Below are 72,089 nucleotides of genomic sequence, written 5' to 3'. Positions count from 1 at the left end.
TGAATGAACCTGAGAAATGATATGCATGAGGAGATTAGTTTTTTTTTCTTTTCCCTTTTTTTTGTCATATTTTTTATTGCATTATTTTTTTGAAAATAAACATGCTATGATGCAGATGATGCAATTATGATTGGTTGGCTGTGTATCACGGAGCACAGGATCAAAGCTTCGGCATCGGAACCACAAAGTCATCTGGAACCCCAAAGTCATCTGAGACCCCAAAGTCATCTAGAACCCAAACAATAAGAATTGAGTCACCAACAAGTCACCAACAAGTCACCAACAAGTCACCAACGGTACCTGTAATGATTCAATTCCCTCCCCACTCATGGGTGTCATCTAGGCCAAGGTAAGGTCGAGAGAAACGCAGGATAAATAACCCTTTCAAGAATATCATCATATACACACCAGATGTATGTAACGATAACACTCCATCAGAGTCTGGACTGCTCGTGATATCATGTTCTGCTAAGTGGCGCAATACCACCCGCTTCCCATGAATCACTCTATTCCTAGGTGTCCTAAAGTTCACTCATAGCCTGAGTATTGGGCCTTTTACCTCTTGTAACTCCCACCCCACGGAGAGACAGACACACAGCCAACACAATGAAAATATGATGCGTGCAAACATAAATGCAAACATAAATGCAAACATAAATGTAAACATAAACAATCACATCATAACCATAAATGCAATAAATAAAGCAGTAAAAGCAACCAAACCCTATTCTAAAGAGCGCTAGGACTGACTCGCTTAGGGAAGATGGACCAGCAATAGGTCAACTTCTTGGGATAATCCCCAGCAGAGTCGCCAGTTGTCGCATCACACGAAAAACCGGCGGAGAAAACGAAACAACAGAGCTGCCACCGTGCGTTATTTATCCCAAAGGAGGGAAAGGAAACGCTCGAAGTAAACCTGGAAAGGACATGGTCTCGCGACCAGAGATCGATGGGATCGGGAGTCGGTTATGCGAAGGGAAGGTATTAGCACCCTTACGCATCCGTCATACTCGACGGGATCCACGCATAAAAGAATAGAAGAAAGGTTGCTAGAAACTTCTCAAAACACTACACACACACTGGCAGGAAACACAGATGAAAGACGGAAGAAGGTAACTCGGCAGGACATCGCATCCTGGGCCTACATAGTCTGTCAGACACAGACATCAGAGTCGATGTAGTTCGGGACGGGGAAAACGTGCTTGCTAGGATGTCGCATCCTATGCATACGTATCTTCTCGGACCAGAGAAGAATCAGAGCACTCGTAGCTCGGCTAACACACACGCCAAACAAAACACAAACAAGAAACCGACCGCCAATCGTTGGACTTATGTCAGACTCCAACCAAGAAACAAACACAGGAAACCGACTGCCAATCGCTGGACTTATGTCAGACTCCAACAAGCAAACAAGACACAGGAAACCAACTGCCAATCGCTGGACTTATGTCGGACTCCCAACACACACAAGAAGGTTAAAAAAGAAAAAGGGCGCCCGGAGAGATCAGCTCATCTCCTGCCTACGTACCTCATCTGGTATGAGGATCAGGGCGACGTAGTTCCCCTAAATAGGGAAAGAACTTCTAGCCTAACCAGAGACAAAGGGGATAACAAACTACTAGAGAGACTACGACTCGAGCCTAGAAGTTGTCATGCATACGATCCCTATGTTGAGGTGTCAATCCTAACTTGCACAGGAAGCAAGCTAGCCTAAACATCAACAAATCAAGCAAACACACGCACTATATGCACACAAATTGGCTCACACAAGGCTAGGCTGTAGGAACAATGCCAACTGGAATGGGGTGTTGTTAGCTCTTAACCCTAACATTGAGAGTTAGGATGAAGCAGATGAAATAGGAAGTGAGGGGTGTGCCTCACAGCTCTTATCCCTGGCCTGGGAGAGCTTGATTTCAAATAGAAAGTGTGGGAGTTCAGAATGTAGGAACTCTTCTCCATAAATGACTGACACAACAAGATCTTGGGTTCTTATTCACAATGCATCAACACATGGTGTGTGAGCAAAGTAAATGACACAACTGAATAGCAGGGGATGGATTACACATCCCTTTTATCTGCCAATTGCCTCTTAAGAGGTCTTTACCTGTTTGGCACAAAATAAACATCCACAACCATTGCCTCTTAAGGAGGGCTTCAGACAGGTGCCTACCAATAACAGTAGGTCTTCCAGACTACATGAAGATCAAAGAATTATACCTCAGTGGTATGCAAACCACAAGCAAGCCAAGCAAAGTTCAAATGAACTTAAAGCAACTTAGGTACCTGTGGAAACAACTAAACCAATCAGTATACAATTCAGACCAACAGTCAACAGTTAACATCAAACAGACAGACAAAACCAATGTGCACAATGAGCAACCACAAGTGAGTTATTCTCAAAGCCTACAAAACAAGCAAATGTTAGCCAACAACAACAAATTATCAAGCTCAAATGAAAGAGCAACATCAACCATGGAGATGCACACTTGATACTGAAATCACAACTCAAATGGTAAGCAACACACCACTAGGTCAAAGCCTAGGGTCAAAAGAGGATCAAAAATCCAAAACAGAAGCTCAAACTTAACATGAATCATGTTTAATCACTTAAGAACAAGTCCTAAAAAGTGCTACATCAAAATCAAAAATCAAGCTCAAATGGTAGGCAAGAGAAGTTAATGACCAATTCAAGGCATACAAATGGACAATGAGATTCAAAATTCCAAATCAAATCATAAATGATTCAAATAATTCTGGAAAAAATCATGATCATTCAACACATCCAAAACATCCATCACACAAAAAATCAGAAGCATTAGAAGTCATTTGGCATGGAAATCACATGGTACAAGTCAGACAACCAAATGTGTGACACAAATTGTCACACCATGTTAACATGTGTGAGAAAATTCTTTACTTTGAATAGCTTTTGAATGATAGCAAATTGTGTGATCATCATCCAAATGATAGATGTGCATTACCATACATGACACATGAGTGTTTTGAGTGTGTTTTATCCCATTCTATTGGTGCATGTCTGTACATAAAGATCTACATTGATACATCTCTTCAAATAACTCATAAAATCCATTTTGTGTCAGTATGCATCAACACATAAGCCTATGCATCGATCCATACAGCATGTTGCAAATTACAAAAAAAAATTGTTCAGTATGCATCGATGCACACGAGTCATGTATCGACACATGAGCAGGCAAAATGCTCTATGGATCGATCCATACGAGCCTTGCATCGATCCATGATCAGTTGAAACACCCTATGTATCAATGCATGCGTATTATGCATCGATCCATGTTAGTGAAAATGTCATATGCATCAATACATACGAATTATGCATCGATACATGCTTAATTCATTTCACCAAAAACTCATATATCTTACAGTATGCATCGATGCATACCATCATGTATCAATGCATAAGTTTGTTTTATGTTCTAACAGTTTCTGTTTCAGCATATATAAGAGATGTTGTGACAGCAGTGAAATACAACGAATTCTGAGAGGGAAAAACAATTGAACACAAGATCAAAGCAGTGTGTAGAGGCAATTGTTTTAGAGCAAATAGAAACCTGAAAGAGACTTCATCTTCTCCATCTTCTCAATCACTTTTCTTCAAGAACATCAACACATAATCATTGTTGTTCTTAGGACAAAAGGATCAACGAGATAACGTTCGGTGGTACGATCAAGGATCTAGCTGAGGTTTTCAGTGGAACGATCGAGGATCTAGCTGAGTTGAAGATTGAAGGGGGTTTCGAGGAAAAACCTACTGGTTTGTCCTTCAAGAACTGCAGTGTTCTTGAGGGTTTGTGAGTCACGTTTGCAGAACAGATTCAGCCGCAGCGTTGCGTTTGGAGATCGGGGGATTTCGCACGCAGGTCGTGGAATCGGTCAATTGTTTGCAAATTTCGTGCAGGAAATTCTTGATTGTGCTCATACAAGAAGAAGTTCTTGGAATTTAGAATTCTGTCTTTGTATCATAACCTTGTATCAACGAATTCGGCAATAATTGATAATCAAAGTTCTCAATTTCATTTGAAATTGAGAGGGAGACGTACCCACACGCGAGGACGACGTGGGGAACTTCCTTACCAAATCTCTGCGTATTGTATTCTTACCTTACTCCTCTTTACGTTTCAAACAGTTTTCGCAATTTCAGTTAGTGTGGTGTGATTGTACCTTTTGCAAGACAGCAGTGGCAAGAAAACTTCTTTAACTAAACTCCACTGTTGATTCACCATTGATTACATACACACCAACTGTTTGACAAAATTGTTAGCTAGGTTTTACTCATTGGAAATAGACTTTAATGATAAGTGCATTCAATTAACTAAAATTCTGGTGTTGATAGTTTCTGTCATTCTTATTCAAATCCAGCATTAAACTCGTGTGTCCGGTTTTCTAGTAGCGGTTCAGAATAGACGGAAGTCGATTCGGGACTGATATTTTCCGCCAACTTCAAAAACTCTGATAAAACTTTAAATCCGTTAATTTTTATAAAGGTGATCTATTCACCCCCCCCCCCCTCTCGATCACTAGTCACACCGTCTAACAAGTGGTATCAGAGCGCCGGTTCGCTGGTGCTCTGTGGCTGCCTGTAACAGTATGGATTCTAAACCAAAGGGGGCGTATAATAGAGCGCCTATTTTCAACGGTGAAAATTACGGCTACTGGAAAGACTGCATGCAAGTTCATATAAATTCTGTGGATAGGCTAGTATGGGCTGCCATTGAAAATGGTCCGTTTCAAATTACTATGACAAATGCGGCTGGCGCCATAGTACCTAAACCAGAAGATGATTGGAATGAGAAAGATGAGAAAAAGTGGTCGTGTGATTGGAGAGCTCGAAACATGCTAATTTCAGCACTTGGTGTTGATGAGTATTATCGAGTATCCCATTGCACGACAGCTAAAGAAATGTGGGATGCTTTAGAAGTTGCCCATGAGGGTACTACTGAAGTAAAACAGTCCCGCATTAACACACTCAATCAAGAGTTTGAGCTCTTTCGCATGAAACAAGGAGAATCTATCTCCGACATGCAAAAGAGATTCACTCATCTCACTAACCGGTTGAATGCGCTTGGAAAACCTATTTCCAATGAAATTACTACTAATAAAATTCTGAGATGTCTTAGCAGGGAGTGGCAACCTAAAGTAACAGCAATTAAGGAAGCCAACGATCTAACGAGACTTACGATTACAACTCTGTTTGGAAAGCTGGAAGAACATCAGCAAGCATTGGAAAGTCTTGAAAAATATGAGAACAAAAGTAAGAAGGAAAAGGAGAAGAAAAGAGACAAAGAGGGAGAGAAGAAGCCAATAGCTCTTGTGGCCTCTAGCTCTAAGTCCTCACGAAAAGAGCAAAGCGAAAATGATTCAAGTAGTGACAAAGATTCGGATGATGAGGAAATGGGACTGTTTGTAAGGAGATATAATAGATTCATTCGAAAGAATGGAGTCAAGTATTCCGACAAAAACCTCATAAAGTTTCGAAGACAATCTACAGACGCGAAACAGGAAGAGAATAAGAAGAGTAGAGGAAGAGGATCTTGTTTTAATTGTGGTAAATCTGGACATTACAAAACAGACTGTCCTATGAAAAATAAGGATCAAAGGAAAGCCTCACCAAAAGGGTACAACAAACAAAGAAGAGCTTACATTGCATGGGAAAGTGATAGTGATTCATCAAGCACACAAAGCTCAAGTGATAGTGATGAAACCGCAAATTTGTGCCTTATGGCTCACACCAAAAATCTGTCCTACCACAAGAAGAAAATCAATGACAAAAAGGTAAAACAAGCCTATTATAACAATTTCTCTTCTATGTCTTTTTCCGAATTGAAAATAGCTTTTGAAAAACTGCATAATGAAGTTGTAGATGCTTTTAAAAGATTATCTTCCGATAAACAAATTTTTTCATTTTTGGAAGGTAAAGTATACAAAGCTGAAATAGATTTAGAAAGGTTAAAAGCTAGTATTGCAGAAAATTCAAAAGTTATTGACATTGACGGATGTAGTAAAGTTAGGTACTGTGATGCTTGTTACATTTGGCAAAAAGAGGTAAACACTCTCAAGGTCAAATTGGAAAAAGCTTTACAACCTAAAGTTACTTATGTCGTTGACTCTAGGTTGTTTAAGAAGTCATTAAATCCACCATATGCAAAATACTCTTTTATTCTAAAGGATTTAATGAACAAGAAACAACAAACACATCATCATGGTTTATGTCATTATTGTTGTCATGCTGGCCATACCATTGAGAAATGCAAGTTTAGGAGATTTCTTGTCCCTAAAGGTATTTATCAATGGAAGCCAAAAGGCAACCATGTTAGCACTTACCCACTTGGACCCAATGAAAATTGGGTACCAACTTCTCTCTTTTGATATTGTAGGATGAGTGCCTTGCTTCCGCAGATAGAAGGTGGTTTCTTAACAGCGGCTGCTCGAGGCACATGACCGGTGACATATCGCTTTTTATAGACTTCAAGGCAAAGAAGAAGGGATATGTTACTTATGGAGACAATAACAAAGGAGCTATACTCGGCAAAGGTAGTGTAGGTAATCCCTCCACCACTACTATTTCAAATGTACATCTAGTATAGGGACTTAAACACAATTTGTTAAGCATAAGTCAACTATGTGACATGGGCTATAAAGTTTCGTTCACAAAAACTTGCTGCATAATTGAACATGCTGAACAGAACATTGTGTTTAAGGGTGTAAGAGTAAACAATATCTATATGCTTGACCTTTTTGATGTATCTTTAACAAGTACTAAATGTCTAGTCACCTTGAATGATGATTCTTGGCTTTGGCATAGACGTTTAGCGCATGTTAATTTCGATTTGCTTAATAAGGTTGTATCTAAGGATCTAGTAGTCGGTCTACCAAAAATAAAATTTTCAAAAGACCACCTATGTGACGCGTGCCAAATGGGAAAGCAAACGAGGGTCTCTTTTAAATCTAAAAATGTAATTTCAACTTTACGACCCCTTGAGCTTCTCCATATGGATCTCTTTGGACCTTCTAGGACAAAGAGTCTAGGTGGAAATTACTATGGTTTTGTAATCGTTGACGACTATTCTAGATTCACTTGGACTATATTCCTTCATAGCAAAGATGAAACTTTTTCTGCTTTTAAGAATTTTGCAAATCTGTCCCAAAACAAAATGAATTCCAAAATAGTTACAATTCGTAGCGATCATGGTGGTGAATTTCAAAACTATCACTTTGAGAAGTACTGTGAGAAGTATGGTATTGAGCATAACTTTTCAGCTCCTCGAACTCCACAACAAAATGGCGTTGTGGAGCGTAAAAATCGTGTTTTAGAGGAGTTGGCAAGAACAATGTTAAATGAGGGCGGATTACCAAAATACTTTTGGGCTGATGTTGTTAGCACAGCTTGTTATGTTTTAAACAGAATCTTAATTCGCCCTACTTTAAATAAAACTCCTTATGAACTTTTAAAAGGAAGAAAACCAAACTTGTCACATCTTCACGTATTCGGTTGTAAGTGTTTTGTTTTGAATAACAGTAAGGAAAATATTGGAAAGTTTGATGCAAAAGCGGATGAAGGTATCTTTCTTGGTTACTCACTGTCAAGTAAAGCATATAGAGTGTATAATAAGCGTTTACTTACTGTCGAAGAATCTGTTCATGTTTCCTTTGATGAGTCTTATCCGAAAAATATCGGAAAAGGTATTTCTTTTGATGACGCAGGTGTATCTACAGAAGACATACTCAAGGAAGCTGTTGAGGAAACTGATCAGTCCAAAACAGCTGCCCATGAGAAGGAGGAAGATACTAGTCATGAAGAAAATGGGGAAGAAAAGACAGCTGAAGTGAATGATCTACCAACAGCTTGGAAATCCTCAAAAGACCATCCCATTGACAACATCTTGGGAGACATTTCAAAGGGAGTAATGACCCGTTCTAAGATAAGTAATTTTTGTTCTCACTTCGCTTTTGTTTCACAAGTAGAACCTAAAAATGCCAAAGAGGCCTTGATTGATGAATTTTGGCTAATGGCCATGCAAGAAGAGCTTAATCAATTTAAAAGAAATGACGTTTGGGAACTTGTCCCTCGTCCGCGAGATCATCATATCATAGGCACTAAGTGGGTTTTTAGAAATAAGCTTGATGAAAACGGAGTGATTACTAGGAACAAGGCACGTTTAGTAGCACAAGGGTATAACCAAGAGGAGGGCATAGACTATGAGGAAACTTATGCTCCAGTTGCTCGCCTTGAAGCTATACGTCTCTTGCTTGCCTATGCGTGTTCTAATGATTTTAAGCTTTACCAAATGGACGTGAAGAGTGCTTTTCTTAATGGTGTCATAAATGAAGAGGTATATGTTTCACAACCTCCTGGTTTTGAAAACGCTGAAAATCCAGATCATGTTTACAAATTAAAACGAGCCTTGTATGGTCTTAAACAAGCCCCTCGGGTTTGGTATGAAAGGCTTAGCAAATTTCTAATTGATCATGGATATTCAAGAGGTAAAGTGGATAATACTCTCTTTATTAAACACAAAGGGAAGCACATTCTTTTAGTTCAAGTTTATGTAGACGATATAATTTTTGGTTCAACTAACATACACTTGGTCGAAGAATTTTCTGAGGTTATGCAGGGTGAATTTGAGATGAGTCTAATGGGGGAGCTGAATTACTTCCTAGGACTGCAAATTAAGCAACTTGATGAGGGTACAGCAGTATGTCAAACAAAATACTGCAGAGAACTACTCAAGCGCTTTGGAATGAATGACTCAAAATCAATTGACACTCCAATGCCTACCAACGGAAATCTAGATAAGGATGAGCGTGGTAAGTGTGTAGATGTCAAAAAGTTCAGAGGTATGATCGGATCTTGTAAAGACAAAGTGTCATACAACATACAATATCAAGTTTCGATGATGACAAAAGACCATCATGCACGTCTACGAACAAATGCAACACATTACCCACCATATCCTTTTTCACGTTATCCTAAAGCTACTATAATCATTAAAAACATATAGACAAAGTGCGATCATGACCAAATACATGAAAATCACTAATGACAGCCCTTTTTGCAGATTTGAAGGCTTTGAGTCGACCATAGGGGTCAGCTCAAAGCTCACGGGTCGGCGCAAAGGCTCTGCCCAAACTGGAGGGAGTCAGCGCAAAAACCCCTTGCGTCGACGCATAGGGTCGACGCTTAACTCACGGGTCAGCGCAAAAATCCCTGCGTCGACGCATGAAGTCGACGCGTGCCCCACGGGTCAGCGCACGCCGACCCTATGGTCGACCGTTCGCGCGCAAACTCAGCTTTCTGAGTTATTTCAAAGTTTAAATTTCTGTTATGTTTGTTTGGTTTTGTCTGTTACTATATATAGAAGTAAAAACACTTCTATTGACCAACATTTGCTATTTTTGAGTACAAGTGTTCAAGGAAACAAGAAAGAGTGAAATAGTTGTCAAAGATTCATCATCTTCATCTTCAACAGTCCACAATACATCAACTGCACACAATAACTTTTGATGCGATTTGTGATAGTTTGAAGGTGATAAGGTTCGAGGTAGCGATTGAAGAATCGGGTTCGAGTTGAAGTCTTGACAGGTTCTTTCTTGAATAAAACCATTAGGGTTTTATCCTCCAATACCGGTTTGCGTTTGGGGGTTTTTGGACGGGTTGCTTCATTATCTCTCAGCTGAGCGAAGGTAACTGATAAGAGAAAGTCTTCATCAGTTTAGTAGCGGAGTCGGTGTTTGAGTAGTGAAGAATCCGGGTTTGATTGGTTCGTGTTCGTGATCAGCCGGGCCAAGGGGTTGAAGAACGGAAGGTTCATCAACGAGTGGCAGGAAACGGAGGTCAAACATCAACAATCAAAGGTCTTGATTCATCTTGAATCAAGGGGCAAGGAGAAGAAGTATCATTCAACATATTGCAAATTTCTGTTGTTTACATACTTTGCACTCCTTGTAAAAATGATTAAATCTCACAGGTGATATCTAATTAATCATCTCAATTCTATTTTTAGAATTGAGGGCAGACGTACCCCGAAGCGAGGACGGCGGGGGAACTGCCTCATCAAATCTCTGTCTCCTTTAATTTTCTGCATAATCTGTTTTCTGCTTAAAATTTAAGTGATTTTAGTTTAAGCAATTTTAGCCAAACATTGATATAGGTTGAGTAAGTGTTCAAAACTGCTGTTGGAATACCAAGTACAATAACATACTGTACTAGGACAAATTGACTCACTTACTCAACTCAAATATAACTTGGAGTGCTTGTGCACACCAAGCGTTTGTAAAATTGCCTAAGCCAAAGTTGTCTTAAGTTTGCACTGAGTTTTAATTTGGTATTCTGGTTCATTGGAACTAGGCTTGCTAATAAGTGAATTCTATCATTGATTGTGCATCGTGTGTAGTGAATTGTATCTCTTTTAATCTAATATCCATTAGCTTAACGCATATCCGGTTTTCCAATAACGGTTCGTTTTTAGACTAATTTTCCTCGGCCGCTTCCGCACCTAAAAACAATTTTTTAAAACCAATTTTTCTTTTAAATTGGTAGCGCCGACTAAAGTTTTTAATTGGGATCTATTCAACCCCCCCTTCTAGATCCGTGCCATAGTCTAACAAGTGGTATCAGGAGCTCCGGTTAACTCCGTGCTTCAAAAATACAACGTTGATAGAAAATGGCTAACGAACCTAAAGGGGCTTACAATAGAGCTCCCGTTTTCAATGGTGAAAATTATAGTTATTGGAAAGACTGTATGCGGGTGCACATAAATTCCATAGATAGAAAAATATGGAATGTTATTCTCAATGGTCCAATTGAAATAACCATGACCAATGAGAATAATGAAATAGTGCCTAAGCCTGAAGCACAATGGACCGATGATGATGAAAAGAAATACAACTATGATTGGAAAGCCAAAAACATCTTAATCTCCTCATTAGGGGTAGACGAATACTATCGTGTATCCCATTGTCCTACTGCTAAGGCCGTGTGGGATTCACTTCAAATTGCCCATGAGGGGACGAACGATGTTAAATTGGCTAGAATCAATACACTAACGCAAGAGTTTGATCTCTTTTTCATGGAGCAAGGGGAAACCATTGCCGACATGCAAAAGAGATTCACTCATCTAATCAATCGATTACATTCACTAGGTAAACCTATTTCCAATGATGTTGCTACTAATAAAATCTTAAGATGTCTTAACAGGGAATGGCAGCCAAAAGTGACCGCCATCAAAGAGGCAAACGATCTTACCATTTTGGACTTAACAACATTGTTCGGCAAACTACAAGAGCACGAACAAGTTCTATTAAGCTTGGAACAACATGAAAGGAAAGATAAGAAAGACAAAGCCAAGGTGAGCGAAAAGAAATCAATTGCTCTAAAGACTTCCTCCTCAAAGTCTCAAGCAAAAGAGCAAAGTGATTATTCTACGAGTGACGAAGAAGAAGAGGACAAGAGTGAAGATATGGGGATGTTCGTCAAACGCTACAACCGTTACGTGAGAAAGAACGGCATCCAACATTCCGAGAAGAACTTAGTTAACTTCCGGAAGCAATCTAGGTTCTCCAAAAATGATGACTCCAAAGGAAAAACAACTAGAGGGTCGTGCTACAAGTGTGGAAAGCCGGGTCACTACAAACCGGACTGTCCGATGAATAAAAAGACAAAAGAAAAAGATTCATACAAATCACATAAGAAACCATCAAAGCCAAGGAGGGCTTACATTGCTTGGGAAAGCGATAGCGACTCCTCCGATGATGAAAGCTCAAGTGATGAAGATGAAAATGCAAATCTATGTCTCTCTGCTCATCAAAAGAATAAGAAGAAACAGGTACGACATGCTAAATATGAAAATTCCTCTAGTATGTCTCATCATGAACTGCAAACTGTTTTTGAAACTTTACACTGTGAAGCAAAAGAAGCCTTTAAAAGGCTTGCCTCAAATAAGAAAATTTTCTCTCATTTAGAACAAAAAATTCAAGAATCCGAAAGGAAACTTGAGGCACTAAAGGCTTCTATAGTGGAAAGCACAAAAACTAGTTATGAGGACCTTAAAAGTAAAATGATGAACTTTGGGTGTGATACTTGTTACATTTGGCAAAGTGAAGTAAGGAACCTAAAAGCCAAACTTAACAAGGCTCTTGAGCCCAAGATTACTTTTGCTATTGATAAATCTGATTTTCGAACAAGTATGGTTAATCCATATCAAAAGTACAAATATGTTATAAAGGATGAAGATAGCAAAAGTAATCAAAATGAAAAGTTCTCTTGTCTTTATTGTTGCAAGAAAGGTCATTCCATTGCTAAGTGTAGATTTAGGAGATTTTTAGTTCCTAAAGGCATTTATCAATGGATGCCCAAATGCAACCAATTTGCTTCTCACCACTCAGGACCCAATAAGCCATTGGGTACCTCCTTTTGTTAATTATCTTATCACAGGTACAATGCCTCAAGACTACCGAGAGAAGATGGGTTCTCGATAGTGGATGCTCAAGGCATATGTCAGGAGACATATCTCTCTTCATTGACTTCGTGGCTAAGAAGAAGGGATATGTAACTTATGGTGACAATAACCGAGGAGCAATACTTGGTAAAGGTAGTGTAGGTAATCCCTCTTCCACTACTATTTCTGACGTATTGCTTGTCGAAGGTCTTAAACATAACCTACTTAGCATCAGCCAGTTATGCGACAAAGGATACAATGTATCGTTTTCAAAAGATTGTTGCAAAATTGTGCATACTGATGATAAGAAGAGCATGTTTAATGGTCTTCGTGTGAACAATGTCTATATGCTTGACTTAAATGAAGTATCGTTAACAAGTGACAAATGTCTTATAACAATGAATGAAGATCCATGGTTATGGCATAGACGTTTAGCACATGTTAATTTCGACTTACTTAACAAAATAGTCTCAAAAGATCTAGTCCTAGGTCTCCCCAAAATTAAGTTCACCAAGGATCACCTTTGTGATGCTTGTCAAAAGGGGAAGCAAACGAGGATCTCTTTTAAATCCAAAAACATCGTTTCAACAACGAGACCTCTCGAGCTTCTCCATATGGATTTATTTGGGCCATCTAGGATTAAGAGTCTAGGAGGAAACTATTACGGTTTCGTAATAGTGGACGACTTTTCTCGATTTTGTTGGACTATTTTCTTAGTAAGTAAGAGTGACACATTCGCCGCCTTTGAACGATTTGCTAAGCTTTCTCAAAATAAACTAAATACAAACATTGTTGCAATTAGAAGCGATCATGGAGGTGAATTTGAAAATCACCTATTTGAAGAATATTGCGGTAACCATGGCATTGATCATAACTTCTCCGCTCCACGTACGCCTCAACAAAATGGGGTTGTGGAGCGTAAAAATCGAATTTTGGAAGAATTGGGAAGAACAATGATCAATGAAAGTGGCTTACCAAAATATTTTTGGGCCGACGCCATTAGTACGGCTTGTTACGTTTTGAATAGGGTGCTCATTCGCCCCATTCTAAACAAAACACCGTATGAACTTTTAAAAGGGCGAAAGCCAAATGTCTCTCACCTTCATGTCTTTGGTTGCAAATGTTTTGTGTTAAACAATGGAAAAGAAAACTTAGGGAAATTCGACTCTAAGGCCGACGAAGGTATCTTCCTCGGATACTCTCAATCTAGCAAAGCATATAGAATTTACAACAAGCGATTACTTACAGTAGAAGAGTCTGTGCATGTTACCTTTGATGAATCCAATCCGAGAAACGTTGGAAAGGATAGTGTTTTTCATGGTGCAGGTACATCTACCAAAGACATACTCAATAATGGCGAGCCGGGGATTGATCAACCCGACACAATCAAAATTGAGGAGGACAAAGATGTACTCCATGATGAAACCAAGGCAGATCATCCGCCTTCAGACGATGATCTTCCACAAGCTTGGAAGTCTTCCAAAGACCATCCAATCGACAACATTATCGGAGATATCTCAAAGGGTGTAACAACTCGGTCTAAGATAAGTAATTTCTGTTATCACTTCGCTTTCGTTTCGCAGATGGAACCTAAAAACCCCAAAGAAGCCCTACTCGATGAACACTGGTTTTTATCAATGCAGGAGGAACTTAATCAGTTCACCAGAAATGAGGTTTGGGACCTTGTCCCTCCTCCGCGAGATCATCGAGTAATCGGCACCCGATGGGTGTTTAGGAACAAGCTGGACGAAAACGGGGTAATAACCCGTAATAAGGCGCGTTTAGTCGCGCAAGGGTATAACCAAGAGGAAGGCATCGACTATGAGGAAACTTATGCGCCGGTTGCCCGACTCGAGGCTATACGCCTTCTTCTTGCCTTCGCTTGTGCAAAGGATTTTAAGCTATTTCAAATGGATGTAAAGAGTGCCTTCCTTAACGGTCACATAAATGAAGAAGTGTATGTCGCACAACCTCCGGGTTTCGAATCCCATGAGCATCCTGATCATGTTTATAAACTAAAAAGGGCTTTGTATGGCCTCAAACAAGCTCCTAGAGCTTGGTATGAGAGACTAAGCAAGTTCCTACTAGATCAAGGTTACTCAAGAGGAAAGGTTGACACAACCCTCTTCATTAAACGTCAAGGAAAGCACTTGATACTAGTGCAAATTTATGTAGATGATATCATTTTTGGATCTACTAACATGAAGCTTGTGAGAGAGTTTTCTGACCTTATGCATGGTGAGTTCGAGATGAGTATGATGGGGGAGCTCACATACTTCCTCGGTCTACAAATCAAACAGCTCAAAGAAGGAACTTTCGTGAGCCAGACAAAGTATTGTTTGGACCTTATCAAGAGATTTGACATGGCAAAAGCTAAGGCCATAGACACCCCCATGCCTACGTGTACCAACTTGAACAAAGATGAAGACGGTAAGGAAGTAGATGTAAAACGGTATAGAGGTATGATTGGTTCACTCCTTTATCTTACTGCTTCCCGTCCCGATATCATGTTTAGCGTATGCATGTGTGCAAGATACCAATCATGTCCCAAGGAATCCCATTTAAAAGCCGTTAAACGGATACTTCGATATTTATCCGGTACTCCGAAATACGGACTATGGTATTCCAAAGGTAATGATTGTTCTTTGGTAGGTTTCTCCGATTCCGACTTTGCCGGTTGCAAATCGGATAGGAAAAGCACAAGTGGCACTTGTCATCTATTTTCAAACTCTTTGGTTAGTTGGCATAGCAAGAAACAAGTTTCTGTTGCTTTGTCAACCGCCGAAGCGGAATACGTTGCAGCCGGTAGTTGCTGTGCCCAAATCTTATGGATTAAGCAACAACTATTGGATTTTAACCTAAAACTGGAACGTATTCCCATATTTTGTGACAACACGAGTGCTATTAACCTAACCAAAAATCCTGTGCTACATTCTCGCACTAAACACATCGAAATTCGACACCACTTTCTTCGTGATCATGTAGAGAAAGGTGACATCGTGTTTGAACACGTAAACACTGAAAATCAACTAGCGGACATTTTCACAAAGCCGCTAGCCAATGAACCTTTCTTTCATATTCGCCGAGAACTTGGCATCCTCGATATTTCGGAAAGGGCACTCTAATCTGCTGTTTACATGCTTTCATCTTAAGTCTTAATACTGTACTTCTGACAAATTTATGTTGTTGCAAGCACATGTCTAATGTTCACTAAGTCACTTCAGCATTAAGGTGATATTGTTCCTTTTTCTATCTCTCTGCTAAATCTCATGACTTCAAAATATTATCTCAAAATGATGTGGTTTATATATATATACTCTTATTATATCCCTTTGGTTGTGTATTGCTGTATGTGGTGTTAATTATGCATCAAACTGGTCATTGCATGTGCTGAGTAGTTAAAATTGAAAATTTTAAACTGTATGAGTCGACCGCACCAGGGTTATGGTCGACGCATGATTAAATAACTTTTGCATCTTTTCTAAAATCAAACAGTATGCGTCGACGCATACAGGGGTATGGTCGACGCATCGCTCACAGATTTCGTTTTTCTGCAAAATTTTAAATCATCTCTCATGCATTCACATCATTAAATGTGCAATTACATTCCATTACCTTTCAAACTACCCACTACTTTGTAACTTGCATCTACCTAGTGGCTATTGCTCTTTGATCTTCCATCTTCCCAAAACCCTAAACCTTTCCACTATAAATTGGGAAAAACCCCTCTCTTGAAAAATCACTCTCAAAACCCTCATTAAACCTTCTCTATACATCCAAACACTCTGTCTCAAACCCACTCAAATGGCCTCCTCATCACGCAGACCCTCCGGCAAAAGACCCCGAGAATCATCCGGTGCATCTCTTCCCGTATCTGCTGTATCACTCGTTCCACCTACTCGTGTCGAAATCTTCAACAAAGACATCGGTAAACGAGGAGTTGTGCAACAACATGCGTTCTACAGACTTGAAGCTGAACGTATGCACTTACCGGAAGTTCTGTCTCTGCTGCAGCATCAAGGTCTCCTAAACTTCTTGGAGTGCAACACTAAATATAGTGAAGACCTTGTCCGAGTCTTCTACTCCGGTCTTCATGAGAACTTTCGGGGACACAAGCTATCCTCCAAAGTTGGCTCTACAAAGGTATCAGTTAAATCAAATTTCTGGAACAAATATTTTGATTTGTCTGTGGATGATGCTGGAAATCCCCTGCCTGAGGTGACTGATTCTCATCATATAGATGGCTATGAGTTTAAGCGTGCATTAAATGACATGTTGGTACGGCCATATTCTGATGATTTTGTGCAGAGTGACCTGTTCCCACGAACCGTCACTGCCGGCAAACTGAACGCCGGGGAAAGGATTCTTCAGTGGGTTGTCTCACGCATCCTGCGGCCCAAGAAGGGTGGTCTCTCCAGAGTCGAACAGCCCGAAGTTCACTTGATTTACATTCTGAAAAATAAGATAAAGATCAACTGGCCATACTACATTGCTAGTAGAATGTATAATCTTAGGGATTCCGGACGAGGAACTGCTCTCGCCTACGGATCCTTCATCCAAGAAGTCCTTACAACAGCCAATGTGAGCCATCCGTCCTTCCCGTTAACATCAATCTCACCTGACAAAGAGTTTAGCACAAAAACCATGTCTATGATGGGATATCTATGGTGCAAGGAGCGGAAGCAATATAAGTTTGTTAGAAGAGCAAATATTCCTGTAAGGGATGACAGTGATGAAAGCGAAGAACAAGAAGATGAAGAGGGAAATGAAGAAGAAGAGGAAGAAGCAAGGCACGATGTTGGGCACAATGGTGGTGATGACAGTCCTTCACCCATTGGTCACAATGGTGGAGATGACTACTCCGGCTCTGCTTGGGTACATCAGCCGGATACATATGAAGAAGATGCTCCAAAATGGGGTGGCTGGGGTGAATGGCAACATTCAGGTTGGACAACTCAACGTGAATTTTACCAGCCATATCACCAGGTTGAGGAAGAACTTCCTCCATCCCCTCCACATCAAGCTGATTCTTCAGAGCTATTGGAGATGATGCAAAGCATGCAACTTGCCCAACAAACCTTCATGCAATCCCAAGATGACCGACTTGCTCAAATTAACAGTCAACTTCAAACCCAAAATGAGCGGCTCGACAATCTCTCCACAAGCCTAAATGAACGGTATGCAGATTTGGATCGGCAAGTCACCGGGAGTCTTAGGCATCTGGAAGGTGTTACTGATTATCTAGAAACTCTGGCTGACCCCAGCAGAAACCCAGGCGTATGCTACCATCCAGGACACCGTCACTTAAGACAATAGCCATTCATATGCACTTTACATGTTGCTTGTTGTTTTTGCATGTATTTTGTTGTTGCTTTGCCTGTTTATGCACCACAACTTCATTATGTATTCTCTCCTTCTTAATTAATGACTACTGTTAAGAAATGATATTTGTGTGATATTATTTCGTTGGTATCTATATTTCTACTACTGCCTGTGAATTTGTCGTTGCAATCTTGAATAATTACTCTGTCTCTCTTTTTGATGTTGTCAAAGGGGGAGAAAAATGCTGACATGCTGACAAACTAAAAGTCTGACAAACTGCAAATGGCCTTAGATTACAAAAGAGAGGGGGAGTGTGCAAAATGTGTCAATACTGCATGATGTTCGTCATGCTGAGTTATACGGGTTGTCATCATCAAAAGGGGGAGTATGTAAAGACAAAGTGTCATACAACATACAATATCAAGTTTCGATGATGACAAAAGACCATCATGCACGTCTACGAACAAATGCAACACATTACCCACCATATCCTTTTTCACGTTATCCTAAAGCTACTATAATCATTAAAAACATATAGACAAAGTGCGATCATGACCAAATACATGAAAATCACTAATGACAGCCCTTTTTGCAGATTTGAAGGCTTTGAGTCGACCATAGGGGTCAGCTCAAAGCTCACGGGTCGGCGCAAAGGCTCTGCCCAAACTGGAGGGAGTCAGCGCAAAAACCCCTTGCGTCGACGCATAGGGTCGACGCTTAACTCACGGGTCAGCGCAAAAATCCCTGCGTCGACGCATGAAGTCGACGCGTGCCCCACGGGTCAGCGCACGCCGACCCTATGGTCGACCGTTCGCGCGCAAACTCAGCTTTCTGAGTTATTTCAAAGTTTAAATTTCTGTTATGTTTGTTTGGTTTTGTCTGTTACTATATATAGAAGTAAAAACACTTCTATTGACCAACATTTGCTATTTTGAGTACAAGTGTTCAAGGAAACAAGAAAGAGTGAAATAGTTGTCAAAGATTCATCATCTTCATCTTCAACAGTCCACAATACATCAACTGCACACAATAACTTTTGATGCGATTTGTGATAGTTTGAAGGTGATAAGGTTCGAGGTAGCGATTGAAGAATCGGGTTCGAGTTGAAGTCTTGACAGGTTCTTTCTTGAATAAAACCATTAGGGTTTTATCCTCCAATACCGGTTTGCGTTTGGGGGTTTTTGGACGGGTTGCTTCATTATCTCTCAGCTGAGCGAAGGTAACTGATAAGAGAAAGTCTTCATCAGTTTAGTAGCGGAGTCGGTGTTTGAGTAGTGAAGAATCCGGGTTTGATTGGTTCGTGTTCGTGATCAGCCGGGCCAAGGGGTTGAAGAACGGAAGGTTCATCAACGAGTGGCAGGAAACGGAGGTCAAACATCAACAATCAAAGGTCTTGATTCATCTTGAATCAAGGGGCAAGGAGAAGAAGTATCATTCAACATATTGCAAATTTCTGTTGTTTACATACTTTGCACTCCTTGTAAAAACGATTAAATCTCACAGGTGATATCTAATTAATCATCTCAATTCTATTTTTAGAATTGAGGGCAGACGTACCCCGAAGCGAGGACGGCGGGGGAACTGCCTCATCAAATCTCTGTCTCCTTTAATTTTCTGCATAATCTGTTTTCTGCTTAAAATTTAAGTGATTTTAGTTTAAGCAATTTTAGCCAAACATTGATATAGGTTGAGTAAGTGTTCAAAACTGCTGTTGGAATACCAAGTACAATAACATACTGTACTAGGACAAATTGACTCACTTACTCAACTCAAATATAACTTGGAGTGCTTGTGCACACCAAGCGTTTGTAAAATTGCCTAAGCCAAAGTTGTCTTAAGTTTGCACTGAGTTTTAATTTGGTATTCTGGTTCATTGGAACTAGGCTTGCTAATAAGTGAATTCTATCATTGATTGTGCATCGTGTGTAGTGAATTGTATCTCTTTTAATCTAATATCCATTAGCTTAACGCATATCCGGTTTTCCAATAACGGTTCGTTTTTAGACTAATTTTCCTCGGCCGCTTCCGCACCTAAAAACAATTTTTTAAAACCAATTTTTCTTTTAAATTGGTAGCGCCGACTAAAGTTTTTAATTGGGATCTATTCAACCCCCCCTTCTAGATCCGTGCCATAGTCTAACAGATCTCTCTTGTATCTTTCTTCTTCTAGACCTGACATCATGTTTAGTGTTTGTATGTGTGCACGCTATCAATCAAATCCTAAGGAATCACACCTAAAAGCTGTTAAACGCATATTTAGATATCTTCACGGAACACCTAAATATGGGCTTTGGTATTCCAAAGGAAGTGATTGTAGTTTAGTAGGGTACTCCGATTCTGATTTTGCTGGCTGCAAATCAGATAGGAAAAGCACAAGTGGTACATGTCACCTGTTTTCAAATTCCTTGGTAAGTTGGCATAGCAAAAAGCAGGTTTTTGTGGCTTTGTCAACTGTAGAGGCAGAATACGTTGCAGCTGGTAGTTGTTGCGCTCAGATTTTATGGCTGAAGCAGCAACTACAAGACTTTAACATTCAACTCAAACGTATTCCTATAAAATGTGACAACACTAGTGCCATAAACCTTACTAAAAACCTTGTTTTACACTCACGCACTAAACACATAGAGATTAGACATCACTTTCTTCGCGACCATGTTGAAAAATAAGACGTTGTATTTGAGCATGTTGACTCCAAAAATCAGCTTGCTGATATATTCACTAAACCTTTGGCAACGGAACCTTTCTTCAACATTCGTCGTGAATTAGGAATTTTAGATCTTTCTCATTTGATGTCTTAAGCAAGTTGGTTCTTAATTATATTATGCCTCACCTTGGTTGCTAAGATTCGTTTTAGATGTCATTTACCCATCACAAGATTACGCCAATAGAGGTAATATCACTCCTTTCTACAATTCTCTTACTGCTAAGTGGTTGTGTATGTTAGAACAAATGTTCTTACTCTCGTTGATATAAATTTGGTTGCATATATTGTTTGCCTATATTGTTTGCACATTAAAATTCTGACTTATGAATCTTTCTTGGGCATAACCATCATGACATAGTGCATAATGCATATCCATACTGCATCAAAATTCATTAAAATCTGGTTTGGCATCAGTATGCATCGACACAAAACCTGTATGCATCGATCCATATATTCTGGATGTCAATTTCTTTTGACCAACTGGTTCAGGATGCATCGATGCATCCATCGCATGTATCGATACACAGATCTGTTATAAACAAAAATGAATGATAGGCATCGATCCATGGCCATTTGCATCGACACATACTGATGCTACTTGAATTAAATGCATTTTTTTCTCTCTCATGCATCGACACATCAGCCAACCTTATCACTTCCTATCTCAAGACTTCATATCATCTGTGCTAAAAAACCCCAAAACCAGTGGCTAACCCTAATCTTCCTCATCTTCACTCTCTCTAAAACCCTAAATCTCTCATCACCATGCCTCCACGTACTATTCCAGCCAGAGCAAAGGGTAAAGGAAAAGGAAAGGAAACAGCCGGTACTTCAAGTCCTGGTATGACCTGAATTGTGATACTGAATTTGACATGAAGGACTTTACTCCATCTATCTTAAAGATAGACAGACCGCTGAGTGAGGATGAACACGTCACGTCCGGTATGATAAAGCAAACTCCGCGTATTCTTCATTGGATCATCACATACATTCTGCGTCCAACAAACAGTGGCCATTCTCGGTTGGACAGGGCAAGCATACACCTTCTCTACATTCTGCAAAATAAGGTTCTCTTAAATTGGGCAAACTACTTTGTAAAACACCTATTTTTCGCGCGCAACAGCTCCAAGAATGTTGCTCTAGGTTATGCCTCTCAAATAATGAAAATTCTTAAGTTTTGGAATGTTGCAATACCTCTAGTTCCTCTCCTATCTCCATCTGTTGCTCAAGAGTTTGACTCTTCCACTCTATCGCATATGGGATATCGGTGGGACAAGGACCGTAAATGCTTCTACTTCTTTGAAAGAAAATCCAAAACAAGAATCTACAACTTTGATGAGCCTTCTGAACGAATCTATGTCGTTGAAGATCAGCCTGATGAAGAAATGCAGGATGCGCCTGAAGAAGATGTGCCTCAAGCTGAGGCCAATGCTGGTTGGGGTGATTGGGTGCCACGAAGGTGGTCTCCAACCAACTATGTACCTGAACCTACAGCCCCTCTGTTCTCCGGTGGTACTTCATCCTCAATACCTACTGCGGACATCACTCATATGCTTCAACAGATGGAAATTGCCAACAAAGAACGTCATGAAGAGGCACGATATTGGAATGTACAACAAAATGAGTGGCACAAGGAGCATCGTGACTGGCATGATGAGCATACACGGATGTATCAGAATCAATACGCTTGGCACCAAGACTTGGTTAAGTGGCACCAAGTTTTCTATAATGAAATGTCTGGCTTTATGGACGACTGCCGTGAAAATCCTGGTATTATGGACAGATTTAGAAGTATTGAAGTTCAGGACCGTTTTAGGCACTACTCCTTCATGGGCCAAAATCCAGACACAATGCCTCCTCCTCCGCCTCCGCCAAGCTACAGAGATCATGATAGAGATGATGAGGAGTCCTGTGGTGGCCACAATCCCAATTAACCCACCATCATTTCATCTCACTGCATTTCATCTCATATTGCTCAAGTTTTATTTTGTTGCACAATATATGGTTTAGCTTATGTAATTCTTAAACTCGTTCGAATCCTTAAATGCTTTTCACTTTCTGTTTATCTATATTGTTATTGCCTTTATTCGTCATTCTTTGTGAATGATTCTTTACTTTGAAGCTTCCTTCTTTGTGATTGATAGCCTTTTATCACTTTTTGCCATGTCCTGCTACAACATGCTACCTTGTTAAACCTGTTACTTCCTCTTTTTGATGTTGACAAAGGGGGAGAAAATGCATATATGCACAAACTCAGGGGGAGTATCACACATCTTGCCAAAAATTTGCCATCATCAAAAAGGGGGAGTTTGTGAGAAAATTCTTTACTTTGAATAGCTTTTGAATTATAGCAAATTGTGTGATCATCATCCAAATGATGGTTGTGCATTACCATACATGACACATGAGTGTTTTGAGTGTGTTTTATCCCATTCTATTGGTGCATGTCTGTACATAAAGATCTACATTGATACATCTCTTCAAATAACTCATAAAATCCATTTTGTGTCAGTATGCATCAACACATAAGCCTATGCATCGATCCATACAGCATGTTGCAAATTACAAAAAAAAATTGTTCAGTATGCATCGATGCACACGAGTCATGTATCGACACATGAGCAGGCAAAATGCTCTATGGATCGATCCATACGAGCCTTGCATTGATCCATGATCAGTTGAAACACCCTATGTATCAATGCATGCGTATTATGCATCGATCCATGTTAGTGAAAATGTCATATGCATCAATACATACGAATTATGCATCGATACATGCTTAATTCATTTCACCAAAAACTCATATATCTTACAGTATGCATCGATGCATACCATCATGTATCAATGCATAAGTTTGTTTTATGTTCTAACAGTTTCTGTTTCAGCATATATAAGAGATGTTGTGACAGCAGTGAAATACAACGAATTCTGAGAGGGAAAAACAATTGAACACAAGATCAAAGCAGTGTGTAGAGGCAATTGTTTTAGAGCAAATAGAAACCTGAAAGAGACTTCATCTTCTCCATCTTCTCAATCACTTTTCTTCAAGAACATCAACACATAATCATTGTTGTTCTTAGGACAAAAGGATCAACGAGATAACGTTCGGTGGTACGATCAAGGATCTAGCTGAGGTTTTCAGTGGAACGATCGAGGATCTAGCTGAGTTGAAGATTGAAGGGGGTTTCGAGGAAAAACCTACTGGTTTGTCCTTCAAGAACTGCAGTGTTCTTGAGGGTTTGTGAGTCACGTTTGCAGAACAGATTCAGCCGCAGCGTTGCGTTTGGAGATCGGGGGATTTCGCACGCAGGTCGTGGAATCGGTCAATTGTTTGCAAATTTCGTGCAGGAAATTCTTGATTGTGCTCATACAAGAAGAAGTTCTTGGAATTTAGAATTCTGTCTTTGTATCATAACCTTGTATCAACGAATTCGGCAATAATTGATAATCAAAGTTCTCAATTTCATTTGAAATTGAGAGGGAGACGTACCCACACGCGAGGACGACGTGGGGAACTTCCTTACCAAATCTCTGCGTATTGTATTCTTACCTTACTCCTCTTTACGTTTCAAACAGTTTTCGCAATTTCAGTTAGTGTGGTGTGATTGTACCTTTTGCAAGACAGCAGTGGCAAGAAAACTTCTTTAACTAAACTCCACTGTTGATTCACCATTGATTACATACACACCAACTGTTTGACAAAATTGTTAGCTAGGTTTTACTCATTGGAAATAGACTTTAATGATAAGTGCATTCAATTAACTAAAATTCTGGTGTTGATAGTTTCTGTCATTCTTATTCAAATCCAGCATTAAACTCGTGTGTCCGGTTTTCTAGTAGCGGTTCAGAATAGACGGAAGTCGATTCGGGACTGATATTTTCCGCCAACTTCAAAAACTCTGATAAAACTTTAAATCCGTTAATTTTTATAAAGGTGATCTATTCACCCCCCCCCCCCCTCTCGATCACTAGCCACACCGTCTAACAACATGTACATAAAACAGGAATGGAGCATGGGAAAAATGTCAAACCAAAGCCAAAATGTCCATAAATGTGTCTAGAATCAGCATGCAAAATTTCAGATCATTTGGATTAAAAACAAGCATTTCACAACAAGATAAGAAAGGCAAGGTCCTAATGTACATGTGATCAATCAACCTAGAACAAATTATTTTTCCATCCAGGCACAACTTGCAAATTTATGATCATAAAAAACTAAACAGAATAAGGAGCATTTTGCAAAAAATTGGGATGAAATTGGATCAATTTTCAATTTGTTATGATTTTATGAAGTTGAGGAAAAAATAAAAATGGAAATGGACATGGCATGTGGAAAATAGGAGGGAAAGCATAAAATGAAATAACATTTGAAATAATCCCCATCGTTGGGAATCGAATCCGGTAAGGATTCAAATGAAGCGCGCGCTATCCACAATGAAACGCGTCGTTTCACTAATGACTGGATTGTACAGTCATCAGTCAGCGCTCAGTTAAACAACATGAGCCAATGGATACGCCTACTGGATGCACGCGTGGACCAATCCTAGCCAAACCCTAAGTCAGCATGTGAAGACACAGGTAACCGTTGCTGAACATGAAAACCATGGCCAAATCTGCAACCATGGAAGCAACTTCATCTTCTTCAATGAAGAAGATGATGAATAGTGAAGAACACCATACGTTCCCAGAATTTTTTTCCAGAATCTCAACAAAATTATACCATTCGAATCCTTGCTTCATGCACATGCAAGATCAAGCAACGAATCATGCCAAAACATCATGTATCATCCAAATCGAAGAAAATGAAAAATGACATCAAACTTTCAAACATGCATAACTCCATGGATAATGCACCATTTCACTCAAATTTTATACCAGAATGATCACTAATCAAAGATCTACACGAATATCATAATGAATTTGAGATTAAGTGAGGTCGAAGATTAACCTCTTGGAGAGCAGAACCTTTGAACTGCACTATCCAAGGCTGGTAATGATCCAAAACTCCTCTATAATGCTTGTGGAGATAATTGATGGAAAAATTGAAGCTCAAACAAGCACGAATCCAGTTGATTTTGCAAACTCCATTGAACCTTCAAGCTTCATGTACTGTCAAGTATGGCACGAATTGCTCCAAGTCCACGTTCAAATCTCCTCAGAAATACTTCATGATCATGATTCCAGCAAGAGAAATGGCTTTGATGTGAGAAAAATGAAAGTTCTTGTTGAGAGAAAATTTTTGAAAAGTTTTTAGATCTAGATCTGAAAAATGTGTTAATGACCAAAATAGTTGTGGTTAATAATATATATGTCTTGCTAATGATACTGAAAATATGTTTAAGCCAAAGCCAAGTGAGATTAGCAAGTTGTAAGGTGTATGTACAAAATTGGATTTTCACCTTATGCCCTTCATGCATGCGCGAACAGTACCAAAATAAGGCCCAAAACCACTTAAAAATAAACCATGCACACTTTGGAATTGATATTTCATGCATATGATCAACCAAATTGATTTTAGAAATTTCTCTTCAAAAATAGTATGCATGAGCATGTGATCATATGTCCAAGTTTCATGCAATATGATGAGATATTTGGAAAGTGCATGTCATGATGAGAATAATGCAAGAAGAACCACCAAAATTGGAGCCTTGGTTCAAAAGTTATGCCCATTTGAATTTTTAAGCACACTTTGCCATGATTGGATCATAACTCCTCAACCACACATCATAAATCCATGATCTTGGACTTTTTGGAAATGGGAGAGAAAGATCTTCAACTTTCATGTTGGACAAAATTCCATTTGAAGCTTATTTGATGTTGGAAAGTTGAGTTGAAGTTGGTCCAAAACTTGCCATTTTTGGAAACTTCCAAATTACAGGTCATTTTCCATTTTTGGAAACTTTTGATCTGGCTTCAAATCCTTCAAGATGGATGTTAGACATGATGAATAAACCTCTCTTAGGAATGAATGAAGTGTCTCAAACCAATTCTCCACCTCCTAGCCCTCAGTTGACTTGCAGTTGACTTTTTAGGGCTTTAGATGACTTGTACATGAACTGATGCCTTTGAGCCTTCAACACTTGGCCAAATTGCATCAAAATTATCCTTGGTTCACATGAACTCACTAGGACAACCATATGGCCTTCATCTCATGGGAATGCTCTTGCTCTCTTGCACAGTTGAATCACCTGATGCCAGTCTTGACTGATGAGATGCATGGTACTATGCAATGTTAAATGCAATGTTAATGACCTAAAAATGAAATGAATGTACAAATGGGAGGTGCAAATTTGAGGTGCTACAGTGTTGAAAAGGATCCTTCCTCCTCAGAACGATCGTCGGGGCAAGTGGACATCCAATCATGAAGGTCCATTCGTGGTCGAGAAGGCTTTCTCTGACGGAGCCTTGTTGTTGACGACCATGGATGTTGAGGATTTTCCATCCCCTTATGAATGCGAACGCAGTTAAAAAATACTTCGTATAAGAGACCCGCTGGACGAAAAGAATAAAAGAGTCCAGGCAAAAAAGGGCATCCCGGCGAACCGAAAAAAAAATGGAAATGGTTCGGGCAAAAATTAGGGATAAAAAGAGAAAAAAATTGTACACCCGGCAAGTCGAAAACCCCACAAGGGCGGCTTGGGCAAAAAAGGGTATCCCGGTGGACTAAAAACCCGAAAGGGCGGTCCAGGCAAAAGAGGGAATGAAACGAACAACTGCGTCCAGCATGATCATTTGTACTTTGGTTAAGACCTCTAGATAATCCCCGGCAGAGATCGGTCGGAAGCGTCTTATTCAGAAGGCAGAAAGCGCGAAGAGTCTTGAGGACATATGGGGTGTAACCGAGTTGGAACTCGATGAGACCACGGGTTCACATTGCCATTAGGATAAATTTTCCTTTTGTGCGCAATTACCTCATTTCAGGGATTGCTTCCTGTGTATTGCTTAGTTACGAGCCACCTTTTTCAACCAATAAAATGCATATTCATTCAAATAATTTGGTTTTTATTTTCATTATCGCTTTGATTGCAAAAACATCCGTTTATTTTGATAAAGAATCTTTGCATTTTGAGACATAGGGGTCCCTTCCAATGCATGTTCATAAGATTGAAAACCGGAAATCTTATTCGGAAGGTTGAGTGACCTAGGTGTTGAAGTTTTGGCACGCCTGGGGCACGTTTTTATCTAACGGTCTTTTTTGCAGGTGCTGTTAGATATTTTCACTCACTTGCAGGTTGTGATGTGAAGCATTTTGACGAGAGATCCCCGCAAAGTCCAATCAGGGACGAGGGATAGAAGAACGGTGAAAAGACGACAAAGGGATGGCGGCGATCCTAGAGGGTAATCAAGAAGACTCTTCAAAGTCTGAGGACTAGAGAGTTGGCCCAGATCGGAAGAGATCGATTGTCTCGAAGAAGAGAGAAGTCGAGAATACAAGGTGATGAATCAAAAGAAGACTCTTCAAAGTCTGGGAGCTCTCAAAAGTGAAAAATTGACACTATGGTTGGATGGAGAATGCCAGGGTTCGACGAGTCGACAGGTGTTCCATGTCAATTTCGTACCTCCCCAGCAGGGTTGAGAGTGTTATCTCCCCCAGCGGATTCGAGATCAGTGTTTCCTCAGCAGCCAGGCCTGAAGTTTGCTGCAATCCCCTAGTAGGGTTGAGATTGTTATTTCCCCAGCAAGTCTGAAGGTTGTTGTTTTCCCCAGCGAAGTCCCCAAGCGGACCGAGCTCGGTGAAGGTCATCCCCAGCGAGGATCATCCTTTCCCCAGCAGCAGTGCCATTCCCCAGCAGGGTGGAGATTGGAGCGATATTGAGTTCCTCAGTAGAGTTCCTCAAGTTCCCCAGTAGAGTCACCAGAAGGGGATATTTTTTATGCATTTATCATTTAGGAAAGCATAGCATATTGCATCATTAATTGCGTAGCATTTCCATGGTTATAGAGCATTACGCTGAAAAATTCATGCATCAACATTGCAAGCATAAGCTGGTCTCAAGCCGTGGTTACTATTCGAGGATTGTGTTAGCTGGTTGGTGAAGATGTTATTCTGAGGAGTTTAGCATCGCAACGTTGGGTCATCTGGTTCTATTTCAGAATTTGCTTTCCCAGCATGGTCAAGATAGTTGGTGTTTTCCCAACAGGTGATTCCCCAGTTGAGTTGGTTTCTCTGTCGTTTCGAGAATGACTGATCAGCAAGCATCCCCAGCAGTGCTACTCCCCACAGAGTTGGGAGATCGAATCAGAAATTGTGTGCCCAGCAAAGTGATCAGTTGCTTTCCCAGCACCTCCCCTTGCATCTTGCAGGCTTGGACCATTTCCCCAGCAGAGGTGGATCATTTTTCAACATCCGTGCGACACATTTGCAGCGGTTGCTCTTGACAGCATTCAGAATTGACAAACCCTAGAGAGGTTTATTTCCTCACCCGTCCGTGAAAGGAAAGCTTAACTATCTCCCCAGTTAGTCCCCGACAAGCGTCTGCCTTCTTTCTTCCCATTCATCTGTTGATGTCTGGTCGTGGTTTCTTTCTTCCCATTCATCGAGAGATGTCTGGTCGTGGTTTCTTTCTTCCCATTCATCCGTTGATGTCTGGTCGTGGTTTCTTTCTTCCCATTCATCTGTTGATGTCTGGTCGTGGTTTCTTTCTTCCCATTCATCGAGAGATGTCTGGTCGTGGTTTCTTTCTTCCCATTCATCGAGAGATGTCTGGTCGTGGTTTCTTTCTTCCCATTCATCCGTTGATGTATGGTCGTCGTTTCTTTCTTCCTATTCATCCGTTGATGTCTGGTCGTGGTTTCATTCTTCCCATTCATCCGTTGATGTCTGGTCGTGGTTTCTTTCTTCCCATTCATCCGTTGATGTCTGGTCGTGGTTTCTTTCTTCCCATTCATCCGTTGATGTCTGGTCGTGGTTTCTTTCTTCCCATTCATCCGTTGATGTCTGGTCGTGGTTTCTTTCTTCCCATTCATCGAGAGATGTCTGGTCGTGAATCCTTTCTTTGATAAATATCAATTCCTCAATAGAGTCGTCAGTGAGCGTCTGGTCTTGTTCCAGTCGTAAACATCAAATCCTGCAGTGAAAGCCGCCATCTGGTAAATGTGCCTCGCTTTCCTTGATATCCGTGTATATCAAGCCTCCCTAGTGAAAGTCGCCATCTGGTAAATGTGACTCGCTTTCCTTGATATCCGTGTATATCAAGTCTCCCCAGTGAAAGCCGCCATCTGGTAAATGTGCCTCGCTTTCCTTGATATCCGTGTATATCAAGTCTCCCTAGTGAAAGCCGCCATCTGGTAAATGTGCCTCGCTTTCCTTGATATCCGTGTATATCAAGCATCCCCAGTGAAAGTCTCCATCAATAAGTGGCCTCGCTTTCTTCAATTCGTCGCCTGCAGAGTGCAAATTTTACGGTTTTTTTGGTATTCAATCCCTGTTTACCTTGAAAGTCTGATAGTCGTTGCTCTCATCCGTTCAGGTTCTCAGTTGATTGAATATGGGCAGTTGTAGCACCTCAAATTTGCACCCCCCATTCATGCATTTATTTCATTTTTTAGGTCATTAACATTACATATTGCATTGCATCTTGGCAGTCAGCACTGGCATCAAGAGAATTCCTCAGTGCAAAAGAGCAAGTTTTCCTTGAGGAGAAGGCCATATTATTATTCTAGAGAGCTTATATGAGCCAAGGTTCATTTTGAAGCAACTTTGCCAAGTGGTAGAGGTCCAAAGTCATCAGTGCATTTCCAGGTCATCTGAGGACCATACAAGTCAACTGTGCAGTCAACTGAGGGCTTTGAGGTGGAGAAATGGTTTGAGACACTTCATTCATGTCCAAAAGAGGCTTATTCATCATGTCAAACATATACCTTGAAGATTTTGAAGCCAAATCAAAAGTTTCCCAAAATGGAAAGTGACCTGTAATTCAAAGTTTCCAAAAATGGCAAGTTTTTGGACCACATTCAGCTTGACTTTCCAACATCAAAGAAGCTTCAAATGAATTTTTGGTCAACATGAAAGTTGAAGATATTTCTCTCCTCGTTTCAAAAAGTCCAAGATCATGAGCATCTGATAAAGGGTTGAGAAGTTATGAGCAAAGGATCACCAAGTGTGCATGGAACTTCAAAATGCCATAACTTTGGTTTCAAAACTCCAAATTGAGTCACTCTTTTTGCAAAATGCATGTCATGACCAATATTTTTCAAATCCATCATTGCATTGCACGAAAAGATCTCATATGATCATTGGCTTACACAAGTGCATTTTGGAGGGAAAATGCCTAATTCAAATTTTGTGCATTACATGAGCCAAATTCCAATTCCATCTTGCTTATGAGCTGATTTTAAATGTTTTTGAACCTTGCATGGGCATTGTTCACGTCCATTTTGCCATGCATAGGGTGCACTTACCAATTTTGCATCACACTCCATATCTCATTAACTTTTCATTAGCCAAGCTTAATTTGGATTAGCATGATAATTAGCACATGGTATATAAGCTTAATTCTAACAGAATTGTTGAGATTACAACATCTAGATCTAGAAAATTTTCTTTCCCTCCAAATTTTCTCTCAATTGAAACTTCAAATTTCTTCACATAATCCATTGATTTTACTGCATAATTGTGTTCATTGAGTGTGATTGATGAAGAATCAAGCATTGATTTGAAGATTTTGGCCAAGATTCGTGCACATCAAGCTCATGAAGATGAACATGGAAGTTGCAATTTGAGCTAGATCCAAGCCTTTTCAAGCTTCAATTCGTGCATAAAGCTTCACTACAAGGTTGATAGAGGAGATCGGGAAGATTTAAGCTCTTGAAACCACTGTTTTCATCCACTGCTCTTCAAGAAGGTTGGATTTCGAACCTCATGATTCTTGATTTTATTGCCATAATTGTGTAGAGTTTTTGGCACTGATCATCCTGATATAAGTAGTTTTGGATTTGGTGAAGTATTGCATGAGATATGTTGGATTAAAGTTTTGCCATGCATTATGTTTTGCTTCGATTTGCATTATTCATGGAGTTATAAGCTTAGCAAATGTTAGATTCTTGTTCCTGGCTTCGAGACGGTTTCAATGATGTATAATATGAAAAATTCTGGAAAAAATTTGTTGGAGGTCACTGTAGCACCGCCGGTTCCATTGAGGAAGACGATGGAAACCACTGTCAACCACCGGCCATGAACAGTGCTGAATAGCCTCTGGTTCGTGCGTTAGGGTTCCCTGTTTGGACGCTAGCAACCTCTTGCTCCTGCGTTCGATACCGTGCCAAGGACATTTTATTTTTCACCTTTGATTTCCTTCATTAGTCCAAAACGGCTGCGTTTTGCTAGCGCGCCTTGAAGCCTTGAGGCGCCAGTTCGATTCCTGGCGAGTGAGGTATTTTGATTCTCCATTTGAATTATATGTTGAGCGCACTTTGACATTGCATGCCTTGGTTCGATTCTCTCTGATGCACATTTCCATTTCTTTTTCAAATAGCATTTTCCATGTTTTCACATGTATTTTCATTTTATTCATGCAAATTTAAAAAATAATAAAAAATAGAAATATTATCCAATTTAATCCAAATTTTTTGTCACATGTTCATTTGAATGTCTATTATTTTGTGATGGTGATTTCATGATTTTTGCCTTGCTGGAATTTTAAATGTGCTTGCTTGTTTGAACATGTATGCAAAACCACCATGCTTCATTCAATTGATTGTGAAATGTTCATTAATTGTCCAATTGCCATGAAATTTAACATGATTATTCCTAACAGGTTACATGATTTTTGAGGCTTGGTTTGGCATTTTTATCATTTTCCATCTCTGTTTGGGACACATGGATGTATGGTGTGACAATGTGTGTCACACATTTTGATGTTGCTCTTGTTCTCTTTCATATACATGTCAATTGAGCTTTTCTGATTCCATTTTTTTGCATGATGCTTGGGTTTAACATGTTGTGTGCACATAAAAAATTTCATGATCATTGGATTCATTTCTGTTTTAATATGGAATTTCTATATTTGATGTCCAATTGTGATCACCTTTGCTTGCATTTGCCTTATCTTGATTAATTGATGGCCTTGCCTTATGATTTGGCTTTGATCCTTTTTAGGACATGTTCTTACTTGATTAAATGTGCTTCATGTTGAATATTGGTTGCTGTTTTGACTTTTTGCTTTGCCTTTGACCCTAGTCTTTGTACTAGTGGTTTGTACTCACCTTTTGAGCTTTGTATTTCAAGTTCAAGCAATTAGCTCTAGTGGTTGATGTGATCTCATTACTTGAGATGCAAATTACTTTGTCCACTAACCTTTCTTGTGTTGTAGGTTCATTGAGTGTGATGGGATCACTTGAATTGCACTTTGACTTGCCTTGTGTAGATGATGAATAAGCACCATTGTTGATTGTCTGTTTGGTTTTCTGAATATGATATTGACTTGTTTGACTTTTGTACAGGTACTTTAGTCGCTTTTAGCTCTTGCTTGAGCTTTGCTTTGGCTTGTGGTTGGCATACCACTTAGGTAACCATCCTCTAACTCCATGTAGTCTGGAAGCCCTGTCGTTTCTTTTGGCAGGCACCTGTCTGAAGTCCTCCTTAAGTGGCAATGTTTGCGATTGTTTACTTTTGTGCTAAAAACCTCCTTGTTGAGGCATTGTTACATGTTAAGACCTCCTAAGTGAAGAGGCGATTGGCAGATAGAAGGGATTTGTAGTCAATCCCCTGTTACTCAGTTGAGTCTTTCATTACGCGCGCACTACATGCTGACGCTCTTGAATCAACACCTGAGATATTGTATAGAGTCAGTCAGGTGGAATAGGGTCCCTCATTCTGGATCCCCCACACTTTCATTGATTCAAGCTCACCCAGGCCTGGGTTAAGAGCTATGAGGTCTTATCCTCATTACCTTTCATCTGCTCACCCTGACGGTCAATGTCAGTGGTTAAGAGCCTCAAACACCCCTACAGTGTTGGCTTGTTTGTCGAGGTTGATATGACCCCTTGACTAAAGCCCAGCCTTGTATGAGCCGCTTGTTTGCATATAGTGTGTGATACCTGTTCACCTGTGATGTTTACTTGTTGTATGTTTGTTTAGGCTAGCTTGCTTCCTGTGCGAGTCAGGTTCTGATTAGAGACCTCAACTTAGGGATCGTTTGCATGACAACTTCTAGGCTCGAGTCGTAGTCTCCCTATTAGTTGTTATCTCCCTAGTCTCTGGTTAGGAGACAGTCTTTCCCTGTTAAGGGGAACTACGTTGCCCTGATCCTCATACCAGATGAGGTACGTAGGCAGGAGATTTAGCTGGTCTCTCCGGGCACCCTTTTTCTTTTTCAACCCTTTTGTTTTGTGTGTGGGTTTGTACACCCTTTCATTGTTAGGAGTTGGATGTAAGCCCATTTATTGGCATTCCGTTTCCTGTTTGCGTTTATTTGTTTGGAGTCAGATGTAAGACCATTGATTGGCATTTCGTTTCCTGTTGTGTGTTTGCTTTGGCATCTCAGCGTCTATTTCAGTGTTCTGTTTCGGCGTGCGTTAGCCGAGCTACGAGTGCTCTGATTCTTACTTTGGTTAGAGAAGATACGTATGCATAGGATGTGATGTCCTAGCGAGCATGTTTCCCATTTCCCCGAACTACGTCGACTCTGATGTTTGTTTCTGACAAACTACGTAGGCCCAGGATGTGATATCCTGCCGAGTCCGTTTCCTCCGTCTTTCACTTGTGTTTTATTCCAGTTTTGTGCAGTTTTTGAGCAGTTTGTTTAGCAACCTTTTTCTATTCTTTTGAGCGTGGATCCCGTCGAGTACGATGGACGTGAGGGGGTGCTAATACCTTCCCCTTGCGTAACCGACTCCCGTACCTTGCAATCTCTGGTCGTAAGACCATTCCTTTCCTTTCCAGGTTTACTTCGAGCGTTTCCTTTCCCTCCTTTGGGATAAATAACGCACGGTGGCGGCTCTGTGTCTTTTCCCGCCGGTTGTTTTTCGCAGATGCGACAATATGTCTCATAACCAAAGCCATTTGGGAGCTCAATGGTATTTAATATTGGGTTAAAGCCACTTTACACAAATGGAAGTGTAACCTTTATGCCAAAAATAGAATGATTCATTGTGTAATGGCTTGGTTGCTTGGATAATGGCTCAAAAGTGTGTGTGATCTTATGATTAGAGTGAGATTTAGAAGCAAGATAACCTGAAAAGTAAGATTATGTAGCTTTGACTCAAGGTTGCATGATGAACTTGCCATGAAAATGACCCAAAATTCAGATTTGAGAGTTAACTTCATCTCTTTGAAACTCCTAGCTCAAATATGATAATTTCATGATCTTGAACTTTTTTGAAATCTAAGACCATCATCTACAACTTTTATGTTGGGAGTTTTCCTTGAATCAATGTGTATCATGGTAAAAGTGATGATCAAATAAGTCACTTTTTGAAGGCAGATTTGGTTGAAATTTTTTCCCCGTGTTTCAGTTTTATGATACCAACTTCATGGCTTCATAACTTGAAATCCTTGCATTTTTTTGGGAATCAATCATCAAGGAAAAAGTTGTAGTATGAAGTAAGACCTTTAATATGATCACTGGAGAAAATAAAATGGTGGCCTGGATCACAAGTTATGTCCTTGGAATGTTGGGTACTTGAACATGTATTTTTTTCATAACTTGGAAATATTTACAAAACCAAATTTTGCCCTTTTTGCAAGTAACCTCCAATTTCTTGTTTTCTCTTGATCAAATGAAGACATTAACCATATTTTCATGATACTTGAGTTGAGAAGTCCATGGTTGACCAAAAATGTGAAAAGTCAAACTTTGACTTCACCTCAATTGACTTTATATAAAATGAATCCAATTCTTGCAATCTTTAATGAATGGGATCTCTTGGGCACATTGGATGATGTGAATGGATAAATTATGATTTATTTGAATTCTTTGAACCATACTTCAAGCTTTGGGATCATGCCTTGGCTAAAAAGTCAATAAGCTAACTTTGGGTCAAAACCCTAGTTGAGGGTATCAGATGAACTCTGGCCTTGATGAATTTGAGATGGAATGATCTTGAACTTGATTCTTGTTTATGGAAGTCACTTGATCACTTGGGAATGATTAGGAGTTTGAAATGTTGAAACTCATGCCAAGTCTTGAATGATCAATCTTTGAAAGCTCTTGGTGCAAAACCCTAGTTTAAGACAAACAAAGTAGAATTTTTTTTTGTATTTTCAATAGATTAGTAATGCAAAGATGCTAGATGTCATGAAAATGATATAAATGATGGTGGCATATTAGGTTTGAAAATTAGAGTATGACACCCGAGGTGTGGGGTTCCACACTACAAGTAGAAGGACAATGTTGTTGATGATGATGATAGTGTAACTAGCAAGGATGTTTCTTCCAAGGTGATGTGGTACCTACCGATAATTCCAAGGTTCAAGAAATTGTTTGCTAATGTTAATGGCGCAAATAATACAATATGGAATGCAAATGAAAGAACGTGTGATGGAAAATTCTCCATGTAGATGATTCATTGCAATGGAAGAAAATTGATTCCTTGTTTCTAAAATTTTCCCTTGAACCGAGGAACCTTAGGCTTGAACTTGCTACCGGCACAATGAACCCTTTTGTTAATTTGAGTACTAACCATACGTCATGGCCATTCTTCTTATAATTTACAACTTATCTTCATGGTTGTGCATGAAGCGCGAGTTTATGATGCTATCAATGATGATTTCGGGTCCAAGACAACCAGGGAACGACATAAATGTTTATTTAATGCCATTGATTGAATATTTAAGACTTTTGTGGGATGAAGGTGTTGAAGTTGATGATTTGTATTCATGTGATAACTTTAAGTTGCGTGCCATATTGTTTTGCACAATCAATGACTTTCCTACATATGGTAATTTGTCTTGGTAAAACGTCAAGGGAAATAAATCGTGTCCTATATGTGAAGTTGATACATGTCACCACCAATTGCAAAAAGGGAAAAATTAGTTATCTTGGGCATCAGAAATTTCTAATACCTAATCATCCATATCTTAGATTGCCAAAAGGCCTTTAGTGGAGAACATGTGTTTGATATTGCTCCAAATCCCTTAACTGGGAGGGAAGTTTATAAAAGACAACAACATATTAATGTTGTATTTGGAAAGAAACAAAAAAGGATGTGGACAAAAATATTTGGAAAATAAGGTCGGTGTTCTTTGATCTTCCATACTAGTCTAGTCTTTATGTAAGACATTGTCTTGATATGATACATGTGGAGAAAAATGTATATGATAGTTTGATTGTGTCGCACCTCGAAAAAATACGATCCCTCGCGATGGAACGCGGAAAAATGTTGTTCGAACAGAGTCGCCACTGAACTTTATTCATTCCAATGAAGGAATAGGAAAATATTGAGAAAACCTTTAAGAAAATAGAATGATGGTCGTCGCAACCATATTCGGGTTCGGGAGTCGATTACGCAAGGGGGAGGTATTAGCAACCCTTACGTCCGTTGTACTCAACGGGAACCTTTTAGTCTGATTTTGCTATTTGACTGTTAATTGATTGCTATTTGCTTGCTTCGAGTAATTAGAATTGATGATAGATATGGATGAAGACCTCAGATGGGAGAAAAGGGAGGTTTTTTATTAGTGTGCTCGCGAAGATACAGCAATCTCCTGCCTACGTATCCTTATAGTGCAATAAGGAAATCAGAGCATTCGTAGTTCGGGCTACTACGAATATTTGGTGTGTTTTGTTTTGATGAACGACTGTGTAGGTCGGCGTTCTAACGGCTAAACGCTGGCTTGTCTACTCTCGGTGGAGGCTCTAGCACTGGTTTGTTGTGCGCATTAGAAAGGATTTACAGTGTTCTTTTGAAAGGGTTTTGGTCACGCGGGGGTGACAAGTTGAATTGATATGTTTGATGTTTGATTGGTTTCGATTGCACGGGGGCGAGAAACTAGTTTGATTTGCTTGGGTGTTTTTGGTTTGGTTTCGATCGCGCGGGGGAGAGAAGTTAGGGTTGATTTTGTTTGAGTTATTTTTGAAGAACGACGAAAGATTGAGCAATGTGGTGTACACCAATCGTCCAATTCTTTCGAGGAATAACAAGGTGACCGCCTTCTACTCCTTTTTCGTTCGAATTATTTTGAAAGTTGTTTGTGGATATTGAATATGCACGGTAGTGAGGCGTACGCCTCCTACTTGCTTATTCAAAGAATAATGAGGCGAGCGCCACCTATTCCCTTATCCAAGTTTATTTAACGTGTTTTAGTCGGAAGTCGATAATTTGAGCAATGTGGCGTACGCCAATTATTCAAATAATCAAGAGATGGCAAGGCGAACGCCTCCCATCTTTTATCATCCGAGGTTTAAATTGTAAAAGATATGTCCATATGTTTGCATGTGATTTGGGAAAATAGTTTGTATTTGAATTGGTGGGTTTGGATTTGGTATGTTTGGAAAGTCGATGATTTGAGCAATGTGGCGTACGCCAATTATTCAAATAATCAAGGAGTGGTGAGGCGAACGCCTCCCATTCTCTAATTGAAGTTTGAGTTAAAGTTTATCTTGTGAATTTGGATTTGATCTAAAATATGATTTGAAATCATTCGATTGTGGTTTTAAATTGATGACGAAAATTCGAGCAATGTGGCGTACGCCAATTATTCGAATGATCGAAAGATAGTGAGGCGTACGCCTCCTATCCTTTTATTATCGGAAATTTTTAAATGGTTGTAGAATTTGTAGTTGATTTAGAAGGTGATTCGAAATGATGGTTGAAGTTTAGAAATGATTTGAATTTAGAACCTTCATTTGATTTGAAAAAATGATTTGAAAAGATATGATTAAGGTTTAATCGGGTGACAAGAACTCGAGCAATATGGCGTACGCCAATTATTCAAGTGCTTGAGAAATAGCGAAGCGTACGCTTCCTATATCTTTTTCATCCCAAAATTTATCTTTGAAAGAGAAAAATCTTTAGAAGTTAAATGGTTTGAAAAATGGTTTGAATTCATATTTATGAATGAAATGAATCTTATTTTGTGTATTATTCATCTACTCGATTAATCAATAACCGAATAGGTTTCATTATAAGAAAGCCCAAGAGTAAGCTATGTGAGGTTGATGGCGATGCATAAAAGCGATCGACTTACAAGGGTGTTTTAAAAATGGACTCGATATTTGAATCGAGAATTGTGGTTTGTGCTTTTTTGAAATTGGTTTGGATCGAATGAGCTTGGTTTGTAAATGAATGAAATGATTGTGAAATTGTGATAGTAAAGGGTGAGAAAGGTTTTAAATTCTTTTTGAATTGGTAGTGAATTTGAAGAAAATTGAATATGTATCATGAATCGAATATGGACAGATTTTTTTGTCGGCTAAATACCATAAACATGAGCAATAAAAAAACATATATTTTTTGACTAACAATTGATTTAATCTAATTATTTAATATTTTAATTAGTAATGCATTTAATCAAAAAAGGAAGGAAGAGAAATCGAAAATCAGTGCACATATACACATGGGCCACGATTTATTGAAATTAATTCGGGCCCAATTCAAAAATCATTAAATCCAAATTAGCTTTTATTATTTCTAAATAATAACAATCACTAAGCATTTTAAACATGCTGAATAAAGTAACCTCCTTTTGAATTTCAACAGTAAGCTTAACAGAGGGCAACCTATGCCAAGAAACGACTTCCTCTCTTTCTCTCTTATCTCTTTCGATGCCACCAAGAATGGTCGTCATTTAGAGTTTATAGAAAAAAAAACTTTTCAAATCTCATAACAATCCTAATTATGGACTCAATCTGCCGAAACTAGGGACGGTATATACAAATTTGCAATTCAATCTCTAAATCAACGACAGATGCAGCAATAACGACTTATAAACAAAATGAAACTTAACTTTCAAAACCATATGCAGTCTAAATTCCCAACAGAAATGCATCCAACAAAAAATCTAATCAAGCACAAAATAAACCTAAGATGGACGGTCTATACAAACACAATGCCGAAAATAACAACAAAGTTCACGCCAAAGAAAAATTGTTCCGGATATTACCGCGAAGCAGCATCGTTCGTTGGCTCGTTACTTGCTACCTGATATTTGTGAAGTTATGTCGCTGTTTGGACTCGGAAGGTGACGTCGGTATCGTGTGAGCTTGAACGGTGGTGCTGGAGATGAGCGATGGAAGAATTTTCCGGCATGGACGACGATTTGACAGAGACGTAGGGAACAGGTGTTAGATTTGAGGATGAAGGACAAAAATGGTGGAAGTGCACGACGAGATTCGCGGTTGGAATCGAAGGTGGGTGACGGTTGGGGTTGGGAGAGCGTTTTGGGGTTTAATGTTGGTTGACGGTGGTGAGTGGTACGAGGGATCTGGATTTGCGGAGGAAGATGGTTGGTGAGGGTTTCGCCGGTGAAGGCGTCGCGAAGGTTAGGGTGGACCGGTGGTAGATTTGGTGTTGGATGAGGTTAACGGCTGAGGGTTTGAAGATGAGTGGTGGGGCGGAGTAGCGATCGGATGGGTTTGTGAGGCGGATGATGGAGGATGCCGGCGTCGGTTTAGTTTCACAAGTGAGTGGAAACGTGAAGAAGGTGGGTGGGTGAGGGGTTTTGAGTGAATGTGAGGGTGGACTTGTTGTGTGGTTTGTTGGAAGAAGAAGAAACGTTTCCAAGAAGAGGAAGCGTTCCTCTTTTTCCTTTTACTTTTTATTTTCTGCGCTTTTTCCAATGGAGAGAGAGAAGATTGATTGGATATTCGTGGGTGGGTGAGAGATTTTGTGTGTTTATGGTGAAGATGAGAGGTGAAGGAAGGTAGCGTGAGGGAAAACGGAAAGAAGAGTGGGGAGAGAGAGCTGATGAAAAGTGATTGTGAGTGGGAGTTTAGTGAGGGAGTGAGGTGAGTTTTTAGTGAGGGATTGTGAGCTGTCAGGTATTCACGTGAGTGGGTTTTTGAGTGAAATTATGAGTGTGTGAGTTTGTTATATGAGTGACGCGGAAAGGGACAAAGTTCCCATTTAATTTTTATTTTCCTTTTTATTAATAACTCCTATAAGTTATTTATTTTTAAAATATATTCATTAAAACTTCTTAAACTTTAATTTAATTTAGATAGTAATGATAAAAAAAACTCTAATATGTTTATTAGAATAAAGAAATAAAAGATTTGATTATAGTTACCAGTCGGGTGTAAATTTGTTCGAAAGATTAATTCGAACACACTAAAATGATCAGTACAAAATATACTTATTGAAAAAATACAGCGTTTCTTTGAATTCTAAAATAAATTTGCACCGATTAAAAGGCTCAGGCGGGTCAAGATATAACCGAAACAGTCACTGCTGATTTTGCCTGTTCTTGAGAAATGATTCAACTGATTGGTCTGTATTCTCAATAAATTTATCCTGACTGATATTCTAGGTATTTATTCATGATGGAATGTATGTCATGCTATGTATATGATGCAAAAAATAAAAATGGAATCAATGCTATAACAATTTAAATATGCCCAGACAAAATTGGGGTATGACAGATTGGAACACTTCTCAACATTAAAGGCAAGACAAAAGATACTAATAAATCATGTGAAGGTATGGTTATGATGGGTATACGGAAAGAGTTAGCCCCAAAGAAATAAGAAATATAACCTATTTGTCCCTAGTATATCACACTCTATCTAAAAAAATAAGTTTTTTCCGAATGTTTGCAGGGTATCAAAGTTAGTCATTAAATGTGAAGAAACTTGTGTCAATGAATTATCTCAAGTTAGTTGGCTTAAAATCTCACGATTGTCATGTCTTGATGCAACAACTTCTACCAGTGGCTATTCGTGGAATTTTACCAAGAAATGTAAAGTTAACTATAACCAGATTGTGCTTATTCTTCAATGCTATATGTATTAAAGTTATTGATCCTGTAAATTTACACGACTTGGAACATGAAGCTGCAATTATCTTGTGTCAATTAGAGATGTTTTTCCCTCCATAATTCTTTGACATTATGGTTCACTTATTTGTTCATCTAGTAAGGGAGATTATAGTTTTTGGTATGGTTTATTTACGGTGGATGTATCTGGTAGAGCGTTACATGAAGATTTTTAAAGGGTATACAAAGAATCATCACCATCCAGAAGCTTCGATCGTAGAAGGGTAAATCACAGAATAAGCTACTGAGTTTTATACAAACTATTTGTTTGAAGAGAACTATATAGGAATTCCCGAGTCTCGTTATGATGGATATTATTATGGTAGAGGTATTCAAGGTTTAAATGTTAATACATTTAACCAGGAAGTAGTTTTTGTAGCATATTTGTATATATTGAATAACCTTAGTGAAGTTCAACCTTACTTGACCGCTCACAAAAGTCTTATAAAGGAAAAATTCTCCCGGATGAATGAAAGATGGTTGTTGATATAGCATAACAAAGCTTTCATAAATTGGTTAATGAAATTGTTTTTAAAGAGAGTAGCCTATCATATACAATTAAATGGTTGTCAGTATGCCTAAGTTTAATGTAATTACTTTGAGTGCATACGACATTACTAAATATTCATTCTATACAAAATCAAAGGATAATTGTAGCACCATGCAAAATAGTGGGGGTTATGGTTGAGGCTGAATCCATGTACTTTTCTAGTTCCAAAGTCAACAATCTTGTACTAGCATCTAGAGCGTACTTTGGGGTAATTAAGGAGATTTTGGAGATTAACTATGTTTCTTTTTAAAGTGCCTTTTTTAAGTGCAAGTGGATTGACAATAACACTGGTGTAGAAAATTTTGAATTAGGATTAACATAGGTTGATCTTTGAAAGGTAACTTATATGAACAAACTATTCATCATGGCAATCTAGGCAAAATAAGTTTTTTATGTCATTGATCCTGCTAGCACTAGATCATTAATTATTCTTCAAGGAAAACATCTTCCTGATAGTACTAATGAAAATTAATATTTTAACTACGAGACCCCTTGTTTAGCAATGTATGTACATCAATCATCTGAAGAAAATAATTTAGGTAATGTGCATGATATTCGTCGTGATCATGAAGAGAGGATATGAGAAAACTAGTAAGTAAATGTTTTATATCGCTTAGTAATTTATAATTATTCATTTTACTCTTTTTTATTCCTTGTACTATAGATTTAAAGTTGTTGTTGATTATCCTAATTAGTTTCAAATGTTGTTCAAAATATAGGTGTTTAACGACCAGTGACAAATCCTATTGGACAAACTACAAAATTTTCCATTTTGGTTATTTCTTTTGTTGGTTAATCATTTATTTTAGTTTTGTTGTAAAATTATATAGTGTGTTCCGTTTTGGGTTTGCATTTGGTGTTAACATTGAACATTTGTGGTACAATGTTTCAGATTGAGAATTTGACAAAATGTACAATGTTTATGTTTTAGGAATCTCCAAAATATGGTTCTATACTCTGTAATATGGTTCTGTAATACAAGTGCATCAATAGTATTAAAAAAACGTATTCTCTCGATTTTTACATAAAACTGAGGTAATAACATAGAGATATTACCTCGGTTCTACACAACACCGAGAGTTAATATTAGGCACACCATCCAGTTCTTAAAATAATAAAAAATGCAAATGTTGGGTATCGAACCCGTGTGCAGATAACTTTACCCCTTAATTATTCAGAAATCTAGGGGTAAAATTATCACTTTTCATGACGCCTTTCGTTACCTCGCCTATGTAGCTGAGGTTAAATGCATTTCGTGTCTGACATTAGATGTGTTTTTTGTAGTAGTGAATTAACTTACATAAAATTAAAAGGAAATCATTTAATTTCATTATTATCATCTTTTCCCATGACTCTTAGGGCCAACTATCGATCTGAACGTGCCATTTGTCCAAAATATTGGAAGGAAACCTGAAATGTTCTCTTCCCCTTTTGGCTATTTAAACGCTTTTTCTTCAACCCTCTTCTCTTTCATCCTTTCCTCCCCTGAAAAAAGAAAGCAAAACCTTATAGAGCTTTTGCAACTTTTGTTATCTTCTTCTACGCATTTCTTTCCCAAAAAATCTTCTGAGAATCAACGATGGTCATGGTATCTCTTCCCTTCCTTAGAGTAACCATCAACTCTATGTATCCTCAATGGCGAGTCATTATGTCGTTGACGACCTACATATAGGAACGTTAATAGGGCCACAACTTTTCTTTCTTCAATCCCATCTTTTTGAAGAGATCTGAGTACATAATATCACAGAAAATCGCAATGTGCTTTGCATTCGGTAGTAGGAAGTAACGTAGGTCTGAAGGAATGTTTGCCTAAATGGAATTCTGGAGTGGATCCGATGAAAGGAGGAAGTTGAGGCACTCTTGAATTTGTCCTGGGTTGAACAAGGTCTGACGGTGGAGGAACGAAGGGAGTCGTTGTCAAGACTTGAACGTTCTTCCCTCGAAGAGGAGGAGTCGGAGGATTATAACAACTTTGAAGACCACAACTACTTTTAGTTGAGCGGCAGAACAAGTAGCTTTCGAAACTGCCATCTTCTGGTGTCAGATGGAAGGAGTTTTGAACTTGGAGGAATCGGTCTAGAGACAATGATTTATGCTTTAATCAAAGGAGATGTGGATCTGATTCAATTGAATTGATAAGCGGTGAATCGTGAAAATCATATGAATCAAAATTTGATTCCTAGAAACGGCGTCAATGTTCTGCTCTATAACAATATGAAGATTATAGAGGTTGAATTCACAGTGAACTATGGTGGTTTAAGGCTTCTTATGCGGTGGATTAGGGGATGACCTATAACGTTAACACTCCAATGCTTACGTCAATAAGAGAGTGAAAAAAGAATTTGAATGAGAGTGAATAATACCTGGAGAATAACGTGTTTCCCCCTTTAAATATAATGGATGGTTGGTAACGACATGTATGTGAGATGCGGTTGGTCGTTGGATTGATTCAGGGAGATTAACATAGTAATTTCGTGAAAGATATTCTGTAACATGGAGGAAAAACGAGGCTACTTACTTTTACCATGACATCCACTTATCTTGCTATTGGACTTTTGCTTATTGGACCTTGCAGCTAGGGGTGGCAATTGGATCCATTAAGAGAAAATCCATCCAATCCATCCATCAAAAAATCCATCCAATCCATCCACTACATAAAAAATTAAGTTAATGGATTGATCCAATCCATCCATTTATAAGCATGGATTGATCCAATCCATCCAACACATTTTAATGATCCAATGGATTTTTTTATCTAATTTTAAAAAAAATAATTTTTTTCAAATATTAAATCTTTTTTATAAAAAAAAAAAAAAAAAAATTTCGAAAAAAAATCAATTTTTTTTCGAAAAAAAACTTTTTTTTTTGAAAATACAAAAAATCGATTTTTTCCAAAAATTTAAAAATAAAAAAAATTCTTATTTTTAAATTAGAAAACTGATATTGTTTTTTTACGAATATAAAAAAAATTTAAATTATTTTTTTTATGAATATAAAAAAAAATTAAATTATTTTTTTCAAAAATACAAAAATATATTTTTTTTTGAAAAAAAATAATTTTTCTTAAAAAAAAACTGATATTGTTTTATTAAAAAAAAAGTAAAAAACTTTTTAAAAAAAATAATTTTAAAGAAAAAAAAAGGATGGATGGATATCCATCCACTAAAAATATGATAATGAATGGATTGGATGGATTTTTATTCTTAATGGATGGATTGGATTGGATATTTTTAAAAAACTTTTAGTGGATTGTTAATGGATAATGGATTGTTTTTGATCCATCCATTAACGATCCAATCCATATTCATCCAATCCATCCATTTTGCCACCCCTACCTTTGATGAGCATAAATGAATCAAAACAAACTAATTACAAGCTATTGTAGAAGACTTACAGAACCATCAAACATTTGAATTGCTGCTTTAGCATCTTCAACACTCTTCATTGTAACAAATGCAAATCCTCTACTTCTGGCGGTAACTCGATCATACACCACCTATATAATTCAATCAAATAAAACACAGAAATATCATATTGAAATAAAATCCACATAAAAAAATTGAATTTTCCAATTGAATAGTAAAAAAATCAAATAAATTATGTAAAACAAAATGACAGAAAAAACCTCAACAGAGACGACATTGCCAACTTCTGCAAAGATCTCAGACAATTTAGCAGAAGTCATTCGAAACGGCAAATTTCCAACGTAGAGTCTTCCAGCATTGTCTGAGGTTGACACTTTCTGTTCTTCCTCTTTCTTTGGTTCATCAGATGTTTCCTGTTCTGTTTCTGTTTCTTGTTCCTCTTGTTGAGAAACTGTGGTGTCTACATTAGTTTCAAATGCATCTGCTGCAGCGAATAGGGGTTGAAGAGATTGAAGTGTGAGAGGGGAAAGAGTGAAACTTTGAGACTTGAGGATGAGATTGAGGGGTTTATAGGATATGGGTCTTTGAGGGAAGTTTGTGGTGAGAGAAATGGAAGAGTGTGTGGATGAAAGGTTGTAGATTCTGGTGCAGATGTAAGAGGAAACAGAAGGTGTAGTAGAAGCCATTGAGTTTGTGAAAGATGAAGAGTTGAGAAAGGAATTGGAACAATGTAACTATTGGAGTAAAGCATCCATTGTTGAGTTGAGGGTTTTGGTTTGACAGGTGTCAAGGATAAGGTTAGCTTGTACTAACTTTATAAGCCTATTGTTACTTTCATTTGTTTACTTTCATATTTGTATCCCCCATTTTACCAAAGAAAAATATTGTCCCAAACTATAAATTATTTTAAAACTTTAATTTAACATTACCGTTTAGCATTTATTATTATTTATATTTCTAATTATTTAAATTTCTCTTTTATAGGTAATAAATAAAAAACGAAATTGTAAAGTCATACATAATTTTTCTCAATCATACAAAATTAATTATGTTTCATAATTCGTATAAAAAATTTCAAATGTTTTATAACTTAGAGAGAGTATTTTTTCTAAGAAGTGTGGATAATATAAAAGGAGAAAAATATTGAAATTTGAATACATTGGATATTGATACTCATAAAATACTCCAAGATATTCGAAATTTATTTTCTAAAATATATTTTTATAAATTATTATTTTGAGCTAGCTGCAAGGTCCAATAAGCAAAAGTCCAATAGCAAGATAAGTGGATGTCATGGTAAAAGTAAGTAGCCTCGTTTTTCCTCCATGTTACAGAATATCTTTCACGAAATTACTATGTTAATCTCCCTGAATCAATCCAACGACCAACCGCATCTCACATACATGTCGTTACCAACCATCCATTATATTTAAAGGGGGAAACACGTTATTCTCCAGGTATTATTCACTCTCATTCAAATTCTTTTTTCACTCTCTTATTGACGTAAGCATTGGAGTGTTAACGTTATAGGTCATCCCCTAATCCACCGCATAAGAATCCTTAAACCACCATAGTTCACTGTGAATTCAACCTCTATAATCTTCATATTGTTATAGAGCAGAACATTGACGCCGTTTCTAGGAATCAAATTTTGATTCATATGATTTTCACGATTCACCGCTTATCAATTCAATTGAATCAGATCCCCATCTCCTTTGATTAAAGCATAAATCATTGTCTCTAGACCGATTCCTCCAAGTTCAAAACTCCTTCCATCTGACACCAGAAGATGGCAGTTTCGAAAGCTACTTGTTCTGCCGCTCAACTAAAAGTAGTTGTGGTCTTCAAAGTTGTTATAATCCTCCGACTCCTCCTCTTCGAGGGAAGAACGTTCAAGTCTTGACAACGACTCCCTTCGTTCCTCCACCGTCAGACCTTGTTCAACCCAGGACAAAATCAAGAGTGCCTCAACTTCCTCCTTTCATCGGATCCACTCCAGAATTCCATTTAGGCAAACATTCCTTCAGACCTACGTTACTTCCTACTACCGAATGCAAAGCACATTACGATTTCCTGTGATATTATGTACTCAGATCTCTTCAAAAAGATGGGATTGAAGAAAGAAAAGTTGTGGCCCTATTAACGTTCCTATATGTAGGTCGTCAACGACATAATGACTCGCCATTGAGGATACATAGAGTTGATGGTGTTCACAGAATCATTGTATAAATTGCATTGCCAGTTTTCATTTCTGCTTAAATCATTCATTAATTATGTATGTTATTTGTGTTGCAGGTAACTGGTGGATCTCTTCAGGAATCAAGGGAAGCTCTTGCCATTGCTGAAACAGATGGTTTGTCATTTCATTACTTTTTGGCTTTAGGGCTTGTTTAAATTGACTTATTTGGGTTTAGCTACTGGCATAATCACTTATGATTATGAGAGAGTTTATGAAAACAACTTATGAGTTATGAACTTATTACTGTCTATAAGTTTTTTTTTCACCTTAGTTCAGAAGCTCTTCAGATGAAATTATAAAAACAGCTTATAGTTTGTATGAAAATTGTTTGAATTTGTTTTTTCTTTTTGTTATAGAAATGCTTATCATAAGCATTTATATTGTAAGCGCTTAAGTAAACTGTTTTTCTAAATAGAATCTTTTTGTGATGATAATTTTATGACCGGTGACAGGAAGACTTTTCTGTACAGTTGGTGTGCATCCAACACGTTGCAAGGTTTATTTTCTTTTCTCTTTTAATTTTTAGGGGTATGTTTGGATGAAGTATTTTGGAGGAAAGGGCTTTTTACCTAAATAAAGGAAGCTGTAAAATGTTTCTAAAAATGAATTGTGTAATTGAAATGTTATATAATAGTATATCACGTTATTTCAATTTTTTCAAAATCTCAAATATATAGAAAAATACAGACTTATTCCTCCAAAACTCTCATCCAACATACCCTGAACTGCATTGGGTCAGATGGAAAATAGCACTTGTAAATGTGACTTGGTGTTTTGATTTAGGAATTTGAGGAGAGTGGAGATCCAGAAAATCATTTTCAAGCTCTTTTGTCATTGGCTAAAGAGGGAATTCAGAAAGGAAAGGTATGCTTAAACTATAGCAAGTAAGAAAACTACTAATCTTATTTTAACTAGATTTTCTTGTGCATGTCAGATCTACATAGATCTAAATCTTGATTTCTTAAGTGGTTTTTAAGTTCTAGACATGTCACAATGTATGTTGTTATGTAGTGGCAGAACTTGTATTCTAGTTCTGAAACGAATGTCCAAGTAAGCATTTTTAGAAATAACTTTGCGTTCTTCTTTCTTCTTTTCAATTGCCAGGTGGTTGCAGTTGGAGAATGTGGATTAGACTATGACCGACTTCATTTTTGCCCGGCAGAGATTCAAAAGAAGTATGCACAGTTTATCTGTTGCTACATGTGTCACTTTAGAATCTTTTACCCTTACTTCGTGTTACTCTTTTTTTAAATATTAAAATTATTAATGAATTATCTCATTCTTATTCTGATACTAGGTATTTCGAGAAGCAGTTTGAATTGGCATACATCACAAAATTGCCTATGTTTTTGCACATGCGAGCAGCAGCTGAAGATTTCTGTGAAATAGTTGAGAAAAATAAAGACAGGTGTGATTGTTGGATCTCACTATTTTGAAATCGTAAATATTCAAATAATATTGCTTTGGCCTGCGTCTTGTTTAGCCTATCATTTTATTCATTTCGAGAAATGTACTTTGTCGTATTGGTTAGAAAGTACCATTGCCAACCTTAGCTATGTTGTTTACCCTTTCAAGTTTGGGAATTGGGGGGAAAATGGTATAAAATGTCCAACATCTATCAGAACAAGTTGCACCAGGCAGGTTTGTTTGACGATACATGTGGTTCTTTCCAAACTCTTAACCCATCTTTTGAAGGGTTACAAAAATTACCTCGAGGCCTAATCACTTTGGGATGTGAAATGGAGTAATCATTTCTGCTTTTGTGACAGGTTCTCTGGTGGTGTCACCCATTCATTTACTGGTACTACGGATGAGTGCGTTAAGCTTCTCTCATTTGATAAAATGTACATTGGTAAATCCATCTTTTCAAGCTTTACTATATTTGCTGCTAACCCACTTTAGAGCACCTTGGCATGTCTAAGTTTAGGTGCTGTCTTTTTGAAAATATAATCACAAGTGAACTTTTATCATGCTACTGCAAGCTTCATGAGGCAAAAAGATAAATGCACTTGAGGAAAGCTGTGTTCAAAGTTGTTTTTGGTGTTTTGATATCAAAATACAAAGATAGACATATGAATGGTGTGGAATTGTGATGATTGAATGTTAACATTATAGTTAAATCCCACCCATGAATGATACACATTTTTGGGTACTCTGACAGGCATAAATGGGTGCTCTCTGAAGGCAAATGAGAACCTTGATGTTGTCAAGGTGTCGCATCCGCGAAAAACAACCGGCGGGCTAAAACAAAACAACACAGAGCCGCCACCGCGCGTTATTTATCCCAAAGAGGGAAAGGAAACGCTCGAAGTAAACCTGGAAAGGAAATGGTCTTACGACCGGAGATTACAGGGTACGGGAGTCGGTTACGCAAGGGGAAGGTATTAGCACCCCTCACGTCCGTCGTACTCGACGGGATCCACGCTCAAAAAGATAGGATAAGGTTGCTAAAAGAAACTGCTCAAAGAATGCACACACAAACACTAAAATAAACAGGTGGGAAGACGGAGGAAGGTAACTCGACAGGATATCGCATCCTGGTCCTACGTAGTTTGTCAGAAACAAACATCAGAGTCAACGTAGTTCGGGACAAGGGGAAACACGCTCGATAGGATATCGCATCCTATGCCTACGTATCTCATCTGGAATGAGAATCAGAGCTACCGTAGTTCGGCTCACGCACGCCAAACAAAACAAAACACCCACAGGCAAACATGGAAACAAAATGCCAATCGCTGGACTTACATCAATTGCTCAGTAACTAGTAATTGTTCATCCTTTTCCCCAGCAAATTGTGTGGCCTTCTACCCAGTAACCGGTAGTTGTAAGTCGTATTTCTGTGGTTTTCTACCCAGTAACCGGTAGATGTAATCCCCTCTTTGTTGGTTATCTTTATCCAATATTCGGTATTGATACTCCTTCACTTTTGAGTATATCACCCAGTAACCGATGATATATCTCTCAGATGATTGCTTTTGTCAAGCAATTCATCCCCCACGAGTCATCTTTCATTTGGTGATGATTGTTTCTCCTTTTGATTGGTCATCATTTTATACCCAGTAACCGGTATCCCGATGTCCTTTCTTTTCGGTAGATTTATCCTTTATTAACCCAGTAATCGGTTGTGGATAATCTTCCGTGCGAGTATGTTATCTACGTTATGACGGTAATAGATAATGTATCTCATGCGCTCTTCAGTCGAAGTCTTTTTCTTCCCCAGTTGAGTAAAATTCATATTTCCTTTGTGGAATCGAATGACCATCCTGTAAATCGAGTTTGCTTTTTCATCCCTCCTTTCAGATGATGAGTATTTTGGATATGTTCCCAATTCACGCTTGGTTGGTCGCCTATTATATGCCCAGTAACCGGTATCCCTGGTGTTCCTTCCCTTTGCTCCCTATTATGACTTTTTGTCCCCTGTGGAGTTAGATTTTCCTGAGTTGAGATGTGCCTTTTAGGTCCTCCTCATATGTTTCGGATGATTGATATCTCTCACCCTTATACCGGTCTTAGATATTCTTTATCCTTGAGCGTGTTATTCTCTCACCCAGTAACCGGTGTCTTGAAAACATGTTTCTCTTTAAGTTTATTACCCAGTATCCGGTAATATCTTGTTTTTCTTCCTCAACTGAGTCCTTAGTGGACGTCCCCGTCTGAGTCCGGTTTTTATCCGATGTATCCTTTGTGGATAGCTTTATTGTATTGGCATATTCCCCAATACATGCATCTTTGTGTCAGCTCGAGTCTTTCCATCGATTTATTTTCATGGAATCCCTTCGTGTCTCCCAGCAAGTTTTCCAAGTCGTGACCTGCTCATGCATTTTTACCATATTTTCCCCAGAGTCTCTGTCTCCTTAGTGAGCGTGTTACTCCTATGGATTTTTTCAGTTTCTTCTGATTTTCTTTTCCTTCGTGGCGATTATACACCATGAAGATTTTATTTTACATGCATACATTTGCATCATGAGGTCTCTTAGGGACCAAAATTCGTCTCTTTGTTATTATTTAAGCCCATTCTACCTCGTCGAGACGAAGATTTTAACCTTCATATCTCCAGCTAGAATGACCTTAAATAGGGGCATCTGTAAGACCCTAATTTTGACCCTAAGATCCCTCATGACATCATATCATTTGCTTAATACATTGCCTCAAGGATCATAGCATGAGTGGCTCCTTAACCCTAGGGTGGGACTTGTGTGAGTTGGTTTGAGACCACCAAGCATGCTTGTATTGTATATTATTGCTCTTCTTATTTTGTTCACTAACCAAAAGCACAAAAATATGTCACTAACTCTTTTTGTTTTGAAGCTCAAGTGATCATGTGCCCCAATGCTCATAGGAGGCTCCTAAGCTCAATGAAGTGGCTAAATGAAGATGAGAACAAGCATGACAATGGTCCACAAAGTTCCTAATCATCATATACGTTCCCCAAGTATCTAAATTTTCCAATTTGATCAAGATAACCCAAAGGGCTCGAGGGTTGTTTCCCAAGGAAACCCTAATTCAACTGTGCATTGATTGTGCCTTGCTCATGAAGCAACCTTAACCTATGATCAAATTTAATCAAGGGAAGTTCTTTCCTTCATCATTTTGTGCATATATGAGCCTATGTGAGTATCCTCAATCATTCATTCATCAAGATTTGAAGTTTGGCCTTGAGAAGTTGACCAGTTAAGTCATCTGACTAAGTTGAGGATCACTGAGACACAACTTGTGATGTGTTTGTCAAATGAATATGACACCAAGATCAAACATGTTCTTAAGAACCATATTAACAAAGTTCATGTTCATCAAAAATCCATTTGAAACTTGGAAGGTCATCATTCATTTCAAAACATTATAGGTCATTTTGACTGAAACCCTAATTTTGGGTCAACTTCCCAAGGACCTAACTTCCTTATTTTTTATGATTTTGAGGTGAGACCAATTGAATTGGAAATATTAAGATGTCCACTTCAAATGTTATGTTGGACAAAATTTCATAATCCTAAAATAAACACATGTTATAATACAAAACATTATAGGTCACTTTGGACCAAAACCATTGAATTTGAAAAGTGTCTAACTTTAAGTGCCCATAACTTTCTCATTAAAAATCCAAATGATTCCAAATTTGAGTCTAAATTTATCAAATTGAAAATATATACAACTTTTATGTTGAGGATTTTTCCATTTGAGACTTGCATCATTGAAACAGAAGGGCTTGAAGTTGCTTGGTTTTGGCAAAAAATTTCAAAGGGAACTTAGACATGTTTTGTACCCCAAACTTCACAGCCAGTTTTCATAAATTTCCAAACTCCATATGGATTTTCGCCCAACATAACTTTTGTTCCTTATTCCAAGATCTTTCCAACCATTACTCACATGACCATTTTTGGATTTTCCATGTGGGAGTTTCGAAGGGCTTAATGTTTATGTCCATTTGTGCAATTCACATCATAACTTGAAATGCAAGCAAATGCCAGGCCTTGTGCACGTCCAATTCACTTCAAAATGATCTTAGCATGCATTTCCATTCATTCTTGGGCTTTGCAAGCGCCTGTACAGGCCCATGCATGAAGGATCCAAGTTCCATGCACACGAGCTAAACACTACCTTGCAGCACATTTTAGCTATAAATAGAAGTGCTTGCTCATTCAAAAACCAACTTGAAGGAGATCTGAAATGCTGCTGGATTGAAACCACACCCTCACCCAATGGAATTTCAGTTTTCAATTTCAAGCTTAAATTTCAACATCCTTAGTTGATCTTAAAGTCTTAATTCCTTAGCCTTGCATCATCATCACACTTCTAGAGCAAGATTGGATCAAAAGCTTGGAGAATTCGTGCTGTTTGAAACTCCATTTCGAAGGTATATCACCAAACTTTTTAAATCTGAATCTTGAAATACAATGTGAATTGCTTTGGTTTGAACTATTTTCTGAAGTCCTCAAGGAAGAGGCATGCCAGTGGTGGTCTTAAGTTCATGAATCGTGACATTTCAGATCAAACACCATGATCTTCAAGCTCTTTTTTCTCTCCAAATAGAAACATTGAGGAAGATCCAAGGTTACAGGGGTGATGTACATCACCCCAACTTCATTTTGATATCCTTAGTTTTTATTTTTATTGAGGTTGAAATCCCTACGCGTGGTGGCCGGAAACAGTTAGCTGGCCGGAGAAGATGGTGGTTTCCACCCCCACCCCCACGTGGGAGCACCAGAGCCCTCAGATCTTGCCAAAACGTTTTAATTATGGCCTTGTGTTATGTGGACTTATTTTAATTCAATGCACTGCGCTTGACTTTGGTCCATTGTGTATCCGCGCCTCTGAGCCTTAGGATCCTGGCCACGTCATTTAATGGATTCATCCAAGCGCTCTGGATTTTTGCTATTTTCTTATTTTATATTTAATTTCATTTAATTCATTTTATCTTCAAAAATTCATAAATATTTTATTTGAAGTCACAAAAATATGAGACCAATGCCAAAAAATTTCTTGAAAAATCTAGTTTCATATTTTGATTTTTAATTATTTTTGTGACTTCATTTAATATTTTTTGTGAATTATTTGGTTTTCAATAGTTTTTAATTCATTTTAAGGACTTTTTGATATCTGAAAAATCCAAAAATATTTTCTTAACACATATGGATCATGATAAGTCAATGAAAAATAGTCTCATCAATTTCTTAATTTATTTGAGATTTATTTGAGATTTTAATTCATATTGTGTTATTTTTTATTATTTTAAAATAATTTCTGATTTAAAAAATTGTTGAAAAAATTTGTCAAACCTTGTTTGACTATGTTAGACCTATGAGAATTTAATTGGACTTGTTTAAGTTGATTTGACTTGAATTTGAGGTTTGACCATATTTTGTCCATTTTAATTTTGCATTTATTTTAATTCCAAAAATACCAAAAAATATGTTTGACTTGTTGACTTCTAATCTTCATTTCTCTTCTGTTTAGCATTGTTTGATGATGATTTGATTCACTTTTGACCAATTGTGTTTGATGCTTGAATTTTCTTTTCATTCATTTCATCTTCATCTCATTTCTTCTTTTTATTTTGGGCAATGAGTTAATGTCTTATGGTTGGGCTTGACATATGAGAGGTTTAACCTTCTTTAATCCAAATCAAACTCAACTTGATCCAAGATCAAGTGAGTTGCTTTGTGTCCAAGATAGGTTGCTTCTTGGTCAAGCAAAAAACCTAAAGTCCATACAAGGTCTTTCCTCTTTTCTTTTGGCATGGCAAGTTGTAGGAGCTTGGCTTACTAGTCATGATAACTAACTTGTGTTTATTTGCCTATAGTTTTATTGACCGGCCTCAGATAGGTGTGACTACTACATTAGTCCACTTACGATTGCTTAACATAGTGATAAATTGTCTTATGACACACTAACATAACCAATAATTACTAACTTTAATTTGAGCATTTAATTTCTCGCAATTTACTTTAATGCACTTTATTTCTTGCTCATCTATTCATATTGCTTTTTTACTTTGCTCACTTGAGCACGTATTTTATGTTTATGCCATTTTCCTTTTGCTCATTTGAGCTCATTATTGTATATAAATATATTGTTGTCTTGTGTTTATTTTGTCTTTATTTGTGTGAACCCAATGCAAAAAGGAGAACGGACTTAGAATTAGGGCTTACCTATGCTTAAAGGAGTTCAAGAGCAACTAGGCCTCATGCCTTTAGAATGCTAAACTTGTTGAAGAGCAACTAGGCCTCATGCCTTTAGAATGCTAAATGTTAAAGTTGACTTCAAAAGACCCCTAATCTAAACTCATTCTTCGTCCGTTCCTATTATTGTGTTGTGAACTTTTTTATATTTGCTCTTGTGTGATAGGGATTCCATCTTAATATAGTAAGAAGGACCATTATAATGAGTAGCCAAGTTAAGAGAGACAAGCCAAATGGAGATCCTAGGAGCTTGAATCCAAATATTGTGTGATTACTTGTTGTTTGCTAAGTCCAAAGGAAAGGAGCATCTTGAATCATCTTTATGATCTCAAGAAAAGGAACTCCAAGTGTTTTATATTCTATCTTATCCTTGTATGCTTTATGACTAGCCCTTCTCTTCTTCTCCTCATTCTAACCCAAGCCAAACTCATTTCGTGCAAACTTTGACATTATTTTCAAATTAGAAACCTAGGCCTTATGCCTTTGACTTTTCAAAATCTTTTCATTAATACTCATTGTGAATGAATCTTAATTCAACTTTGACTTTATTTTGTAAATAAGTCTAACTTATAAATACAACTCACTTCAAGTTGTTTTTGTGGTTCCAATGGCCACCTTTGTTAAAACCTTTCATAAACATTAGCCATAGGTTTGAGTTATCATAGTGGTTGATGTAAACCTCACCTTATCCTTAGTGATTGGATTATAAGTCTTCCATACTTATTATAGGGTTAATCCCTCGCTAGTATGTTGAAGCCTTCCTCACATGGTGGATTGTTAGTTTAGGTTGAGTTTTCTCCCTTTGAATAACAAAAGACCTTAAGGCCTTTGTTCAAATCAATTCACCAATCTTTGTGATTTTTACCCCGAACTACGAGGTTTTGATCCTACCTTTGTGATGGTACGTAGGCAATGGGTTCATCCATTCAAACAACAAAAATTGTAAATATAATCTATTCTCTTCCCATCCCTCCAATCTTTTGCACAAATATTTTCACAAATACCAACCTACAACACATGTTTGGCAAAAAGAGGTTCCCTCAGAGTACTAAGGATGTTTTGGGTGCGTAAAGCCTTCCCATCTCATAACCAACCCCCTTACCTAGATCTCTGACATTTTTATTAGTTTTTGATTTGATAAAACTTCTTACTTGGCTTTTGTTCGCTTTTTAGCCTTTCCTTTGGACAAATAAAAGTGCGGTGGCGACTCGAATTGTATGTTTACTTTTGGTTTAGTCAATAAACCTAAAGGTAATGAATACCCCGCTACACAACCCACAGATCAATGTTATTTAGCTTTATTTCATTTTGAGTTTTTATTTCAGTCTATTTCCCTTTTCTATTATGATCCAAGGAAGAGTACTGGCTATCTCTTAAGAAATCTCTTCCTTTTGTACTTATATTTGCTTAAATTAATGAACTTATTTGGTTTTGTTGTTTCTTTTAGTTTTATTTTGCTACCTTACCAATTCCATTGTGAAAAAGAAAATAAAAAGTCACAAAGAAAAGAATGAACAAAAGATATCAATAATGAAGTTACATTGCAGCATGAAAGTTGATGAAGAAAAGGAACACCAACTACTTGTACTAAATCTCCATATACCTCAGCTAGTAAGGTTTGAGCTAAATATTTCCATTGTTCACTTTTCCTTCTTATGAGAGTATTTGTGCATTAGTTATTTTTAGAATTTGCATTGTTTATAAATTGAGTCTATTGGTCTGATAAAAACACACTTAGGTAGTTGTTTGTGAAAACTCAGAGCCTTTGTAAGCCACCCTATTTTAATATGATTATATCATTTGCTAACCACTTTGAGCATTACTTCTTCTTTTGGTTACATAACCTATTTTATATCCATTTGTCTTGAAATATTAATTCTTTCCACCATTTTTGCAGTTAGGTAGAAATAAGTGTTTTACTTGTCTGATGCAAAAGAATAAATTTTTGGTTGCTCTTGAAAGTTAGTAATGTTTAAGTTTGGGATTGGGGTACAAGAGAAATTGGTCAAGAAAAAAAGAGTTAACAATAGCTTCTTAAAAAAATTGTGAAAAATAATGATAAATAGGTCCAACAAAATTGCATTCTCTAGTACCAAGTGATCAAGAAAAGCGTGATATGAAAGGGAAAAGGTAACATCATGAAAACTAGGTACCTAACTCCAAATATTTAAGTCTGTTATCCTAAATTATCCTACCCTGACATAAGTCACGCTACAACCTTGAAAAGAACTCAAAAGTGTGTGTTTAAATATGAATTTGATTGATTTAATTATAAATTTCATAAACTCATTGGTAAATGATTTTGTATGTTGATTGTGCGATTACCCTGTCAAATTGAGTGCATATATGTGAGATAAGAGACATGCTAAGTACTTGTGTATTTGGAAGAACTTTTCCAAGTTGATTGGACTGAAAGAGGGAACATAATTATTGATCAGATAAATTAATGTGACGTTCATTGGTAAGGGTGAGCATTTTAATTCTAGTGAAATGTTTTGTATGTAGACATGTTACTTGAGGACAGACAACATAGTAAGTTTGGGGTTCTGATGATATTCATCGTTACGTGATTTTTACGAGCAATTTTGGATGAAATCGGTGAAATATTAAGCCAAATTCATGCCAAAGTGTGAAGAAGTGAGCAAAAAGCCATAAAGAGGAAGAAATATATACTTAGTGAAAATATTGAAGAAAAAGGAAGAACATGGAATGAATTAGCCATTGGATTTCAAGCGACTGCGGTGCTTGCATTGTATGCGCTATGATGTCACATTGTGGTCACGATGCACATAGGTGTGATGGTGTGGTTAGTTATCACGCAGAGTTTGCTATAAGTAGTTCTTTTTGGCTACTTTTTTAGGAGTTCCAAATTTGATAGAGAAAGTGACGACTTGGAGTTCTAAAGGCAGTATTTTGAGGGTTTTTGAAGTCATTGAAGACATCTATCTTCCTTGTTTTTTATACATTCTTCATCGAAGCTCATGGTAATTGTTACATGCACTATAAGTAGCTAGATTCCTTAAATTAGATCTTTTGAGACAAATTTGCTTGTACCTTGTTGGTAGGGATGAGAATAGGTCAAACCGGCCTACAGGGGCCTATAGCCTAGCCTATTTAAGGTCAGACCAGGTCAGACCTATTTAATAAAATACTCAAGCTTAAGCTTTTTTAAGAGCCTATTTAATTAAATAGGTCAGGCTTAGGCTATTTAAAAAGTCTATGAAATCTTATAGGTCGGCTAATATTTTCATATATATATATATATATATATATATTAAAAATACTGTAAATAGGTTGATGTATATATGCATATATATTAGAAAAATGCTAAATAGGATGGCCTACACATGCATATATATTAGAAAAAATGTTAAATATGTCGACCTATATATGCATATATAGACCGATGTATAAAGCTTCTTAAATAATATGGATTAATTAAAAACCTTAATAAGAAACATGCTTTTAAACAGGCTTTCAGGACAACCCAGACTTTTAAAAAGGCTAGGCCAGACCAAAAAAAGAGCCTATAGTAGGCCGCAGGACAGGCTCAGGCCTTGTAAGTTTTTCGTAGGCTAGGCTCAAGCCTTCTAAAGCCTAGCCTACCCTATTTTCGCCCTACTTGTTGAATCATATAGTTGTTTGAGATTTAATGAATTCTTTTATGATATTGTTATTATTTAATTATTCTTAATCTTAATGTTTTTTTTTCATTGATGAATGAACAAATTGATATCAGATGAGTATGAATTATTGACCATAAGTCTACTGATCTGATCAAAGGCAATTATTTAACTTTGTAATTAACTAGGAATGGGTAATTAGAAGTTGTGGCTTGTGACTGAACGAACGTAAAATTCCTAAGTTAACTCTGAATTGGCCTAAGGAATTAAGAAATTATTGTGTAATTTAGTGAGTTATACACCAAGGAATTGGGTGCAGTGACCTTGTTAATTCTCCATAATACTTTAACATATTAAAAATGCATTAAGTATACAATTCATCAACAAGTAGAAGTAGGGGAGTTGAAATAAACATTTAATATCCTTTAATTGTTGAATCTTATTATGTTAAATTTATCATTTTTAATCTGTTCCAAAGTGTCATACCCCAAAATTTGCCCGTTGGTATTACAAAGCATTTTCCAAGACCCTCTGACTTGATCTGCAAGGCACTGATATCAAATGGACAAAAGCCCAGCTCACAACAGGCCTAATCCACAAGCGGCCCAAAATAGCTTGCTCGCTAGGCGAGCATTCCCTTCGCCTAGCGAATATCTCAGCATGCCACTCGCCCAGCGAAGCATCAGGTCCAGAAAAAGCCCAAACCTAGCTTGCTCGCTAGGCGAGCAATTCCTTCGCCTAGCGAAGCTTGCGAGAATTTGAATTTTTGGACCTCATTTTAAGCCCATTAGGTCACTACTACCACTACTATAAATACCTGCTCTTCTGCCACGAAAAAGAACACACACAGACGGACGAAAAACAGAGGAAGACGGACGGAAACCCTGGCACGGAAACCCTGAGGCTACTTTAGAAAATTCCGAGTAAAGAAACCCTGAAGGCCGCGCCCCGCTCCGAAGCTACCGCCGCCTAACCCGATCCGGCTCGCCAATTCAAGGTTGCAATTCGATCGCCAACAGGTTTGCATCACTATTATCGCGTTATTTTCTTAATTTGCATGTGATTATCACTTTAAGTTCTTATTTTGCATGTGGTACCTCTTTAGGTTCTTAATCTGCATGTGATACCGCTTTGTGATCTCATTTGGCATGTGGTACCATTTCATGTTCTTAACTTGCATGCGATACTATAATTGAACTCATAAACATATTCGAAGTTTTGCATGTGAATTTAAGTGTGCCTGAATATTGTGAATGCTGAACCGTATAATTATGTATTGAATGCCATAAGCCATGCCGCAGGTTGAGGTCATACTGTTCTCAAACTTCAAACCCGTGGCCGCTCGCTAGCTCATCGCTAGGCGAGCCTGCAGCGAGCCTTCGCTGAGCCTTCGCTAGGCGAAGCAGAGGCGAACGGGACAGGGGCTGCTTTGTCTCTTTGTTGCCCATTTTATGTTTATCTAATCATGATTCTGCATTATTTGGCTTAACTTCCTGATTGTTATATTTATTTATGGGGCAATTTCCAATTGTATTTTGCCTCAATGCTCTAATCCGTGTGTTGCATGATGTAAAGGCTAGCATACTTCCAAAGAAATAACCGGCTAGGCATGCCGCTTTAGGTGTGGACATTCTTGAGGAGATGGTTTTTGGATGACCTAAGTTTAATATGGAGATTCATCTTTAATCACCAAGCTTGATTTTTAATGTATTGATTTCATTGATTTCCTGTGGACCTAATTACCTAACTGATTACGGCTATTTAATTAATTGTTAAAATCCGGACTTTAAATAAATAACATCGGACATCTCTTTATTACCCCACGATTACGTAATACGGTCATGTCCCGCGAATGTGGGGATACACTTAGCAATGGCCCTTCGATTAAATCATCATAAAATAAATCATAGTCCCTCGGATGTTGCCTTCGAAAATACGATTTTGTCCCTCGATGACCCTTCGGTGTAGCCTACGGTTAAATGATGATCGTCCCTTCGAATGCTAAGGTATCCTTACAAATGTTGCCTTCAATGACCAATCGATGATCCTACGATGACCCTTTTACATCCAAAGGATAAAACTACTTACTTCTCAATAGTAAGGACAGTTTTACCCTCATAAGGATAGGAAATGCCCGGAAAGACCTCGGACAGGTATAACCCTTAATTGCTCATTCATAACCTAAAATACTTTTCACACCTCACACATTTCCAAACTATTTTTTTAAGCTATTTTCAAAAACTAAATGAGATGACCACTTTGTATACATTCATACAAGAATCATTACAAAGTTAAATTCTCCTTTTTCAAAACATTTTCCTACACATTTCTCAACCACTTTGCCAAACTAGAAAAACATAAATGATTGAGCAATTAAGAGCCCATGGGTAACCATGGATACAAAGGGTGCTAATACCTTCCCTTTGTATAACGTACCTCCCGAACCTAAGAATCTAAATTAAGGTCTTTCCTGTTCTTTTCCACCTTTCCTTATTGGATAAAAGAAAAGTCGGTGGCGACTCTTGCTAACCGCGACATTGCGATTACAAATCCGATAAAGTCCAGTTCACCGTATGACAGAACTGGCGACTCTGCTGGGGACTACAAAGAGAGGTCCATCTTAAAAAAAAAAAAAAATCAATTTATGTTTTATTATTCCTTCTTTTAAGGGGGCTTTGAGTGAAAGATCCTACACCCGGATCTAGTGTACCTTAGGTAAGTAGCAATAGATCATCGCGACTATCCGGCGTATACTGGAATGGTCAAAATGATAGCTACGGTTAATGTGACACTTTGGTTGTCCTGATGGTCCTCATGTTATTTGAGGAAAAATTTGGCTTCCGCGTGGTGTCATCAAAGCATTAACCAGACCTTTAGAACCCTAATTGACTCATCCTAGCCATTAGAAAGTAGTGAGATAACTGGCTTCGGTTCCGACTGAGGTTGGTTGATACTCGATACTACACTCTTTGAGATTGGACTTTAGGGAAGCTTCGGTCAACCATTTGGTGTTGCACTGAAGTGGACCTAAAGAAAGGTCGATGATCTGAGATCCTTCTAGAACCCGGTTACTATTCTAGGACAGGTTGAACCAACCAAACTTCAGTGGGGAGGGTACTTACCTATGGAACTCATGCAAGCCCTAAAACCTAGGAATAATTGTTGTGTGACATGCTTGTGCTTGCATAACATCATAACATCATAACATCATAACATCATCATACTAACCATTTCAAGGACTTAGGAATTTAGCTTTGCTCTGTTGAACAGGTTATGGCTTCCAGGAAGACTATCCGGATCAATCTTGTAGCAATCTCTCCTCAACTCAAGGATTTGGTGTCAGAACTCCCCGATCATGCTCAGTTCAACAAGAAACATGGTCATCTTCTCAACTTAGTTACCACTGGTTTCAAAGAAGATATGATGAGAGTCCTATTCCAGTTCTTCGATCCTAAGCATCATTGTTTCACTTTCCCAGATTATCAGTTGGTACCCACATTGGAAGAGTTTTCCAAGCTGCTTGGGATACCTATCCTCGATCAAGTACCCTTCAGCGGTTTAGAAAAGATGCCAAAGGCCGAAGAAGTTGCCGCAGCTTTACACATGACAAAGTCCGACATTGAAACTAATTGGGTAACAAGAAGTGGAATTAAAGGTTTACTTGCCAAATTTCTGATAAGTAAGGCCCGAGAATTCCTAAAAGTTATGAATGTCCATGCTTTTGAAGATGTTCTAGCATTGTTAATCTATGGTTTGGTGCTATTCCCTAATCCGGACCAATTCATAGATGTGAATGCTATTAAGATATTCCTCACTCATAACCCTGTGCCTACCTTGCTTGGAGATGTCTTGCATTCCCTTCACACTCGTACTATGAAGAAGCAAGGGACTCTCATGTGCTGCGTACCTTTGTTGTCTAGGTGGTTTATTTCGCACCTTCCTCAATCAATCTTGAAGAATGATCAAAATCTGAAATGGTCCCAAAGGATAATGGCACTCTCCCATTTAGACATCCGTTGGTGTTCTAACCTCAGAGAAAATGTTATCATTATCGACCGTTGTGGAGAATTCCCTAATGTACCCCTCATGGGGATAAGAGGAGGTATTACTTATAATCCTACCTTAGCCCTACGTCAGTTTGGGTATGCTCGAAGGGATGGTCCGCATGAAATGATTGTTCAAGGTATAGTGTTTGACTATGACAATGACTCTCAAGGTCTCCGCCAAAGGTTTGTACGAGCTTGGGGCATGGTGAAAAGAAGCAATTTAGGAAAGAAAAATTCTATTCCTATGGAGCCTTATCTCAGATGGGTACGCGCCAGAGCTCGCGAACTTGTCATGCCATATCTTGCAGTCGGACTATTGATTGTTGAATCAGAGGTCGAAGGAGGTACTTCCCAGACCATTCCTTATCCAGATAGGCCTACTGATGTTGAGGAATTGAAAAGATCCTGGACCCAGTTGAGAGAGGAGAGAGATACTTTCGAAGCTCAGTTCAATGCAGAAAGGAAGAAAGTACTAGAGCTCACCAGTCAGCTTAATGAGGAACGAAGACTCAATGCATATCTTCGCCCAAAAAGAAGTCGCCCCTGGGAGACTTGAACTTTCATTGTATTTTTTTTGTAATGAACATGGAAAAAATTAGCAATAAACATTTCTCTCTTGTTGGCAACTTACGCAAAGTTAAATTCCCAAAAGTCCTTGAAAACATTTCATGCATTGCATCGCATAACATAACATTGCATAACAGGTATTCCAAAGGACCATATTCTCACGGTCTGCCTCTTAAACAGAAAAATGGATCTCGAACAAACTGTCAAAGATCTCCAGACTCAGAATGCTCAATTCAAGGAGATGATGCTAAGCTTATCCAAGGGGCAGGAGGAACTGAAGGCTCTTTTGGCCGAAAAGAAGAAGGACAAGAAAGCTGTGAGTTTCATTAACCCGGGAAGAAGGCGTAAAGGACAGGCTACGGGAATCAAATTTGGAATCCCGAATGGTCCAGAAGAGGGGGCGGAGAATGATTCAGAGGAGGAGAATGCTGATTTCTCTAACCCTGAGGATGACGATGAAGAGTATGAAAATGAACAGTACTCTCCGAGAGATGATAAGTATAAATTGCTGGAGGAACGCATGCTAGCCATGGAGGGTCAGAAGACACCTGGTCTGGATTTCGAAAGTCTGGGTCTGGTCTCCGATGTAACCATTCCCCGCAAATTCAAAATCCCCACTTTCACTAAGTACGATGGTGCGTCTTGTCCTCAGATGCATCTAAGGGCTTATGTGAGAAAGATTCAGCCGCATACCACTGATAAGAAACTGTGGATCCATTTCTTCCAAGAAAGTCTGTCTGGCACCCAGTTGGAATGGTATTATCAGCTCGAGAGCTCTGACATCCGCACCTGGACTGATTTAGCAACAACTTTCTATAAGCAGTACCAGTACAATTCTGAATTAGCGCCTACTCGGCTACAGTTGCAGAATATGGCTATGGGATCTAAAGAAAGCTTCAAAGAGTATGCTCAGAAATGGAGAGATTTGGCTGGCAGAGTCAAACCCCCTATGACTGACCGAGAATTAGTAGACCTGTTCATGGGTACCCTGACTGGCCCATTCTACAGCCACCTACTGGGGAGTTCTTCATCAGGTTTCACTGAACTTATACTGACAGGTGAACGGGTGGAGAGCGGCATTCGAAGTGGAAAGTTACAGGCGGCTACTTCTATAAGCGGTAAAAAGTCCTACCATGGGAAGAATGAATCGAACGCTGTGTATGGTCAAAAGAATCATAGTAAGAAAAATGGTGACCATGCCGTTGGAGCAGTGACAATCGCAGCCCCGCCAGCTCAAAACTTCCAGCAAAGACAAGACAGACCAAGAAGGCAGTTTACCAAGCTCAATATGACTTTAGCACAAGCACTGAAAAGCATGCTGAAGGTAAATTTAATCACTCTCAGAGGTCCTCCTGCAAATGTCAACACTGCTTCGCCTCGTTATAATCCCAATGTCAGGTGTGCATATCACTCCGATAGCCCCGGGCATGATACAAACGATTGTTGGCTGTTGAAGAATAAAATTCAGGACATGATCGACGCCGGGGAAATTGAGTTCGAGCCTCCGGAGACTCCTAATGTCATCACTGCTCCTATGCCTAATCATGACAAGGCTGTTAATGCTCTCGATGACGATTCTCTCATCACTACTATAGCGGACTTAACATCTCCTCTCCCGATCATAAAGAGGAATTTATTGCGAGCTGGTTTATTTCCAGGTTGTACTGAAGATTGCAATCTCTGCATACTCCGGCCCGAGGACTGTCTGAAGTTGAGGAATGGTATTCAACAGCTGATGGACGATCGTACAATTCTCTTTGAAAGGGTTTCTAAGACGGAAAACCCTGTTGAAGAAGTATCTGTGATTGCAAGGTCCAAGGTTCCAGTGAAGATTACTGCTCCCAGAATACCTGTGAAGATTATTGCTGAGCCCAGAGTAGCTCCCCTGATCATTACTGCACCTGGCCCGATCCCGTATTCCTCAAGCAAAGCTATTCCGTGGAATTATGGAGGTGATGTTTATGTCCATGGCGTAAAGCAAGTTGGTGATCCTGCTAATCCTAATGACATTGTTGGGACTAGTAAAGTTACTCGAAGCGGAAGGATCTTCTCTCCAGAGATCTCACCTCCGGTTCCCGAAAACCGAGGAAAGGAATCAGTCAACCCTTCTCAGTCAGAGACACCGATCGAAGCTACTACTGAAGACGTTGCCAAACGAGAAATGGAAGAAGTGCTGAAAATCATCCGCAAGAGTGATTTTGATGTGGTAGAACAGTTGGGGCATACCCCGTCTAAAATCTCGATGTTGTCCTTGTTGTTATCCTCTGAATCTCATGCCCATGCCTTGATAAGATTCTTGAAGACTGCTCATGTACCTCAGGAGACCTCCGTCGATCAGTTCGAAAACTATGTTGCTAATCTGACTGTCGACGGTGGCCTAGGTTTTTCCAATGCTGACCTGACGCCGGCGGGAAAGAACCACAATAAAGCCCTGCATATCTCCATTGAGTGTAAAGGGATCACCCTGTCTCATGTGTTGATCGATAATGGATCCTCTTTGAATGTGTTACCGAAAGCCGTGCTCGATAAACTTGACTGCAAGAGCATTGAATTGAAACCTAGTGACATTGTGGTGCGTGCTTACGATGGTGCAAAGAGTGTTGTCCATGGTGAAGTGGTTCTCCCTATCAAGATAGGACCTCAGGTTTTCGACACTACTTTTCACGTAATGAACATTCGCCCCGCTTATTCCTGCTTACTGGGACGCCCTTGGATTCATGAGGCAGGTGCTGTAGCTTCGTCTCTCCATCAAAAGCTGAGGTATCCAATAGAGGGTAAGATCGTCACTGTGTGTGGGGAAGAAGAATACATTGTCAGTAGTGTGCATACCTTCAGATATGTCGAGATGGATGGTGAATTCTTCGAGACTCCGTCTCAGTCATTTGAAGTGGTTCCTCCGCCCAATCCTGTCTTTAAGCCGACTCCCCTTGTGCCTGAGGTTATTCGAGCTTCTCCTGCCATGGTTTCCCTGAAGGACGCTCAAGCTGTGGTTGAAGATGGTGGCTATACTGGCTGGGGTCAACTGATCAGCATACCCTACAAGTCTGATAAATCTGGTCTGGGATTTAGCTCTGAAAAGATGGTCAAAGATCAAATCAATGCTGTAGAGGATGCTGACAGTGATTGCGACCTGGATAGCTGGATCTACCCAACAATTGGCGACGGACTCAATAATTGGAGGGCTGAAGACACTATCCCGATCTCCTTTAGTCAGGAGTAATTGTTATTATCCATTTAGTATTGCAAATTTTAATTTTTCAATTGAACTTCTTAAAGCATTGTGTCTACGCCCGGGGCACAATAGCTAATTTGTTAAGGGTTTTGTCATTTCATAAGCATATTCATATTCAATAAATCAATGGACTTTTTCGCATTCAAATATTGCGCTCTTTATTTTTCCTGTCGTCTTTCAAACAAGCTATGCATTCTTACACACACTCACGTCACAAATCGCAGATCCGTATCCACTCTGGATCCTATTGACAATAATTCCGCTACTGTTCATTATGACTTTGAAAATCCGATCTACCAAGCCGAAGATGGAAGTGAGGAAGATTGTGAAGTCCCTGGAGAGCTTGCCAGACTATTACTGCAAGAGGAAAGGACTATACAGCCGCATGAAGAGTCACTCGAAGTCGTAAATCTAGGTACTGAAGTGGAAAGAAAAGAAGTCAGAATAGGAGCAGGATTGGAAAACAGTGTCAAAGAAAGATTGATTCGGATGTTACATGACTATGTAGAGGTTTTCGCCTGGTCTTATGAAGACATGCCCGGATTGGATACTGACATAGTAGTGCATCGTCTGCCCATGAAGGAAGACTGTCGTCCCGTCAAGCAAAAGGTTCGCCGCATGCGTCCTGAAATGTCTGAGAAAATCAAAGCCGAGGTTATGAAACAATTCAATGCCGGTTTCCTAGCCGTTACTTCTTATCCTCAATGGGTTGCTAATGTGGTGCCAGTGCCAAAGAAGGATGGTAAGGTGCGAATGTGCGTAGATTACAGAGATTTGAATAAAGCGAGTCCCAAAGATGACTTTCCACTCCCGCACATTGATGTTCTGGTAGATAACACCGCTCAACATAAAGTATTCTCATTCATGGATGGATTCTCGGGTTATAATCAGATTAAGATGGCACCTGAGGACATGGAGAAAACTACGTTTGTGACGCAATGGGGCACTTTCTGTTACAAAGTAATGCCATTCGGTCTAAAGAACGCCGGGGCAACGTACCAGCGTGCTATGGTGGTTTTGTTCCATGACATGATTCATCATGAGATAGAAGTATATGTGGATGACGTGATAGCCAGATCTCATACTGAAGAGGAACATCTCGATCATTTATACAAACTGTTCGAGAGGTTGAAGAAGTACAAGTTGAGATTGAATCCGAACAAATGCACCTTTGGGGTAAGATCCGGTAAACTCTTGGGCTTTATTGTCAGTGGTAAAGGAATTGAGGTTGACCCAGCTAAAGTAAGAGCTATTCAAGAAATGCCAGTTCCCCGTACGGAGAAGGAGGTCAGAGGTTTCTTGGGACGCTTGAACTACATTGCCCGATTTATCTCCCACTTGACCGCCACTTGCAAACCCATCTTCAAATTACTGAGGAAGAATCAAGAGATGATATGGAATGACGAATGCCAAGAAGCCTTTGACAAAATCAAGAAATATCTCCAGGAACCTCCAATTCTGATACCACCAGTCGAAGGAAGACCCCTAATCATGTATTTGACCGTGTTAGAAAATTCAATGGGGTGCGTATTGGGGCAACATGACGAGTCTGGTCGAAAAGAGCATGCCATATACTACCTGAGCAAAAAGTTTACCGACTGTGAAACAAGATACTCACTGCTCGAGAGAACTTGCTGTGCTTTGGCCTGGGCTGCTCGCCGACTAAGACAGTATATGTTGAATCATACCACTTTGTTGATTTCTAGGATGGATCCCATCAAATACATGTTCGAGAAGCCTGCCCTCTCCGGAAGAATAGCGAGATGGCAGATGATCTTAACAGAGTACGACATCCAGTATACTACCCAGAAAGCAATCAAAGGAAGCATGCTAGCTGATCATTTGGCTCATCAAGCGGTGGACGATTACCAATCTATGAATTTTGAGTTCCCAGATGAGGATGTCATGCTTGTTACGGATTACGAAAAACCTAAACCAGATGAGGGATCCGAATGGGGATCCCGATGGACTATGGTCTTTGATGGATCTTCTAATGCATTGGGCCATGGTGTTGGGGTTGTACTCATTTCTCCCGAGGGTTACCATACGCCTTTCACAGCTAGACTATGTTTTCATTGTACCAATAATATGGCTGAGTATGAAGCATGTATTTTTGGACTCAAAGCTGCTATAGATTGGCGAATCAAGTTTTTGAGTGTGTACGGAGATTCGGCCTTGGTAATCAGTCAGATCAAAGGAGAATGGGATACTAAACATCCAAATCTCATCCCTTATCGAGAGCAGGTAATGACATTACTTCCATACTTTGAAGAGATTACATTTGAACATATTCCACGAGAAGAGAATCAGTTGGCAGACGCATTAGCTACCATGTCATCTATGTTCAGAGTCAGATGGGACGGTGAAGCTCCCGGGATTACCATTGAGCGACTAGATGAATCGGCATACTGTTATGAACTTAACACTGAGGGAGTACGGGAAAAACCTTGGTTCCACGACGTAAAAAGATACTTAGAAGCTCAGGAATACCCTGAAGGGGCATCCATCAATGACAGAAAATTCCTGAGGAAGTTCTCCGCTAAATTCTTTCTGAGTAATGGAGTGTTATACAAACGTAATCATGACTTGACTCTGCTTCGCTGCGTGGATAAAAAGGAAGCAAAAAAGATTATGGAAGACATGCATGACGGTATTTTTGGGACACATTCTAATGGACATACAATGGCCAAGAAGATTCTGAGGTCAGGGTATTATTGGTCTACCATGGAAGCTGATTGCCACCATCACTCCAGAACCTGTCACAAGTGTCAGATCTATGCGGACAAAGTACATGTGCCTCCTGCTCCATTGAACGTGTTGACAGCTCCTTGGCCCTTTGCAATGTGGGGCATCGATATGATCGGGGAGATTAAACCTACGGCTTCTAATGGACATCGTTTCATTCTCGTCGCTATTGATTACTTCACCAAGTGGGTAGAGGCAGCCTCATTCGCTTCTGTCACCAAGAATGTGGTGGCACGGTTCGTCAAGAATAGCCTTATTTGTCGATACGGCATCCCTGAAAGGATTATCACTGACAATGGTACTAATTTGAACAACAAGATGATTACTGAACTCTGCACGCAGTTCAAAATTAAGCACCATAACTCTTCTCCGTACCGGCCAAAGATGAATGGCGCCGTGGAGGCTGCTAATAAGAACATTAAGAAGATCATACAAAAGATGACAGTAACGTACAAAGACTGGCACGAGATGTTACCATTTGCTCTCCATGGTTATCGCACTTCAGTACGCACTTCGACGGGGGCAACTGTAACACCCCAATTAAAATAAGCTAATTATTTAATTTAAATTAATATTGTATTTATTAATTTAATTGAATAATTGGAAGTTTGGATTAATATTATTATTTTTTGGGAATAATAATTATTGGGATTATTATTATTGGATTATTATTTTATAATTGGAATAAAAGTGGAAATCAGTAAAAAGGTCCCATTTGGTAAAAAGGTTTATTGTTTTCACGTGAAAAGGGAAAAGAGGCAGAAAGGGCAAAAAGCCAGAGAACGAAGGTTGAAGGAAGGAGAAGCTTGGAGCTCGGAAGCTGCCGGATTAACTCAGGTAAGGGGGGTTTATCATCAATTAACGGGTATTATGGGATGATATGTACTGGGTAGTGATAGACCATTGTTTTACCTATGATTGGATAATATATGTTGAATTTGTGAACTGTTGAGAGGAACGAAAATTGGAATATAATTGAAGAATTCGTAGGAATTTAGTGTGGAAATGTTAGACCTTGTGGAATCGAATAGGATCTGTTTTGAGTTAGACAATGGGAAGGAATTTTGTGTAAAAATTGGACTGTAGAAGGTTGAATTGGGTAGATCTCGTAGCAGAGAAAGCCATTGCAGATCTGTGAGCTCTGGTTTCTGGTCATACGCGTATGGCACTAGGCAATACGCGTATGAGATGTTGGTACGCGTATGGGGGGAAGTCTTACGCGTATGGGAGGAAAAGATGACATTTTGAACGTAAATTGGTCTCTGTTGGTACGCGTAATGGGAAGTTGTTACGCGTAGCATACGCGTATGGGACAGGTGATACGCGTATGAGTGGGGCGAGGAAATGCGCAATACGCGTATGAGAGTGGGCATTACGCGTATGGAGTTGGCCAGGTTTGGGCAATACGCGTATGGCATGGGCAGTACGCGTATGGGCAGAGTTGGGATTTTCCTGAACTGTTGTTGTGCAGTTTTTGGTTGTTTAGGCTGAGTGATGTACTTAGCTGAGATATGATGTTGTAGGGGTCATTTCCCGTTGTTTTGAGTGGTATAGGTATTAGTAGAGCGGGCTAATACTGTGGTTGAGTATGTGGCATGATATGATGTGCTTTTGTGATTAATTATGTTGATGATGTGTGATGGTATACATGATGATGTGAATGTATACGTTTGTGAATAGACTGTATTATGGCTTAGAGTGTGAGCATGTGTCTATTCTTGATTATTGTTGATGTTGCATTGCTAGGTGATTAGCATGCATGTTGTGGCCCATTTGGGGTGGTAGCTAATTCCCATGGTGAGGAATTAGTGAGTAAATCATTGTGATTGTTGTTGTTGATGTTTGTATGCTAGGTGAATAGCGTGCATTTCATGGCCCATTTGGGGTGGTAGCTAATTCCCATGGTGAGGAATTAGTGAGTGAGTCACTATGTCTCAAATGAGTGGGACTAGTGAGCTTGGTAGCCGTGCCTGGATTTGGACGGTGAGGTTGAACTATATGTTCACAAATAGTCGGTACCGCATGCATAGAGTCTCATTGCATAATGAATGTATGGCATATAATATGAATGGATGTATTCCAGTATTATATGTGTATTGTGTGTTGTGTTATTGATGTTGAATATGGTTGAGAATCTATTGTTGAATATGATGTTTGAACGGATACTGACGTTGCTGAGTGTGTAGTCTGGTTAGGGTGAATTAATGTGTTAATTACTTAGCATTACATGTTGTTCTATAATGCTTATTATATTGATTGAGGAACTCACCCTTACGCCTATTTTTCAGGTAACGAGAAATGAGTTGAGTAGAAGCTAATGCTTGGAGTCTAGAGTAGTTCTTATGGGTCATGCTCTGATAGATGTAACATCGGGAGGGGATGTTTTAATTAAATTGATATTGGTTGTTGAATGATTTACATGTATTGTGTTACATGTTTTACATTGAGTTGAATTTTGTTCCGCTGCGAATTATGCAAAGAACCTTATTTTGATTAAATAAATGAGCATGACAGGATATTTTAATGATTTTGTGAAATGATTGTGTGACACCCTTCGGGGCATAATTACTCTGATGAATATATTGTTATTTTAATTATAATAATTTGGGGTATTTAGAAGGGTGTTACATTAGTGG

General features: G+C 38.7%; 2 protein-coding genes across 2 annotated transcripts; one reads left to right on the top strand and one right to left on the bottom strand.

The window, feature by feature from the left end:
• Nucleotides 1-45,298: 45,298 nt before the first annotated feature.
• LOC127130407 (33 kDa ribonucleoprotein, chloroplastic) lies at nucleotides 45,299-46,198 on the bottom strand. Its single transcript, XM_051059422.1, has 2 exons — nucleotides 45,586-46,198; nucleotides 45,299-45,456 (listed from the first exon to the last, which is right to left on the bottom strand). The coding sequence occupies exons 1-2, from the start codon at nucleotides 46,009-46,011 to the stop codon at nucleotides 45,337-45,339; spliced, it is 546 nt and encodes a 181-aa protein (XP_050915379.1). The 5' UTR covers nucleotides 46,012-46,198; the 3' UTR covers nucleotides 45,299-45,336.
• A 916-nt stretch (nucleotides 46,199-47,114) lies between these two features.
• Nucleotides 47,115-49,776, top strand: LOC127132012 (uncharacterized). The gene is made up of 9 exons (XM_051060874.1): nucleotides 47,115-47,221; nucleotides 47,419-47,548; nucleotides 47,621-47,678; nucleotides 48,017-48,060; nucleotides 48,348-48,428; nucleotides 48,669-48,739; nucleotides 48,862-48,972; nucleotides 49,334-49,408; nucleotides 49,726-49,776. The coding sequence occupies exons 1-9, from the start codon at nucleotides 47,115-47,117 to the stop codon at nucleotides 49,754-49,756; spliced, it is 708 nt and encodes a 235-aa protein (XP_050916831.1). The 3' UTR covers nucleotides 49,757-49,776.
• Nucleotides 49,777-72,089: the final 22,313 nt, after the last annotated feature.

Source organism: Lathyrus oleraceus, chromosome 3 (assembly GCF_024323335.1).
Source record: "Lathyrus oleraceus cultivar Zhongwan6 chromosome 3, CAAS_Psat_ZW6_1.0, whole genome shotgun sequence".
NCBI classification, from domain to species: Eukaryota; Viridiplantae; Streptophyta; class Magnoliopsida; order Fabales; family Fabaceae; genus Lathyrus; species Lathyrus oleraceus.
The sequence above is the reverse complement of the archived record's forward strand: the minus strand, read 5'-3'. Positions and strand labels throughout refer to the sequence as shown.

Coding starts and splice junctions, on each gene's coding strand:
- LOC127130407 (XM_051059422.1), bottom strand. CDS start 46,011: ATGGCTTCTACTACACCTTCTGTTTCCTCTTACATCTGCACCAGAATC. Junction 45,457..45,585: donor GCAATGTCGTCTCTGTTGAG/GTTTTTTCTGTC, acceptor TGAATTATATAG/GTGGTGTATGATCGAGTTAC.
- LOC127132012 (XM_051060874.1), top strand. CDS start 47,115: ATGGCAGTTTCGAAAGCTACTTGTTCTGCCGCTCAACTAAAAGTAGTT. Junction 48,740..48,861: donor CCGGCAGAGATTCAAAAGAA/GTATGCACAGTT, acceptor TTCTGATACTAG/GTATTTCGAGAAGCAGTTTG. Junction 49,409..49,725: donor CTTCTCTCATTTGATAAAAT/GTACATTGGTAA, acceptor GTACTCTGACAG/GCATAAATGGGTGCTCTCTG.